Raw genomic sequence first — 65,120 nt, forward strand, 5'->3', positions numbered from 1 at the left:
TGGAAGCAGGTGGTACATATAGTAGGAATGATGCTCGGCTTTGGTGGGCAGTTGCGCTTTAGCTGCTTTTGGTACTGAACGTGTCTGCACGGAGCTGGGTCCTGGAACTGGGTTTTCTAGGCAGGGCGGTTTTCGGAGGCGCTTGGTCAGCCCGTTCCCGGGTGCTCTCTGCAAATCTGGTGGTGTTTGCCCCTTAGAGCAGGAAGGTAGAGTGCTGCTGGCTGTGATGCTGTGGGGATGGACGGGTGTTGCAGGTTGTTTGGTCTAACTTTGTGTGCAATGACTTTTTTTTTTCTTTTCCAGATTGTAGATAGCATTTAGAATTGTTTAAGCATTAGAAATAAGGTAAGGAATAGATCTTTTTTTTTTAACCTCAGTCTGGGCTTTTCCCTCTGTCCTGGCTGCTCTGCGAGGTGTCGATCGTCTCCAGCGCCTGCAGGGAGCTCCGTTCTGGAGCTGGGGTTTTCTAAGCAGGGAGGTTTTGGAGGCGCTCGGTTACCCCGTTCCCAGGTGCCCTCTGGGAATCCGGTGGCCTTTGCCCATTAGAGCAGGAAGGCAGAGTGTGTGCCGGGGGCTGTGAGTAGTAGTGGTGAGGCTGCAGAGGCGGCTGTTGAGGGGGATGTCCCGCTGATGCACCCTGGGGTGTTGTTTGGCTTTACATTAAAAAGGAACACGCATGCTAACTGACCTGTTTTTTGGTTTTGCAGGTGCAGAAGTTGGGGGCCCAAATGGAAAGGAAGATCCTAAGCCCTATAGGCCTCAGCCTTCCAGCCCTAGCCCTTCAGCCAAGCCCTTCGCCCTAGCCCCGTAGGCGTCAGCCCTTTAGCCCTTTAGGCTCAGAGCCCTAGGCCTTATAGCATCCCTATAGGATCCTCCTAAGTCTATAGGGTAAGTTTAGATTTGCGAAATAGGTTGCGAGAATGGCACGGTTGTACGTTCCTTTGAGCAATAAAGATGGAAGAGGTGTTGGAGTGCGTGTCTCATTTCAAATAAAGATGTTTGTGTGGTGTCTCATTTCAAATAAAGGTGTTTGTGTGGTGTCTCATTTCAAATAAAGATAGAGGTGGTGTTTTGTTGCCTTCATTGAAGTAGATGCTCCCCTAAAGAGATAGGGCCGAAGGGCTAGAGCTCAGGGCAAAAACAGTGGGGATAAAGAGTGGGGGCTAAAGGGCTTGGGTTGAAGGGCCAAACGGCTGAGGGTTTGGGTTCAAAAGCCAGGATTCAGCAGCTGGGATTAAAGGGTTTATGACTACAGGACTAGGGCTAAAGAGATTAGGGCTAAAGAGGTTTGGGCTAAAGTGCTAGTGTTGAGGATTAAAGGGCAACAGTTAAAGGACCAAGGGCTAAAGGGCTAGGGCTGAATGGTTGGGTCTTAGGGTTAGAGGGCTAGTGATAGCAAGCTATAGGGCTAAAGGGCAAAGATTAAAGGGCTGGGGCTAAAGGGAAAGGGCTAAATGCTCCAGGTATAAAAAGCTAGGGCTTAGAGCTACAGGGCTAGGATTAAATGCCTAAAAAGCTATAGGGTTAGACTTGAAAGGGTACCATTCAACGCTAGCTTTAAATGGCTGGGATTAAAGGGATAGCACTTGGGACTAAATGGGTTTAGGGCTAAGGGGCTTAGGGCCAGCGCTAAAGGGCTAGGACTCAGGTTTAAAGGGCTAGGCTTAAAGGGCTAAGAGTTAGCCCTGAAGGCCTTAGGGCAAAAGTGTGAGGGCTAAAGGACTTAGGACTAAAGAGCTTATGATTACAGGGAAAAGGCCTTGGGGCTAAAGGGGTAGTGCTTAGGGAAAAAGACCTTGTGGTAAAGGGCTGTAGGGAATGGGTAAAGGGCTAAGGTTAACAAGATCTTAGGGCCAAAGGCCCAGGGCTAAGGGGCTTAGGGCACTAGATTTGCAACTAAAAGACCATGGCTGAAGGCTGGTGTTAAAAAGCTCTAGTACCAGGGCTAAAGGGCTAGGGCCTAGGCCTAAAGGGCTAGGACAGGAATGAAGGGCAAAAAGGTGGGTATGGGAATATATAGATTAAAGGTTGTTATGGCCAAGGATGAAAACAATTATCTGCTTGCTTGGTGGATAAAGGATTTTCTGAGGCCAATAATTATGGGAATAGTTATGAGGAAAGGTTAATAAGGATCACCTCGTGAAGGTAAGGAGATGTGGGGATATAGAGGTCACCTGTAGAAGATTAGGGAGTGCCCTTCCCAGGGATTGGTCACTGGGTTATTGGCTCCCCGGGTGAGAAGGTTGTGAAAATACCAAAACTCAGGGCTTAAAAGGGGCTGCAGGGCTGTTCCTGCTCCTCTGTGATCCCCATAGGCTAAGATGAAAGAAGCAGTGGGAAAGGGCTAGGATGAAAGGGCTAGGGCTACAGCTTGGGGCTAAGAGGATAGGAATAAAGAAGAATAAAGAGTTAGGAGTTTGGGCTAAACAGTGTAAGACAGGGATTAAAGGCTCAGGATAAAGTCCTAGGGCTTTAGGGCTGAAGGGTCTTGAAATGATGAGGTTTCTTGTACTTTCCCATGTTCAGTCCCATTTTCTAGTCAGAGCAATGACACTATGGGTAGATGCACAACACTCCTGTTTGGTGGTAGTTGGGGGTGATGTCAGCCAGTGCTACTCTGTTTTCTTTCCTTTTTTTGTGTGTGTCTTGTTTTGTTTGGCTCTGATTATCACAGTATTAATATACAGTAGCAATGCTGTTCCTGCTGTACATCATGCTGCCTCAGCGACCTGCAGAAAACTCTTTTTTTTCATTCCCCTCCCTTTCCAGGTAGTCCTTTATGTTTTCTAAATAAAATGACTGGTGTTGTTTTCAAGTTACATTCTTGTGTGTGTTCCTTCTCGGCTGTCGGCTACGTAAAAACTGCTCCTAGGAAAGCTCTTGGGGGAAGGAGGAGGAGGCTACAGGGATGTTCCACCACACCTAGAAGAATGGTATTCCAGTTGAATAATTAAGCCACTCTTTACACTATGCTCAAATGACAATGAGGATTAAAGTGAATTATATGAGAGCATAAATGAGAAGAAAATGCCCTGAAAAGCATTACACAAAACACTAGTTACTAGTGGAGCGACTAGACTTAGTGGATCTTCATTCAATGACAGTCCATCTCCAACTCTGCAAAGGACAAAAACATACTCTTACTAGAAGGGGTAGAATTGTAATATCAGAACTGATTTCTATATGTCAGGATTAAATTAATCAGAATTGCATTAATTTTTAAAATTAAGGTTAGACTGTTTAAATAGCAGCCTTGTTAGATGAAAAGAACACTGCAATGATGCTTGGGTATAGGTAGGATTTCTCAAGCTGGTGTCAGAAGAGGATCTGTTGATTCCAGTCCCAAAAGGGCCTCATAGAGCTGCCATGAGTCAAGGCACTGGGAATACCATCCAAACGAGAGCTCCAAAATGGTGAAAGGACCTAAATGAGAGGCCTCTCCATTCTGCAGCCTCGCAGCGTTATTGCAGGAAGCCAAGCTTGCGCAGGTCGGGTCTCCTCTTCCTCGTCCCCCTGCCACCACCCACTTCTCTGTTGAGAGCAGGAAAGCTGCCTCCAGCACAGCACGGAGATGGCACCAAGAGAGGCACCGTTCTGCCCTCCCGCGCCTAAATCTCTCACTCCCATGGGCAGCACAAGGACAGCGTGCTCTCTATCTGCTTCCCTTTCGTCTGCTCTGCTCTGGACAAAGGTTTTGCAGACAGGTCAAGGTTATTGCCAGCAGGAGGGGCACACAAAGCGATTTTGGCCATGCAGCACGGCTGCCACAGTCAGTGGCAGAGGTTTCTCCCCTTCCTACGCTTTGCCGAAACGGCTCTGCCAAAATAGGTCACGATGGGCTGGAGGCTCTTCAAGGCTATGAACCCAAGGCACAACTGGAGCCCTCCGTGTCTCTGATTTCTTGATTTCTGCAAAGATGAGAGAGGCTACGCTGATTCCCTGCAACTATTCCCTCTCCACCTTTATTTGGTTGCAAGCGCAGCTGTCTCAGCCCCTCTAACCTGAATTCTCGGCACAGACTAAGCACTGCATTCCTTTGGCTTTCCAAGTGTTGCTAGAAACTGTGGGCACTTTGCTCCTATCTTCTGAAAGGAGGGAAGGGAAGCTCCAGCAAAGATGGGACATTTCCAGATTTCACCTGCAGCCCCTGGAGGAAACTGCCCCATGGAGTACATGGACGGAGACTTGCGTTCAGTGCCCAGCTCAGCTCTTCCTTTACCAGAGAGGTTTGCATATGCCATGGCATGCAAGACAAGACACATTCACTTCCCACTGCAGCTATGAGCAGCCATGCAGCTTGCTCACATGCAGAACCCCTTTAAAGATGGATACATTCAATGAGAATCTAGTAATTTTTAGGGCTTTAGGGCTGAAGGGCTTTAGTGCTGAATGGGGAGCCTTTAGAGCTAAAAAGCTAGAATCAAAGGGCTAAAGTTCTAGGGTCAAAGGGCTAGGACTAAATGGCTAAGGCTAAAGCGCTGTGGTTCAATTGCTGGAATTCAAGGGCCAGGATTAAAGAACTAATGCTAGGGTTAAATGCTGAAGAGTCAGCACTAAAGGACTAGAGCTAAAAGAAAAAGGGCTTGGGGCTATGGCTGAGTTCTAAAGGACTAGGACCTAAGACCCAGGGCTAAAGGGTTAGAACTTTGTTAAAAGAGAGCCTCAACCCACACAAGGCTCAATGGGACAGACAACTTCCCAAAGTACTCCCTCAATTAAATAATAGTTATGGGCCTACTGAAAGCCCTGTAAGCCCAGCATTCTTTGTGAAAGCTGAGCTTAATGCTCAACCTACAGGTAAAAAAGGATGTCCAACAACATTACAGCTGGACAGCCTGTGGTGGTCAATTTACCATCCATCGGCACTGTGTCTAAGACTCTGAGTAAAGCTCGTGGCCCACTTGCCTGGGAAGCTACTGATAGCAGTGGTGCAAAACACAGAGAATTAGGGCATGATGGATTTTTCTTCATTTTAAATGGGTTAACCTGTTCCACCTCACCCCACCGAAACAAGTTTATTTTCTCTTGCAGCAGCGTGCAGGACGACTGATGGAAATGCTGTATTCATTTTACTAACTCTAGTGCTATTAGGTTTATTACTTATAATCTATAAGCTATATTACATATATTTTGTATATAAAAGTGCGGGGTATGACAAAACAAATAACCCTAATTCAACCACCCAAAAGGTACAAATTTGTACATAATAGCAATACTTTGTTAAAAATGTTTACTTGCCATGGACCTGTAAGTGCAAAAATTATCAATACTCTATTTATGGCACGGAGCCAAGAGGTGACTGTAGCACCACTCTGTGACTATAACATGACTTGACTATAGTCACGGGGCAGAGAGCAACCAGTGTGCTCCTTCCCCAGCTCAACCTGACTGTTCACACATAGCCCTATTCAGGTGTTAACCACCAGTGACATATCTGATCCTGGTGGGTAGCTCCCTGATTTCTTCCCCCACTCAGGTATTAACCATTAATAAGAGTCCTGATGGCTGCATTCTCAGGGGGAGGTAAGGCTGACTGTGCATACACCAGCCAGAAGTGCTCTGAAATGAAAGAATGACTCTCAGTCAACCATCTTCCTTGGCCAACATATGGCAGGCTCGCCTGCCATGGGCACGGGAGCTTGCTTGGCCCACAGCAGCCCCGCAAGCAGATTTTTCAAAGCCCTGCGGTTGCATCTGGGGCCTGGTGGAGACTGGCCCTCAAGCCCTGCCTGCCTCAGTGAGCAGCAGCCATTCTGCGGGGGAGAAGGCAAGAAGAGCAGTCAGGCCTATCTCCTAGAAGCACCATGGCCACCCCACCAAGGTCAGGAGTGGGCAATGGCCTGGCATGGGCCAGTCATTGCTACAACCAATCGGTGGAGAATGGGAAAGAAGTTAACCTGCAGGGCTTTAAATGTACAGGGGAATTTCCATTGGGAATTTCCCTCTGAGGAGGCCCCCACCTAGAGCTGGAATACTGAGAAGATCATCTTATAGAGAAGCACATTGTATCTTTGGGATAAAGCAGAAAGCTGGAGGTGGACCCTGTTAAGGAAAATGACATGAAGATTTTTCCTAACACCTTCCAGCTTTTCCTTCAGCCTACTTTCTCTGGCTTGTCACTCTTGGAGTGGTCTCCCTTGCTTGAGCAGTGCTCTTTGCAAGAGTGCTGAGAGTCCTCACACATGCGGAGCACAAAAACAGTTCGGAATGGGAGATGGTGCGAGACAGGCAGCCTTGAGCTCCTGTGGCAAAGGGCTGATTCCTGGGCATTTTGTTTTCAGCAGAGCTGCCTCAGTGGATGCCCCAAGCTCTTGCTCTTGCCTCCCTTCATCTTGACTGCTACTCCCAATGGTTGCTGTGTGCAGTGCCCTGCAGTCATGTGGCAGGATAAGGAAGAATCACCTTCTTTAAAAGTAAGTAAAACAGAAGTCCCCTGCATCTTGGTAGCACAGGAGGAAACATCATTAGACCAAGCAGAACAGACCATGATCATTCTTTATCCTTGAACTGCTCAGTACAGTATTTTATATTTATATCTACTTTGCATACATGGCAAGAAAACTCAAGGTTTCTGTTGACTTATGTAGAGTGCCTTCCTTTTAATCCTTTGAGTTGAATGTGGCAGGGGTTGTCAGGGACAGCCAGAAGGGCTCCTGTCTGGAAGGGGGCGCTGTACACAGGAACTGCTGGGGGCTCCATCCTGGCATCTCCCATAGCTTTCCTCTTCTGGCAGGCATTTATTGTTGTGCAGCCATGGACGGGCACCTTCTTGAGTGCAAGCTCAAGGTACTGGGTCCTGGCCCGAGGCCTGGTTGCACCAGGGCAACCTGGGAGTTGACCTGCTGCTGGAGAGAAGCTCTGCAGAGAAGGGTCTGGGAGTCCTGCAGGACAACAAGGTAAGTATGGGCCATCAGTGATGCGGCAGCCATCAGTGTGGCCCTACACAGCCCGGGGGAGGCAACTTCTGGAGCAGTGTGCCCAGTTCTGAGACCTCCCCAGGACAAGAGAGACACTGCACTGTTGCAGGGAGACCAGTGGAGAGTCCTGGAGCATCTTTCTTACAAGGAAAGGCTGGGAGAATTGGGCCTCCTTAGCCAAGGGCAGGTGTCAAGAGGATGGGGACAGACTGTTCTTCACTGGTGTCCAACCACAGCACACGGGGCAGTGGGCACAAAATAAAACACAGGAAGTTCATTTGCGTAAGGAAAAAAGCTTGTTAACTGTGTGCAAATGGGTGTGCGCACAATCGTGTGCAACCTGCTCTAGGGGACTACGCTTGTATGGTGTGCGTGTGTGTGTGTGTGGAATAGCTGATCCTTGGAGGTCCCTACCACCCTGACTCTTTTGGTAAAGGGAACCACGCAAAGACTCTACCAATAAAGAGAGAAGCAATGTGCGATTTTAAATAACACAGGAAATATTTTATTTTTTTTTCCCTTTTAAAAGTGTGATCCTAACTTGTCTCTTATCTTTTTCTTCCTTGGTCAGTCCCCCATGCTGGGGACAGCAAATGTCCAAAAACAGCTCCCTGAATGAGTTCCTCCTCCTGCCATTCACAGTCACGCGGGAGCTGCAGCTCTTGCACTTCTTGCTCTTCCTGGGCATCTACCTGGCTGACCCCTGGACAGCGGCCTCCTCATCACAGCCTCATATCACACTATTCTCTTTCTCATACAGTAATGGGTAGGTCATTACCTTGCTTATTTTGTCTGTTGCTAAAACCAAGTGCGTAGCAAGGTTAATGTTTTGTTAAATGTACCATTTCATTTCTGTATTGTCTTAATATTAACAGTGAAATAAGACCATTCTTTCCATTGATGCCTGGTTCTGTCCGTTGCCTCCTGCCCCGTCAATTGGCAGAACATGTCTGGCAATTGCATGCAAAGCCTGGCAAACCGAGGGAAAAGCAATGCTGCAAACACAAATTCCTCCTTGTCAAAGACACTGCAGTCTTTTTCCCCTTCCTTCTTGCTATGACAGGTCCCACAGCAAGTCTTTTTCTCTCTGAGTCCCTGAGGTGAGATGCTGCGTGTTGTGCAGCCCCGCTTTTCCTTCTGCTTGCCAGGCTTTGCATGCAATTGGCAGTCACTGGCTTGGCAGCTTGTGACCTGATGCCATCAGGTTCTGGGTGCTAGCAAGGCTTCCGAGGCAGCCGAATGACCTGGACTTGTGTGAGCAGAGGCCTGAGCAGCTCCTGGGTTCTTTCTGCTAGAGCGATTACCCCTGTGCAATGGCAAGTGACAGTCACCACTCAGAAGGGCTGGGGGCCAAGGAGCAACTGTGAGTGCTGGAGCCTGGGGCAGTGCCATGTTTAGGGAACAGGAGGCCCCAGTGTCTGTCACTCCATCCCTACCCATGCCCACGTTGCCAGCAGCCCTCTGTGAGGCGTCACAGCGGTCCCCACAGGTCACAGTGGCCCCCGCGGGTGACCTGTCCCTCCCGGCACTGCTGCTGCGTCAGTGGCTTGTGATTCCCGTGGGAGGAGGTGCTGCTGGAGCAGTGCATCCGCAGAGGGAGTCGTGCCGCGATGGGGGTGCTGCGAGCGCTCCGAGGTGGGGGCGTCCCCGCGCTCAGCATCTCATGGGGGCGACAGAACCTGCCAGCGCCCACGTTCCAGGCTTGGGCAGAGCGTGCCTGAGCCCCTGGGGCCGGCCCCGAGCTGCTGCAGTCTCCTCTTCCCCAGCCTGAGCAGGGCTGGCGCCAGCAGCCTCTCCTGTCGCCCCGTGCTCCAGCTGTGCAGGCTCTTGCCCTGAGCTGGGCTCTGTCCCTGCGGCTGCTGGAGTGACACAAAGCCGGTGCTGCTTTCCTTCCAGGTTGCTTCACTTGTGCAGGTGCCCGGTCGAGACCTGCACGCGGTGAGGATGGCGGGAGTGTGGCCGGCTCTGTTCCTGTGGCCATTACTACCTTTGCCGCCATCGTGACCTCGCTGTTGGACCGCCTGCAAGACGCCGAGGTGAGCAGGGGTGTCTTGATGGGCTCTGTGGGGTTTGAGGGCTCCCTGCAGCACCCTGACTTCCCTGGGTGCCGCAGACTGATCTCCTGCAATGCTGCCTTTCCCCTCGGGCTGCACCTCGTTCCAAAACGTGGATGCTGTGTGGAGAATCCCTCGCGCCCTCCGTGATGGCAGGAGGTGGCAGCATCTCTGGGCTTGGGTGTCCACATTAGGATTTGGGTTCGCACGAGGAGGTCACAGAGCAGGGCTTCTCGCCCGCTGCCGACGGCTGTGCTGAGCAGTGCCAGCAGCTGCTCCCTGGCATCGGCGTGGCCGAGCTGCTGTGTGTGGGGCAGCACGTCCCATGGCTGCTGTGTCCCTGTGCCCCCAGGATGGCAGAGCGGAGGAGACCTACCGCGAGCTGGAGGGCGTCTTATGGGGCGAGGAGAGCCACCTGCAGAGCTCTGTTGTGGACAGAGCGATAGCGGTGGCATTGAAGGACCTGCGAGCGGCGCAGGTGAGCTCGTTCTCTCTGAGGGTGACCTCAGGTGCTGGCCCCTGTCCCGGCCGTCCCATGCAGGAGCTTCACGACGCGTTCTGGTGTGGGGCCAGGGAATGTGCAAAGAGGAGCTGTGGGGCTGTGTGTGCGCAAGGCATAGCGGGAGCCCCACTAGCGCCTGTGTGTCCTGCCTGGAGGCCGAGCCCTGGCAGAGAGTCAGTCCCGCTCCTGCCACATGCAAAATGCTTCTTCCAGGATGCGCCGCTTGCTGTGAGGACGGCCGCTAGCGACGTCCTGGTGGCGCTGGCCCGCAGCCATCTGCGAGATGTGGTGTCGGCGCTGCAGGGCCACCTGCAAACCCTGCAGGAGATGTCGGAGGAGTCTGTCCTCATCACGCTGCGCAACGTGGCTGCCCGCTATGGTAGGGCCCCCCAGCTGGGTGCCAGCAGGTGCCAAGCAGGAGAACGGACTCCTAGCCCTGCCCCAAAGACCTGGGGCTGCACCAGAGGGAAACCAGCAAAGAGCCAACACACCAGGCTGTGCCCCACGCTGTCCTCCCCAGTTTAGGGCTTCCCCACTCCCCGTGCCCCTCGAGGAAGGTGGTTGGCACACAAGTGGCCTGGCAGGAGCCTCCCTGCAGCGGGCTCTCCCCCTGGCCCAGCGCTGTCCTGGCAGCGGTGCCGGGAGATGGAGCCCGTTGGCCGCCGCGGCTCTGGGTGGCCGGGCTGCCCACACGCTGCTCTCTCTGCAGCCCTGCAGTGCGTGCCCTTTGCGGGGAGCACGCTGTCGGCCCTGCAGCACGTGCTGAGCGCGGCGGGGAGCGGCCGCACGCTGCGTCTCGTCTGCGACGGTGAGTGTCGGTGCTGCGGCGCTGCCGCCAGCGGCTCTGCGGCCGGAGCCGACGGCACTGGGTGCCGCTGGCCGGAGGAGCTCCTGGCTCCCTGCCCGGCCTCTGCTGCCACGTGTGCCTCCCGGTTCAGCTGCCTTTGGCCACGCTCTGCCCAGCCTGGGCTCCCCTGTTCCCTTCCCTTCCCTTTCATCAAGCACAGCCTGCTTTGCTGTTTGTGGGCTTAAAGGCAGAGCCCAGGAAAAAAGGGCCAAAACCGTGAAGCTTGCGCTGAGGGGCAAATGCTCGGGGCAGGAAGAGGCTGGGGCTGCAGCGGGCACTGTTGGAGGGGAGCTAAGCCTTGGGGAGGAGAAGGTGTGCGGGGGTGGAAGAAGGGAGAAGCAAGGCAGCGTTTCCACACGGCCGTCTCGTGCCATCGCGCAGGGTGTCTCTGAAGCCAGATCTCCGTGCCACCCTTGCAAGGCCATAGTGGGTGGAAGGAGGCCTGGGGGCCACTGCAATGTGTGGTGCTGGTCAGAGGTTTTGAGGCGATCCTGTTTCCCTTCCTGTGCTGCAGTTCTGGAGCAGTGGTGCAGCGGGATAGCTGGGTACCTGCATGAGTGGGACAAACAGGTCTTCCCTCGCCTGGAGGCCGCCCAGCTCTGCGCCCCGGTTTACCCGCTCTTCTGCTACGTGGGCAGACACTGGCAGCGGTGCAAGGAGGAAGAGGTGAGCCTTGCTGCCCTCGCAGCCATGGGCAGCCACGGGGACGTCCGCAGGGGCCAGCGGGGCTGTGCACGGGGCCGGGTGAGGGCTTGGAGGGAGCAGGCTGGTTGGAAAGCATCCCGAGCCGGGAGCCTTCAGGGAGCGCCGACGTGAGCGGTGCTGACAGGCAGGAGGGGACATCCGTGCAGCAGCCCTGGGCCAAGCACTTGGGGCAGGCAAGAGGCGAATGCTGGGGCCTTCTAGCAGGGCAGCTGGGGGTGGTGGGAGGAAACGCTCCCTGTGCCGGCGAGCGAGGCCTTCTTGCCGGGACTGAGAGGAAAAGGAGAGCCCTGTGTGGGAAGTGCAGGCTGGGTGTCTCGCAGGGAGGTGGGTGCTGGAGAGAGCCTCATCCCTGCATGTGGCGGCGTCTTGCTTTCCCTCGGCAGGCCAAGCAGGCCGTGCTCAGGGCAGTGGGTGCCATGATGACCGTCCTGCTGCACGCGGAGCAGTACCGCCAGCGCGCCTGGGAGCAGCTGCTCTGGCTGCTGCACCAATACCGAGAGGTCCGAGAGCCCCTTGGTGTGACCATGGTGAGGCACTGTGCGGGGCACGGCGCGGCCGGGGCCTGCGGGGAAGCAATGAGGCGTCGGGGGGTTGCAGGGCACCAGCAGGAGCTGAGTCCCTTGGAGATAGGAAGAGGGAACGGGGCCCTGTGGCTCCCCGGGCTCCTGCTGGCAGAAAGCAGCAGGGCAGAAGGGCTGGGAGGGCGCGTTGAGTGGCTGGGGCACGTGGCTCCGCAGGGGACCCTGCGGTGCCTCCCAGGGCGCGGGTGTGTGAAGAGCTCTGTGAGTGCGTTCAGGCCGTGGTTTTCCCAGTGACGCCTGTTTCTGCCTTCCTGGGGGCTCGCGGTAACTGCTGCCCTCTCCCTGCCGCGCTCCCTTGCAGAGCCTGGGCCGTTTCCTGGCAGCTGTGGCTGGCATTCAGAGCCGCGGGCCACGGGCCCACCTGCAGGCCGTCAGTGCTGCTGTGCACGAGCAGGTAAGGCCTGGCGGCGCCTCCCTGGCCTGGGGCTCCTGGGCAGCCTCGGCTGCTGCCCAGGCCTGCGTGTGCCCAGGGCGCTGCGCTTGGCGCGCGGCTCCGCACCCAGAGATGCCCGCGAGACGTTTCCTTTCTGTCCCCCTCTCTACCAGTGCAACCTGCTGTGAAAAACACTTTGTTCCCACAGCTCTGTGATGAGATCGATCCGCCCCGGCCCGAGCACAGGGCAGAGCTGTGCCGCTGCATGGTGCTGCAGGGTAAGGAGAGGAGAGCCGGGGCCGCGCTGCAGCGTCGCCGCAGCTCTCGCAAAGCTGCGCACGTGGGAAGACGCTGGGCTCTCCTGACCAGCAGGATTTCTTTCTTCCCCACAGCCCAAATCTGCCCCGAGGAGACAATCGTCTTCCTTTATTTCAAACTGAGGAACGGGAGCAAGGCCGATCGTGTAGCAGCTGTGGGAGTGCTGCAAGCTCTGGTCCGCTCTGATGGTCAGTAGGCCAGGCAACAAAAAGATCAGCATCCCCTTGGGAATGTGCTGCTTCCTTTGAGGCACAGGCTGGCGCCCCTTTTCTGCCCTGCTTGTGTGTGGGAAGCCATGGAGCTGTGTGAAATCCCTGCGGAAACGGGGACTTGGCTTCAGCACCGCCTCTCCGTGTCTCTTGCAGTGCCTGCCGTGCGGGAGAACTTGGCCCTGTTTGCCAAACTGGCTGAGTCCGTGTGCCACGACCCCACGTGCCAGGTGAGCTGGTCTGGACAGGGCCATTGCAGGGCAGAGCAGGGCTGTTCCAAGGCAGAGCCTGGCCAGGCCTTTGCCATAGGCGGAGGCAGGCTCTGGGGCAGGAGGCTGGCGGCAGCAGCAGCAGCAGAGCAAGGGCTGCTGCTGTTGCCTCCTTGTCCCGGCCTGGGCAGAGGGGCTGCAGCGCAGCCCAGGCAGCTCCCCTGGGGCTTGGGGCCGGCTCGTGACGGCAGCCTGCCCTGCCTGCAGGTGAGGATGGCCGTCCTGCACTTCATCGGGGAGCTGCTGCGCTCCAGCGGCCTGGGCTGCTCGTCGTGGGACGTGGTGGGGCATCTCTTCAGCGAGTTCTGCCGTGCCTCGGGCAGGCTGGTAAGGCAGAGCACAGCGCCACGGCTGCACCTCGTGTCTGTGCCGCACTGCCATGGGTCTCCCTGAAGGAGCGGAGCCCAGCACAGCCGGGCTGCCAGTACCGGTGCCGTGGTGGGGGTCCTCCCCATCGCCAGGCACCGTGGGGCCTGGGAAGGGGCAGTGACAAATTTTTGCCACCCTGTCCCGCAGGCTACAGGGAATCTTTGTGCTGTGGAAGCACATGAAGAACGGGCCATTCGGCGCCTGTGCTGGCACATGGTCAGCACGCTGGATGTCTCCAACAGAGCGGTAGCCCAGGTGAGTTGTTCTCGCCATGTGCACCGGGACGCCCACCTTAGGCATGAAAGCAATCAGGGAGAGCTGGGTGTGAGCTCTGTGTGGCCAGACTCGCTCATCCTGTGCGTGCTGCAGTGCATGAGCACCGCTGGGCACGCGCCTTGGCTGCGTCCCGTAGCCCATAGAGATCTTGGGAGGGGCTGGCGAGGCCGAGTGGCTCCCGCATCCCTTTGCCACAGGGAAGGGAGCTGACCCGCGGGCAGAGGTGTGCCAGCCGCTCTCAGCAGGCAGCCAGAGCGAGGGAGAGGGAAAGGGGTGCGAAGCGTGGCAGGGAGAGGGGCAGGAGGGAGAGGAGGAGGGCAGAGCAGGAGCAGAGCTCCTGAGCTCGTGAAGGAGCGAGGCCAAGGGCCCAGGCCAGGGCTGGAGACATGGAAATGACGCAGGGACTGGGACGGAGAGGCAGGAATGCCCTCGTGCCAAATGGCCTGGTTCTTGCCCGCAGCTCCTGTGGCCGAAGCTGCTGCACTACGTGGTGCCAGTGCAGTACACGGGCTTGCTTGTGCCACTGTGCCGCTGCCTGCGCGCCCTGGCCGAGAGGCGCCAGGAGACTGAGCATGGGGAGCCCGAGGCCCTGGAGCCTGAGGAGCAAGGTGGGGAGCAGCAGGTGCCGGGCAGCAGTGCCGGGCTGGTGGCGCGGGACAGCGCGTGCCCCTGCAGCCCTGCCAGGCCCTTGTGGGAGGCGCGGGGCTGCAGAGGGCAGAGCAGTGTCTGCTGCCGGGCGCGAGGGCTCTTTCCATGCGGCCCTTCCCGGCGGAGGCGCTGGGCACTGCTGCTCGCAGCTCTCTGGGGCTCTGGGGCTGGTTCCTGCCATACCAGGGCTGTCCTTGTCCCTGTGTGCACAGCGCCAGGAACCCGGCAGTGCCGCTGCACAGGCGCTGTGGCCAGGGTGCCCTTTAGCCCTGCGTGGCAGCACGGGAAGTGGCATGGGCAGGGCCTGAGGGGCTGGGAATCTCACTCTGCCTTCCTTTGTGCCCACAGCGGCTCTGCCGGCTCCCCAGGCGCTGCTGGCTCGCCTGCTGGTGAGTTCGAGGAGCGGGGAAGGAGCTTTTGTGGCCGGGCAGAGGGCGGGAGAGATGGTGCCGAGGCCGGTGCAGGCACCTCGGGAGGAGGCAGGAGTGTGCGAGAGGCGCCTGGGGCTCCCTGCCTGCCTGCCTGGCTGCCTGCGGCGCAGCCGCGGCTTCCGAGGCGGGTGCGAGCCCCCCCCGTCTCTCTCCCGCTCTGCTAGGTGACGGCGGCGGTGGCTCCGCATGCGGGCGGTGGCCGTGGCGCTGCGGCCCTGCAGCTTCTGCAGGTGCTCCCCGGCATGATCCACAGCGCGCTGGGGGCAAGCTGGGCTGCAGAGATCCCCCTGCTGCTGCAGCACCTGGCAGGTAAAGTGTCGCTGCCAGGGACAGGCTGGCGGCAGAGGACGCAGCAAAATGCTATCAGCTCCCAGCTTGGCACTGGGGAATGGTGCCAGGTTTAGGGATGCTCGTCAGCCCCCTGGGCTGAGCCTTTGGGCTGTTGGATTGCAAAGGAGACCCTGGGGCTCTGCTGGGGGCTCAGGGCACTGAGAGCACAGGGTCTGCCTCCTTGGGCTTTGCAGGAACAACCGCCAGCTCCCTGGACGTGGCCGAGTGGGAGAGCCTTGTGCTGAAGGTACAGCATGTGTGTGGGGGCCACAGCTGGATCGGGCACCCAGGGTGTGGAAGAGTGTTGGGAGGAATCTGGGGGCTCCCTTTTGGGACACTGAGCAGCACAAGCTCCTGCCAAACCCCCGGGCTCAAGCATCGTGTTAGGGGAAGAGTGAGAGGCACATTGCAAGAGGGCTGGTTGGGGAGCTCTGCCCATTAGATGTGCAAAAGGGCCCAGGCAAGGGCAGGGGGTGTTTGCTTCATGTCCCCCTCTGCTCTAGTTCCTGCAAATGTCGCTGGAAGCCATCGCGAGCGACGTCTGGATTGTGGGCCTGAGCCAGGAGCTGAGCCAGCAGCTGGGCAGCTCTCCCCGCCTGTCCTGGGAGAAGGTTTGTTCCCTGCGCGGTGTCGCTGCCGCTGCTGGGGCGCCCTGAGGGCTGCGGCACCAGCAGAGCCCTGGGAGGCCGGGGCCCACGCACGGGCTGGCGGCGCTGCTCTGCCCAGCGGGCTCCTGTCCCTGCTGCTCTCGCTGCCCAGGAAGGCGCTTGCTCTCCCCTCCGTGCCGGGCTGGTGGCTGTGCCGGGCTGGCCAGCGCGTGCAGTTGGGGCTGCTGCCGCAGGCGCCTGGGCGGCTCTCGGCACGGTGGCACCGCTGCGGCCTGGCCCTGTCCCGCCGGGCAGGGCTGTCCCTGCAGCTGGGGCCTGGCCTCTCCTCTTGCAGAGGTTCCTGTACAAGGCTCTCGGCACGGCCCTGGCAGCTTGCGGGTGTCTGCGCCACGTGCGAGAGCAGACCCTGAAGCACCTGCAAGCAGCCAACTTCCTAGAGCTGTGGGAGGCGCAGGTGAGGGTTCCTCGCACTGCCCTGCTGTGCGGCAGGGTGTCTCCTGCGTGTGCCTGGGGCGCAGGGGCTCTGTGCGGCCCTGCTCCAGCACAGCTGGTATCCTGTTTGTGGCCCTTTCCTTGCAGAAGGGTCCTGCCTGACCACTGGAGCTGGTCACGGCTGGGCGCTGGGCTGGGAGCGACTCCCTGTTTCTGCTGCCTTGCAGGGAATGGTTTCCATCCTGTCGCGCTGTGCCGAGAGCCACTTCTCGCTTGCCTTGGCCTGCGTGAAGGAGTTCCTGGCAACTTTGAAAACCCAGAAGGTAAAGGGCCCAGGGTGCCCCTGCTGGGAGGTGCCACTGTTGGGGCAGGGGCAGCTCCTGCCTTAGGAGCACACGGAGTCTCGGGGCAGAGGAGGGCAGCGGGCTGACGTCTCGGTGCTTCTCTGGGGAACCCCCGGCAGGGCGACACGGTGAGGACACGCGCTGCTCGTGCCACGCTCATGGTCACCTACGGGCGGATGTCGCTGCGCGCCCCCAGGGAGCAGCTGCTGGCCCACGTTGAGAGAGACGTCGTGGGCAATGTGCTGGGGCTCTACAGGGAGGGCTGCCAGGTGGGAGCTCGCAGCGTGGGGCAGAGGCGTGTGGGTGCTGCCAGCTGCGGCCCCTCCTGCTCCTCCTGTCACGCACCTCTGCCGCTGCAGCCAGGCGAGCGCTGCTCAGCCTGCTGCCCGTGTCCACGATGCACAGGGTCTTCCCAGGCAGCACCTGGAGCAATGGCTTCCCCTCCCATGGGAGGCTCCTTGCCAGCAAGGGAGAGGGAGGGGACGTTTCCGTGTTGGGGGGCAGGTGCCCAGGGTGCTTCAGGGTCCCAGAGGGTACCATGTCCTCCCTGCACTGTGCTTGGAGGCAGATTAGCCCCAGACCCGCTGCCCTTCCCACCCTGGGGCCCTGGCTGAAAGCCTCTTTGTCTCCCGTGGCATCAGGACGCACAACTGAGGCTCTCCCTGGTGCAGAGCATCACAGAAATCAGCCTTGCCCTGCAGGCTGCAGGCAGCAGCCCCAGGTTTGAGCTCTGCTGCAAGCGGGAGCTGCTGCAGACCCTGGTGGTGAGTGCCCAGAGCCGGGGCCGCGGTGCAGGGGAGCCAAGGGCTGTGCCATGGGATGGGTTTGCGGAGGGGCGCGATGCTCTTGCAGGGTGGTATGCAAGCTCCTGATGGCCACGAGCTGCATCCCCAGCTGGCAGGGCGCGTGGGGGCTGGCGCTGGGGCTGCAGTGGGGGAGCAGGGTGCGTCCCAGCGCTGCAGAGCTGCTGCCTTTTCCTGTAGAGCCTCTGTGGGAGTCGTGAGGGGGCAGCAGAGCTGGTGTCTGTGGGCTCGGGCAGCTCAGCCCATGGCTTGGCCTGGCAGGAGCTCCCTCCCGCTCTCCTGCCCCCTGCCCACCCTGTGCCTGTCTGTCTGTGCCTTGCAGGAGGTGATTCAGGAGGAGCCGCGGGAGTCCCCGGTGCAGCCCCGGGCCCTCGTGGCCATGGAGCAGTTGAGGTAGGGTCTGTTCCTGGCACTGTGGATGCCAGTGTGTGTCCCAGCACAGCTGGCTAGTCTGGCTGGGGCTGCGGGCGCTGGGTTTGGGATTGTGGATTCGACCAAAGGCAGTTGTCCTCTGCCTCACTCTGGGGAGTGCTAGTAAGCCCCCTCTCTGTGTTCTCTGCCCTTTTCTCCTTTCAGCAAGCTGAAACCCTGTTTGAGCAGGGGGGAAAAGTGCAGCCTCCTGACTCAATGCTGCCAGGCCATCCTGTGCCGTCGTTATCCAGAGCAGCTGCACATGAGAGGGGAGACGATGGCGACTGCTTCACGCGCAGCGGTAGGTGCTGGCCTGCTGGGTCACCGCTGAGCGGGGAGCCAGCACCAGGCACCCCACACTGGGAATGGGAATCACCACTGGCTGCTGTGGCATCTTTGTGGGGTACATGGCCTGTCCTCTGCTTTCTGGTGACAGGCGCAATCCCTGCGAGCCCTGGCACAGCTCATGGCAGCCCTCCAGCAGGCAGAGCCGGTCCCCATCTGCCTGGGGGACGTGGTGCAGGTGAGTGCCCTGGGGCAGCGGGGAAGGCGTTGCTGCTGCCAGAACACAGCAGAGCCAGGGGAATCAGGCCTGCGGGCCTGATCCGTGGAGGGGAGCTCTTCTCTAACTCGGTGCCATCCGTGCACATCAGCGGGAAGTGAAATGGTCCTAGCTTCAGGACCCCTCACCCTAGGCTTGCATCCATGCTTTTCCCGTCTGCAGCAACGTTCTTGCAGGCAGCTTGCAGTGTCCTGCAGCCCCCTAGATGAGCAGAGCTTCTCCCACTTGTGCAGCTGTGAACAAGGGCTGATGCACAAATGAAGGCTGCCCATGGCGAGAGGCTGGACTGGGGAGGTGGCCCCAGCAAGGGCTCCTCACGTGGGGCTGCGGTGCCCCGGGAAAGCAGGGTCCCAAAAGCAGGAGGGCCCCTGGGAGGGGTGCAGGGCAAAATTCAGGCCATGGTGAAGCAGACGCTGTTGTGGCAGGTCCTGCGGCGCTGGCTCACCTCGGCCCACCTGTGTGAGCGTGATGGAGCGCTACAAGTGTGTGTGCAGGTGCTGAGCACCTGCGAAGAGAGGCACGAGCAGAGGGTGAGCGGGGACCCTGTGCCGGGAGCTCTGCGTGGGCGGGCGGCGGGTTCTGGGTGTCCCAGGGCTGCAGGGTGGCCCCTTGTTCCCGCCCGGCTCCGCCAGTGCTTGGGGCGCTGCAGTCGGGAGAGGGCCAGCGGCCGTGGCGATGCCGGTGACCTTCGTGCCTGTGTCTCGCTCCCACAGCGAGGCGGTGCCTGCCAAGAGTTTGGCTCCTTGGTGGGACTGCTGGGGCCTCTGACATGTGAGGAGTCAGCCGCATCCCGTCGGTGGGCAGCGACCTGCCTCTGCCTCCTTCTGCAGAGAGTTGGTGAGAGGAATAGGCAGGGCTGCCCCTGCTGCTCCCTGCAGGAAGGAGCCCAGCACCAGGCCCCATCCCCCTGCGCCGTAGCACCTTGTCCAGCTTGCAAAGCCACTGTGTTGCCTCGGGGGACCCTGGCTTTGTGTGGCCTTTGCTGGCCTCCCCCATGTCCTTGCTCAGTGCCCAGGAATCCGGGAGACGGCTCCCCATCAACGTCACTCCCCTTTCTGATAGTTCCAGATGAAAAGATGGATGTGGCACCGTGGACCCAGGTCACGTCTCTGTCCGAGAGGCTCCAAACCGTCACCTCTGGGTCTCTGCTGGCAACCTCCACCAACATTGCCAAGGTACCTGGCCCTCAAAAAGCACGAGTGGGGCCATAATATGTTTGTGTGCACGTGTGTGTGGGAGTGCTGCTTGCAGGACACATGTTTTGCATCTGAGCAACTCCCGTGACACGCTCGCTTGTGTTTCTGATTTCTCCCCAGCTTGTGTGCAAATATTTCCCACGAGGCCAGGCCACAGGCTTCGTGAGCAGCATCGTAGAGAGCCTGCTGTGCACCAGGCCCATGTGCATGTGGGCTGCGGGTCGGTGGGCACTGACCTTCCTGGGGGATTGTGTTGACAAGATACTCCAGGAGGAGGTGAGAGAGGCATTTTTTAGGTTTGCCTTTGGCTGTTCTCTGCAGTAGTGTGTTGGCCCCGAGGCACAATGGGGAAAGGACACACCGAGCCTTTCTTTCTCGCCCACCTCCTTTCAGGTGCCCGAGCTGGTGTCCATCCTGTGCACATGCCTGCGGAGCACCCAGCTGAGCACTCCCCGGCGCGTGGTGCTGCAGGCCATGGTCCAGCTGTGCCGCTCTCACCAAGAGCCGGTGCTGGGCAGCCTCCTGCGGACACCGCTGCCCATGGACAGGTCTGTGCAGCCGCCCTTCCCGCTGCCGTCAGAGCCAGCCGCGGGGCTTGCCTGCATGGGCGGCCCTCTCGGCAGCCAGTGCTTTTGCCCCACGCAAGGCTGAGCGCTGCAGCTAATGTCCCTGCCGGGACCTGGGCACCAGCAGTCCCGTGGGCACAAGGAGGGTGTATGGCTTCTCCAGGGGTACCTTGGGTAGCCAGGGATGTGGGCTCACGTGCTGGCATGTGTTCCTTTGCAGCAACACAGCAGAGGTGTGGAGGAGCCTGGGGAGAAGCACCGTGGGCTGCCCAATCCTGGTCCACTTAACACAAAAGTTGGGGGCAGCCGGAAAGAGCGACGGGAGCAACCGCTGTGCTGGGGAGCTGGGCAGCAGCCAGGCTGCCCTGGAGCCTCGTGTGGTACGTCCAGCAGCCTCGGCGGCCGTGCCGCTTTGCACGTGCTTTCCAAGCGGTGCTTGAGTGCAAGCGGGATTCCTGCCCTTTGTGAGGGCCCGTGGAGCGTTGTGGGGTGCTGGGCTGGTGTAGTAGCAGCGTGGGATGCTGGGACAGCTTGCGGCTGCCAGGCTGAAAGACTCTCCCTGCAGTGAGAACTAGAGAGAGTAAAAGCCCCTGGGCTGTCAGGGGGACGTGGTCCATGGGCAAGTGCCTTGTTTTACCAGGTGGTTCTTGGTTAAATTTCTCTGTAGATCACTCGCGCCCTCTGTGAGGTGGTGTCAACACTGAAGAATGACACCCTGGTTCGGCGCCTGCTTCCCTGGCTGCTTCCAAGCCTCCTGGAGCAGCTCAGTGAAACGCTCGGCGAGGACATGGACCCATCCCTCAGAGAGCTGAGGAGGAGTGACCCACTGGGCAGGTGAGGAGCGACAGGGGCAGAATCTGTGTGTGCGGCCCATGGCCTTGCAGGAGCCACCTGCCTATTGCCCTGGTGCTGGGCTGCCTCCATGGTACCTGGGACTGGGCTCTCTAGGGCAGTGCATGGGGCATTGGGCCGTTTCTGCAACTCAGCTGGGTGTTGCGGCTGGGATCCATCGTGGGGCTGTGCTAAAGAGCAGCTTCCCACAAAGTGCTGCGCCTGGAGCTTTCTTTGGCTTCTCCCTGCAGCCTGTTTGTGGAGGCCCTGGAGCTGGTGCTGGCCAAGAGCCTGGAGCACCGGTGGCTGCGGCTGCTGCGGGAGCAGGGAGTGTGGGCATCCTTGGCAGCGCCCCAGGCTCACACGGCCGGCGTGTGTCTCCTGGCGAGGTGAGAGCCCCTGGCAGGGGCCGTGCTGGAGGAAGGGCTGCCGGGAGCTGGGGCCTGCCCCGAGCTCTGCTCCAGTGCAAGCGGCGTCTGCACCGGGGTGGGCGCAGCTGGGAGCGGTGCCGCGGGGCCATGCTGTGTGAGCACGTGCTACAAGGCTGTTGTGCTCTGTGCGCAGTGTGCTGCTGCGTGCGGAGCAGGTCCCGCAGCGCCTGGTGCAGCGGCTCTTCCGCTGGCTGCGTTCCCGCTCGGCGAACCTGCGGCTCACAGCCACCGCGTTCTGTGCCGAGGTGAGGCAGCCGCGGGGCGAGGGGGCTCGCAGGGCTTCCTGCGTCTCACCCAGGTGAGGGGTGCTCCATGCTAGCGCTCACGTGTCTCAATTGCAGCTCATGAAGGACCAGCTGGTGAGGGACAGGAACATCGTGACACCCCTCCTAGAGGCCCTGGCAGAGAGATCGCACGACCCTGTCAGCAGCGTGCGACAAATGGCCATGAGGGGCCTGGGCAACGTGGCCACAGGAACACCCACAAAGGTGAGACAGCCTCTGGTGGGTTTTGTGCACAAGCCGAGCTGCGGAGGAGCACGGAAGTGCTCGAGGAGCCGAGGCAGGTGCAGGGCTGCACTGAGGCAATGCCCTGGCATCGGGGCTCTCCCCTGGGCTTGCTCTGGAAAGCGCTGCCGCTGGCACTGCAGCAGGGAGCAGCACTGAGAGGCAAGAGCTCATGTGTGTGTCGTTCTGCAGCTGCGGAAGCACTGGGCCATGGTGGTGAGAGCGCTGCTCGGGGGCCTGGTGGACGTGGACAGACCCGAGGTGGCTGCAGAGAGCCTGGTGGCTCTGACGAAGGTGCTGGGACGGCTGGAGGCGAGAGCCATGGGCTCTACCTTTGAAGAGGTGGCCAGGAGCTGCCGGGCACTCTGGGGGGCGGTAAGTGGAGCCGCTGTCTCTCCGTGGGCAGGCGGGAGCCCACGCGGGTTGCCGTCCCCTGCGGGCTGCTGTTGACAGGGGGCAGCCGTCGCCGGTCGCCTGCCCTGTCGGCAGCGCTGCGCGGTGCCGAGCAGTGTGTGCTAGCAGCCTGCCCGACGGTCTTTCTCGTCACAGGAGGAAGAGGAAGTGCGCTGCTCGGCCTTCGGCCTCTACGGCACCCTGGCCTCCTCTGCCTCGGGGAGGAGAGCGTTTTTCAGCAGGGAGGTGGAGGAGGCCTTTCCCAGCCTAGTGCTGCACCTTCGTGATCCGTCCCCGGCTGTGTGCAATGTAAGAGCTCCAGGCGCCCCACAGAAAGCCCCGTGGAGCTGGCTGAGCCATGGGGGCACTCGCTCCCTTCCGCGTGGGGCTGCAGGAGTCTCCATGGGCCCTGGGTGATGCTGCCCTGCCAGCAAGGTTCCTTCCTCAGTGCCCGGGCAGGTGCAGAGCATCCCCATGACAAGGCCCGGGGCTCTTTTGCAGGCCTGCAAGGTGACCCTGCACCTGTGCGCCCCGTTTCTGGGGTCGAAGAGGCTGCGGAGGCGCTTCAACATCAGTGTTGGGCTGAGCGCGCACGAGACGCAGGACGAGGTCTGCAGACACCTGGTGAGTGAGCTGTGTGCTGGGGCTGTGTCCCTGTGCTGGCTGCCCATCCTGTGACTCCCTCGTCATGGGGTCAACCCCGTCCTGGCCATGGGTGGGCAGGCAATGGGGCAAAGGGGGCTGTTGGAGACGGGGATGAGCTCCCACTGCCTGCACTGTGTGTTGTCACAGGCCCAAGACTGCCCCGCGCTGTTCGAGCGGCTCCTGAGCACATCTTGGAGCTGCTGCATGGGAAGCCACCAGGCGCCTCAGGCGGCAGCCGTCCACGTCCTGGGTGAGCAGCAGTGCGGGGCTGAGACCCTGCTCCTGGCCGAGGCCCCGGATTGGGTTCAAGGTCGGGCTCTGTGGCAGGTCGGGGCTGTGGCCATGCCCCTGCCCTGGTGGCCATGTCCCCATGCCAGGCCTGCTCCAGGACACAGCGCCAGCCACGTGGCTACAGTAGTGGGGCCTGGCTAGCGAGGCGACCAGAGGTTCCGTGGGTGCCAAAATCCAGGGGGCTCGGGGATGGGGGCCTGTGCGGCCCCAGGGCTGCGTCAGGGAAGACACCCCAGCCGGGCACCGTGGGGTATCAGGGGCCTTGTGCCCATGCTGCTCCCCTCAACGTCGGTGTCTTTGCAGCTCACCTTAGGCCGGAGCACGTCGAGGAGCCCCATGCTCGACGGGCGGTAGCTGCAGAGCTCTGCACCGGGGGAGGCCAGCAGCGCAGAGCAGGAGGGAAATAAAGCTGTGTCCCTGTGGAGAGGCACTGTCTGTCCGTGTGGGGCTGTGTGCGGTGCGGCAACGGCCCTGGCCCTCCCTCCCTGGGGGTGTGGGCCCTGCGTGGAGCTGCCTGGGGACAGCGGAGAGCAGGGACTGGAGGGAGGGGGTTTGCAGGCACTGAGCTTAGGCGGCCACTGCCAGGTGCTTTGGGGCACCAGGGTCACTGGGAGCACTGGGAAGAACCTGGGATCCCAAGGCAGTGAAGGATCCCAAAGCAAAGCCAGCTCCGCTCTCCGCCGGCAGCAGCCTGCGGCAGTGGATGAGCAGATCTGCTGCCCCGCAGCCCTGCTCTGCTGCACTGCTGGCCTGGCACAGCTGCAGGCACCAGGGAGAACCCCCTGCCGCACGGTTTGTTGGTGCCAGCAGCGTGCGGGCAGAGCTGCTCAGCCCCTCTGCAGCACCAGGAGGCTCCATCGTCACCAGAAATGGGAACAAACCCACCCAGCCTGCCCCAGCTTCCCCCAAAGCACCCGCCAAGGACATTCGCTGCCAGCAGTTTCCTCCAGCCCCTTTCCCTCTCAGCGCCCAGCAGCTCCCACAACCCACGGTGGGGCTGGAAGGCCCAGCAGTGACCGGCTGTTGTCTCATGTGCCATTACACAGCAGTCAGAGGTGGCCCATCCACAGGCAGGCCCATCACTGCAGAGCACAGGGTGAAATAAAGCCCCCAGGCCACCAGCAGGCACTTCCAAACGCCGCTTTCAAACCTGCATCAACAAGTCTCCTGCTTGGGAACGGGAGGCTGCCACAGAAGTGCTTCCAAAAGGAAGCACTACCTTACAAAGGGTAAGGAGAAACAGTAGATTCTAAGTGTCCCATGTGGGACTCGGAAAATCCTAGAATCCCAGGATTTTTGACGTTGGAAGGGACCTCTAAAGATCATCTCCTGTCACAGGTGCATGACGTGGCACTTGCCTTTGTTGACCCTCAGGAGGTTCCTGTGTGCCCAACTCACCCACCTCTCCAGGTCCCTCTGAAGGCAGCGCAGCCCTCTGCTGTGTCGCCCACTCCCCCCTGTTTTGGATCACAGGCAAACTTGAGCACTCTGTCCCATCTTCCAAGTCATTGATGGATAAGCTGAATAGCACCGGGCTAGAGGAGTACTGGCCCCTGGGAGATACCACTGGCCACAGGCCTCCAACTAGACTCGGCCCCATTTATCACAACGCTGCGAGTTCTGCCATCCAGCCAGTTCCCAATCCACCTCAATGACGCTGGCTTTCCTCCAGGCCTCTGGCACCGCTCCTGTTCTCCATGACCTCTTGAAGATGATAGAGAGGGGCTGAGCAATAACGCCTGCCAATTCTCTCAGCATCCGTGGGTGCATCCCGTTGGGGCCCATAGATCTGTGGGTGTCCAGTTTGCCTAAATAATCTCTACAGCAATGCTCTTCAACCAGGGGAGGGTGTTCCTCCCTCCAGATTTTCTCTCTTGTTCTGAGCTCTCTAGTCCATGGGGACTGACCTCAGCAGTGAAGGCTGAAGCAAAGAAGGCATTTAGTAACTCTGGCATCTCTTTAATCTCCATCACCAAGACACCCACCCTGTTCAGCAGTGGGCCCACATTTTCCCTCGTCTTCCTCTTGCTGCTGATGTATTTGTTATTGGTTGTCATGGAATGAGTGGTGGTGGGAGTGAGTGACACAGTGCACTTCATTCATGCATTGAAAGAAATAGTAATAGGTTTTGTTCATGTGGGCGATGGTTTCACGAGATTCTAAAGGCAAGGTCACTTATTATTTACTGTGTGGGGTACAGAATATACAGAGAATTACCAAGGAAACCCTTGCATTAAGCCATGGGGTTCAGATTGGACCCCCTTGCTTTGCAAACTCTTTGTGAGAGGAGTCTGGGTGCAGCTGGATGCAGTCCTAGTCCCTGACCAGATCAACAGTTTAGGACTAAGGAAAATTGTGCACTGTTATGTCAGTAAAGTTTACAAGTTCAAAAAGAGAGCACACTATAGTCACTTACCATGAATCTGTTAGGATCTGGACAGGATCTCTTAATGCTGAGGAGCATCCTTGGGAGGTGTCTGTGCTCAAGGGGAGACCCTGGCATGCAGCCGGTTGCGATGCAAGGAAGGCTCAAGGGGTTTTGGGGCTATCCCCATATTTATGGGAGAAGATGATTGACTTAGAGTCATTCTTTCATCTCAGAGCACTTCTGGCTGGTGTATGCACAATCAACTTTATCTCCCCCCGAAAATGCAGCCATCAGGACCCTTAATATTGGTTAATACCTGAGTGGGGGAAGAAATCAGGGAGCTACCCACCAGGATCAGATATGTCACCGGTGATTAACACCTGAATAGGGCTACATGAGAACAGTCAGGTTGAGCTGGGGAAGGAGCACACTGGTCACACTCTGCCCCATGACTATAGTCAAGTCATCTAATCGTCACAGAGTGGTGCTATGGTCACCTCTTGGCTCTGTGCCATAAATAGTCTATTGATAATTTTTACACTTACAGGTCCATGGCAAGTAAACGTTTTTAACATGAAGTATTGCTATTATGTACAAATTTGTACCTTTTGGGTGGTTGAGTTTGGGTTATTTGTTTTGTCATGCCCTGGATCTTTATATACAATATATAATTAATATAGCTTATAGATTATAAGTAATGGAACTAATAGCACTGGAGTTAGTAAAACAAATACAGCATTTCCATCTGCCATCCTGCACGCTACTGCAAGAGAAAATAAAAATTTGTTTCGGTGGGGTGAGGCGGAACAGGTTACCCCACTTAAAAAGAAGGGAAAATCCATTGTGCCATTTTTCTGTCTTTTGCACCACTGCTGTCAGTAGCTTCCCAGGCAAGTGGGCCACGAGCTTTACCTAGAGTCCTAGGCACAGCACCGATGGATGGTAAATTGACCATCACAGGCTCTCCAGCTGTAACGTTGTTAGACATCCTCTTTTACCTGTAGATTGAGCACTAAGCTCAGCTTTCACAAAGAATGCTGGGCTTACAGGCCTTCCAGCAGGCCCACAATGATTATTTAATTGAGGGAGTACTTTGGGAAGTTGGCTGTCCCGTTGAGCCTTGTGTGGGTTGAGGCTCTTTTTTAACAAGCCAATAGCTCTTTCTACTATCCCATTTGATTGGGGATAGTTTGGGGTGTGGAATACCAACTGAATTCCTTCTTGCTTTGCCCAATCTTGCTATTTTTACATGAGAAATGTGAGCCGTTATCACTCTGGATAATAACAGGAGTAGGTAGATGTGAGAACCAAAGCAATAGTCCTTGCACCATATTCCGCCCCTTGGCTTTCCTACACTTAGTTGCTGTAAGCAAGCCAGAGACCCCTTCCACTCCTGTGAGGAGGCCCATTGGCCTTCTTGGCCATGAGGGCACATTGCTGACTCATGGGTAACTTGTGCACTGCCTTCACCTTCTTCTATTACTTCTTCACCAGTGGTAATATTTAATGAAACAGTCTTTTATAGCCATTTACCATTTACCCTTTTTGCTGGAGCATCTCTAAACCACATGTTTTCTGTTGGTGTTCCTTCAATGACGGATGGTACATTCAGAATTCCTGAAGGTTTAAGAGCTTGTTCCAATGCTAATGGATCTGTTCTTACAGGCATCTGCGATTTGGAAACCTTAGTATGCCCTTCAGTTAGCTGCATATTTTCTGCAACTCCTGTTAGATAGGCATAGCATTTTGTGGTAGTGGGGTTTGGTGCAATTCCTTCTGGGGGAGCAGTCCCCTTTAGGATTGCTTCTAGTAAATGAAACGGTCCTCTAGTTTGCACAGGTTGTCCTTGATGTATTTTCTCAATCTGTTTAACTGCTCAGACTAAGGATAAAAGTCCTTTTTCTCCCATTCAGAACGTTGTAGTTCCCTTTCTTTAAATGCAGTCAAGCTAAACAATAAATTTCTTCTTGTTCCATAAGGGCTAGCCTCTAAGTAAGTTACAGTAAGTAACAGTAAGTTACTGTAACTTAGTAACAGTAAGTTACTTGCTGTAACTTACAGTAAGTGGCATGTTCAGTGCAACCCCATTCAGCTATAAGAGGGTCGTGGGGGTGTTCTGGTCCCAGTGACTGAATTTTTTCTATTTCTTCTGTCAGAGTATTCACTACCTCTTTGTGTTCTAATTCCCACTTCCAGGCTTTGCCTTTCCTTAAGAGTGAATATAATGGACGGGCAATGATGGAATATCCAGGTAGGTGCTTCTCCAGTATCCTAAAGTTCCATCAATCCTTGTAATTCTTTCCTTGATCGGTGCATTTGCAGCTCTTCATTTTTTCTTAAGGTATCTGCAGAAATCCCTGCACTGCCAGCTATCCACCAAGGAAGGACAAGCTGCTGTACTCTTAAGAGATGTGAAGCCAGAACAGTTCCCCCATTCTCCATTTACCTATACTGAACATGAACACACTTTCAACCCCTCACTAAGATCTATAAATGACATTTTAGGAATGACACTTAATCCGTTAATTTCTTATATCTAGCCCTTAGCAAAGCCATATCAGCACCGAAGTATAGGAGAATAGAGCTTACACCTCCCTCAAAAACCAGGTAGAGCCTGTAGTTCGATTAGCCTCATTTCTCACAGCGCTCCAGTCGTGCGAGCTATCCCACCACGTCTCTCATCGGAATCACAGAGTGGGTGGGATAGCTCGCACGACTGGAGCGCTGCCATGGAAGGCTATGTGCTCTTTAGGAAGGACAGGCTGGGAAGGCGAGGTGGTGGAGTTGCTCTTTATGTGAGAGAGCAACTGGAATGCATGGAGCTCAACCTGGGAGTCGAGGATGAGCGAGTTGAGAGCTTGTGGGTAAGGATTAGAGGGCAGGCTAATGTGGGAGACACTGTGGTGGGTATCTGCTACAGGCCACCTGACCAAGACGAGGAGGCTGATGAGGCCTTCTATAGGCAGCTGGATGTTGCCTCACGGTCACAGGCCCTGGTTCTCATGGGGGACTTCAACTACCCCGACATCAACTGGGAGGACAACACAGCCAGGCATAAGCAGTCCTGGAGGTTCCTGCAGAGCGTCGACGATAACTTTTTGACGCAGGTTGTGGAGGAGCCGACGAGGAGAGGTGGGCTACTGGACCTCGTGCTATCAAATAGGGAGGGCCTAGTAGGAGATGTTAAGGTGGGGGGTAGCCTCGGCTGCAGTGACCATGAGTTGGTGGAGTTCATGATTCAGCGAGGAGGAGGCAGGGCTGTAAGTAGCCTTGCGACGATGGACTTCAGGAGGGCCAACTTTAGCCTCTTCAGAGACCTCCTCGGTAGAATCCCATGGGCTAGTGCTCTAGAAGGCAGGGGGGCCCAAGAGAGCTGGTTAGTTTTCAAGCGGCACTTCCTCCATGCCCAGCAACAGTGCATCCCTGTGTGTAGGAAGGGAGGCAGAGGGGGCAGGCGACCTGCGTGGATGAGCCGGGAGCTTGTGGCAATGCTCAAGCAGAAGGCAGCGGTATACAGAATGTGGAAAAAAGGACAGGCCCCCTGGGAGAAATACAGGAACGTAGTCAGGGAGTGCAGAGATGCGACAAGGAAAGCTAAGGCACGTCTGGAAGGCAAGCTGGCAAGGGACGTTAAAAATAACAAAAAAAAATTTCTTTAAATACATTAACAGCAAAAGGAAGATCAGGGAAAACGTGGGTCCGCTGGAGGACGGGATGGGCACCTTGGTTACAAATAACACAGAAAAAGCAGAGTTGCTCAATGCCTTCTTTGCTTCGGTGTTTACCAAGGGCAGCCCTTTAGAGCCCCAGGCCCTAGAGACAAGAGAAGAAGCTGGTGGAGAGGAAGACTTGCCCTGGGTAGAGGAAGATTGGGTCAGAGAGCACCTAAGGAGAGCACCCACAAATCCATGGGCCCTGATGGGATGCACCCCAGAGTGCTGCGGGAGCTGGCAGATGCCATAGCTAAGCCGCTCTCCATCATCTTTGAAAGATCCTGGAGAACGGGGGAGGTGCCGGAAGACTGGAAGAAGGCCAATGTCACGCCAGTCTTCAAAAAAGGCAAGAAGGAGGACCCAGGCAACTACAGGCCAGTCAGCCTCACCTCCGTCCCCGGAAAAGTGATGGAACGGCTCATACTGGCCGTTGTCTCCAGGCACATGGAGGACAAGAAGGTGCTCAAGAGTAGTCAGCATGGATTCACCAAGGGAAAATCTTGCCTGACTAACCTGATAGCCTTCTATGATGAAATGACCGGCTGGATAGACGAGGGGAGAGCGGTGGATGTCGTCTATCTCGACTTCACCAAGGCTTTTGACACCGTCCCTCACAACATCCTCCTGGGCAAGCTCCGGAAGTGTGGGATAGATGAGTGGACAGTGAGGTGGGTTAGGAACTGGCTGGATGGCAGGGCCCAGAGAGTGGTGATCAGCGGTGCAGAGTCTAGTTGGAGGCCTGTGGCTAGTGGGGTCCCCCAGGGGTCAGTCCTTGGTCCAGGCCTGTTCAATTTATTCCTCAATGACCTGGATGAAGGCACAGAGTGCTCCCTCAGCAAGTTTGCTGATGACACAAAACTGGGAGGAGTAGCCGATACCCCAGAGGGCTGTGCTGCCATCCAGAGGGACCTGGACAGACTGGACAACTGGGCGGTGAAAAACCTCATGCAATTCAACAAGGCCAAGTGCAAGGTCCTGCACCTGGGGAGGAATAACCCCAGACACCAGTACAGGCTGGGGACCGACCTTGTGGAGAGCAGCTCTGCGGAGAAAGACCTGGGTGTCATGGTGGATGATAAGTTGACCATGAGGCAGCAGTGTGCCCTCGTGGCCAAGAAGGCCAATGGAATCCTGGGCTGCATTAAGAAGAGCATCTCTAGCAGGTCGAGGGAGGTGATCCTGCCCCTCTACTCAGCCCTGGTGAGGCCGCATCTGGAGTATTGTGTCCAGTTCTGGGCTCCACAGCACAAGAGGGATGTGGAGCTGCTGGAGAGAGTCCAGCGCAGGGCTACAAGGATGATCAGGGGCCTGGAACATCTGCCCTATGAGGAGAGGCTGAGGGAGCTGGGCCTGTTCAGCCTGGAGAAGAGAAGGCTGAGAGGGGATCTAATCAGTGTCTATAAATACCTCAAGGGAGGGAGTGCAGAGGACGGTGATGGTCTCTTTTCAGTGGTGGCCACTGATAGGACTAGAGGAAATGGCCGGAAACTGAAACATCAAAAATTCCATAGGAACTTAAGGAAAAATTTCTTAACAGTGAGGGTGACAGAGCACTGGAACAGGCTGCCCAGAGAGGTTGTAGAGTCTCCTTCTCCGGAGATCTTCAAAACCCGCTTGGATGCAGTCCTGTCCCACGTGCTCTAGGTGTCTCTGCGTATGCAGGGGGGTTCGACTAGATGATCTCTAGAGGTCCCTTCCAACCCTAAGCATTCTATGATTCTATGATTTAGTCCATAGGCAGTATCTGCACAGCCAATGTGAAAGTGTGTCTTTTCACGGCTGCAACAGGAGCTGACAGTGCCAAGGCCTCCAAAATGCCACTTCGCTTCCGAAGGCGGTGGAGCGGCACTGGAGGCAGAGGAGGGCTTGCTCTCCAGGCTACAGAGATATCTCTGAGAACACACTGCACAGTGCTCAATGGCAGGTAGCAAATGAGCAGATTTCTCATTTCTTCTGGCACTTTTTCCAGCCAGCATTTAGCATTGAGGAGCCAGAGGACTAACCTTAGTCTCTGCCTTCTCCTTCGAGTGCTCATAACAGCAGCTGAGGGTCATGCTCCTTAAGTAGGCTACCCAGCACCTCACCAAATTCCAGAGAGTGAAGTTAACTCCAAAAAAAGGTACACGTGCAAGTGCAAGCTTTCTATTCACATTACCTTTCTAAGATATCTCATAGCAGTACCAAAAAAAACAATAATAAATAAATCAAACTCTTTAGAGATCTGCCCTCCACCCATTTGGCTGCACAGACTCTTGCACTGCACAGACTCCTGTCTCTGTATTTATTGCTCCTCACTAAATAGAGCCTTCTGGAACGCTGTAAGCTGCCCAGTACATGTGCATTTTAAAACACTGCTCACAGACACTTAAAGTGAAGGAATTCTTCCTTTGCGCACATGTTTCAACTCCCAGAAAATGCATATCCATGGAAGGCTGACTCGACTTGTTCTTGAAATTCTCTGAAATAGTGATTCATGAAGGACTACACCGACCTCGGAATTACAACCAAAGGAGCATTTCTAGCCTTCAAAACAAGCAAAAAATCTCAACCACCAGAGAGCACCACAGAATAGATTGGTTCTTCCAATTCCACCTTGCATGGCAAATGTCAGAGAAAAAACAGCCACCAAAATCCAAGCAGGACTGTGAGTTTGCAGAAGAAAGAGTTTTACCTCTGCCCTTTGGGAAATATCAAACACAGCTTAGATATTTTTAACTATATACCCTAATGTATAAGCAATAGCTCCTATTTTACTCTATACAATCTTTTACTAGATTTATTTGAGCTTTTAACATACAGAATCCTAACTCAACCTGATTAGTTAGCTTTTCAAAAGGCCAAGTCTGATCATAGTCTCTTTCATCAAGGAAAAAAAAAAAAAAAAAACAGAAGCTTTATCATGCTTTAAACTACTTCAAACTAAAGTGTCCCGCTGTCTTTACTTAGAGAAGGCCGAGCAAATATAAAACAGGCAGCTCTGGGCTGAAGTACTATCTTTTCTGTAAATACTCCCTGAGGTTGTGGACACGTGCAGTAAGCCTATGAAAGACATTTACTATTTCCTACTTTAAGCAAATCAAATCTATATTCAGGTTTGATCTGGCAGGTATTTTATTTTGATAAGAATTCTCACAACTTCCAGGCCGTTTGGATTGTCTGACTGACTATAACTGACTATAACACCAGTCAAGCTCACGTTTTCCTTCAGTCTTATGATGTGGAAAGGGCAGAACAGAGGAGGGAAAGAAGCTATGAGTGACTTTGATTATTAGCTGGCAAGCTGAAAAGCAGCACCAGCCATTATGGGCCTACTCGTATAATGGAATGTCAAAATTCACTAAATTTACAGCCAGAAAGCTCTGAAGGAAAGCTGCTGGTGAGAGTGCAGGATGGGGCAGGACAAATGGAGGTGTTCTTTGGCAATAAGTCATGAGTTCCTATGCAAAATAGGAGTTATTACAATATCATTACTAATTAAGGCACTGAACTAAAGAACAGCCTTTTACATCTGAGCAAAAAGAACCACCACAAACAGCTAGCAACATGTAGAGTGTCCTCAGTCCTAGACAGGTGCAACATTTTCTTCCTTTCTCTGTCACACAGCTTAGAATCAACCCACTGAAAGCAAAAAAACAGCAGAGGCTCAGACGGTGTTCATGACCACAAATGCACAAGATTTCTACAGAACGCCTTCTAGACATTAAGGCATACATTATCACTCTGCAGTCATAAGAACAAATAGATTCTTCAACACAGTATCTTAATTCCCCTTCTTACTCGGCAAGTTCCTGGAGAGTTGTTAAAAGTTCAGCAGTAGTTTGGTGGCCTTTGGCTCCCAGGAAGGACATCAAGATGTGTGCATCATTAAACAGCAGGACGGGATCTTTAGCATGCTTCTTTGTAATCTTGAGAACATTGTCCCACCTCTTTCCAAGCTTTACACCTATGAAGAAAAAAATGCTTTTCAAGTAGAAATGCCATGTGCAATATAGTTTCACTTTCTCCCAGGATAAAGAGCATTGCTAATCATCTTAAGAAACCAGCACATGGTATATGGCAAAAATAATAGATTAATGCTCACAGCTCCAGTTACAATGGGAGTGAAATATGCCAGAGAAGAAAAGGAGGAAGAAAAGTTAGGCACATTATTATTAGCTCCAAATGATGCCTTTTCCCAAGAGGAGAATTTTAAGAGTCTCTCTGTTACACTGACCAAGCTTCTCTGTAAATATCTTTATATTCTCCCCCAACGTGCAAGGATAAAATAAGTTTCCCTTGACTGGAACCTGACCTGCCAAGTGAAGTCGGTACAGCATAGAAGAGTTATCTGCAACATCCAGCATGCTGCCACTTGCTTTGCAATAACCCTCATTGCACCGTTCCCAAATACCACAGTTTGAAAAGACTACACATCTGGGGGATTTCTTGTGTTGTTTTGCCCCTCCTGAAATTAAATCCAGTAAGTATCACAGTCACCAGCTTATTCTGTTCTTTGCAAGAAAGAGTCATTTCTATTACCTCGTTTTGCCAGGCATAAGAGCTGCAGTCTGCACAGCAGGTCTCTCAATACCTACACCACTTTGACAGTCTTGTCACACATAAACTATATCATCTGATATGTACCCTTTGTGCAGGTAATATGACTCCACAGAAAACAGATTTTACATCATATCTTCCCATTTTTTCCAGGACCAGCACAGTCTGAATAGCAGATACCAACAGGCTAGCAAACTACCAGCACTGCTTCTGCAGCTCCTTAAAGCACAGACGTAAGAATCACAAATGAACTATACAATGCTGTGTCTTTTGGGCATTTTACCCGTTCAGAATGTTTCCCCAAAATGTTGTAACAACAGAAGGAAATGGAAGATGCATGGCCCACTCCAACAATCTTCCATCTCCTACAGACAGGAGAAAGCAGATATCATGTCCTTCAGTGTGTCTGTTCCCAGGAAAGAAAAAAGCCCTCTAATGACGTGATTGTCATGAATTGTCAGAGCAGCCTCATATTCAGCCTAGGAAAGCAAAAATTAAAAAAAGGACTGTGTGGCTAACACTACTGACAGTCTGTAAGATTAGGTTTTAATTTTATGGTGGGTTACAATATTACTTTAAACTACGTATGAGGGAGAAAGACAAGACACTGCCTCTGGCTCTCATGGCCCTTTCTGTGATCTTTGCACAAACTAGTGCATCCTACAGGCTCTGCAATGACAGAGGAAGGAAAATAATTTTAAGTAGGCTGCAAAAAGCATGTTTAGACGTAAGGTGGCAAAATAAACAAGCTATTGGACTAATCCTTGCAACTGGGCTCCTCCTCCGTTCCCCTTACAGAACACAGGCACGCTACACAGAATTTTCCATGCAAATGACACCGTCCCCTTGCCAATGTCCTGTTTGTTGGCCTAAGTGCTAAGCATTAGGAAATCCAGAGAATTTCTGCATTTGCAATCACACAGGTAGGGTATATTGTAACCATTCCTATAAAGCGCTTCAAGAAATTCAAAATCTCAAAAAACAAGAACTAATCACAGAATCACAGCATCACCGAATCTCAGAACGGTTAAGGCTGGAAGGAATCTCGAGAGATCGTCTAGTGCAACCCCCCTGCTCCAGCAGGGACACCAGGAGCACGTGGCACAGGGTGGCATCCGGGCGCCTTTGGAAGATCTCCAGAGAAGGAGACTCCACAACCTCCCTGGGCAGCCTGTTCCAGGGCTCTGGCACCCTCACACAACCTACGCAATTTAACACATTACTTCAACTGCCTCTTCCCTACAATCTTTGATACAGCTTATTAGGATGGAATTTTAAGATAATTTGGCCTCATTTTGGTCTAAAGATGGAAGAATTGATTGCCTCTTCCTATCCAATAATTGCACCAAGTGTACTTGACAATATTTGACTTTCAAATGTGTGGCAATCTCACTCATCTTCTCTCAACACTAATAAAAATCCACAGACTTTCTACAAGGTAACCAGAGCTTCTCAGAATAACCAGACACTATCCTACAAAAATGGCATTGTGTTATTTTATCAAAACATCCCTTCAAATAGCCAGAAGTCCCCTGCCCTCTACAGCTGCCTTTTCAATAGAGAATTATCTATTCAGACACCAAAAAACAGATAGACGAAGACATCTCATACCTTTTCCATAAAATAGAAAGCCCAGTGCCAGTAATTACGACAAGCAAGCATATCACTGTTCTGGCAGGGAAAAAATACATATATATTTACAAGATAATTTCCCATTTTAAATCTATCCAGTCAGCCTTTTTTCCAGTTAATAAAAGCAAATACTTCATGAGAGAGAATGGACAAAATTTTACACCAGGTGCCCACCATTACTTCTCCCATGATACGTTGGCTTTCTGTGGCTATTTAAAGAGATTCCTCAAAAACAGTGCTTTCCCCACATCATTTTCCAGAGAGGGACTGCATTTCCATGCATCACATTATTTCATCCTTTTGGGTCATTTCTTTTTCGGGGGAGAGGGAGAGAAGAGACCTATCTGTAAGGACAGCCACGTCAGTCTCCGCTGAAATATTCATCTAGAGTCTCTAAAATATACAAGTGTAGTCTACAGTTGCCCAGGGAACTGCTGGAGAAAGATACCACTTGGATGAGGGCAATTCAGTCCAACCCTCCACATACCCAGAAAAGGGAGGGAGGAATCACTTCTTCAATGCAACTATCACTGCTGAGTCCAGAAGCTACATTAGACACCAAACACATCAGCAGTTCATCCAGTTCAACATGAAAATAACAGAAATACCTTGTACACTGGCCTAACTTGGCACTATTCTCTCCAACTGCTTCAACACTCTTCCCTAGCTTACCTCAAGAAAATGTCATTTTGGGAGTGCACAAAGACAAGACAGACAGGAGCAGACTTCCACAACCCTTTGGTGAAAATTAAAATGGGAGAGAGGTTCTTTCCTCTTCTCTCCCTCTTCCTTGGAAGGACAGACGGTGTGAAAGGACAGGCGTCGGGTGGCCCCGGCCTAATAACTTCTTTGCTCTTTAGGTAACTGCAGCATTCGTAGAAAGGATGGTGGAAGCTCATGCAAAACGCATAACCCTCCTAAAATGCCTTTTTTTCTGCCTCTCTCACATTTAAGAAGGGAAAGGCAAATGAAGATATACAAATATATACAACAACTAGTTGTACTGCAGGAAGAAGACAAAGCTCATCACATATGAAAAAAGGGTCATCAATCTCTTCCAATCTTAAAAACAAATCAAGCAGTTCTGTTCCTCTTCATAGCCGTGTCATATGCAAGAGATAAAACATAACTGTTCTTTTCCAGCACTCATGAGGATTCAACCGGACAAGTTAGTCCTCCTGCATGGAGGGGCACTGCATGGAAGAGAAATGAACAAGCTCATCTTAGCTTACATGATCCTTCGGCAGAGCAGCTCAAGTGCCTCAGCATCCTCTTGAAGATGCTGCTAGTCCTAGCTGTTTAAAAAGTCCTACCGAGGACTTCAGCTCTTTCCATTTGGGCCCTGACTAGGATGATGGATTTCCAAAAGCCCTTGGTTAAAAGGGATGCAGGCGCCCTCATATCCCCCTGAAATCAGGACAGCGGCCTGCATCCTGCACTCCCTCAGGGGCACCATGACCCTCCTTTCCCAGCTCCAGCCATCCAAGAGTGCTCCCACAGCACTTCCGCAGCATCCCCAACACCTCCAGCCCCATGAAGGGGGAGCCGCTGGGGGCCGCCAGTGGCCAGCCAGGGTCAGGGCCGCCTGGGACGTGGGCAGAGCTAAGGCTTTGGGAAAGCAGCTTTCAGGGAGAGGTTTGTTCCGGAGCGGGGGGCTATAGAAGGAGCCTGGCAGGCCCCCCCCACGCCTCGGGGAGGATGGGAAGCCCCATTGTTGGGTGTCGTCGCCAGGGGCCACCTGATTCCGTGATGCCCTTGGGACCCAAGGTGCCCAACGCAGGGCAAGCGGCCCTCAGGGCACCTCTGGAGCCCAGCGCGGCTGCTTTGTGCTGCAGCAGCACCAATGGCTCTTGGCCTACGGCTCTCCCTTGCACAAGCAGTGGCAGGGCCAGTGCTCGCCCTTCTGCTCCTCTGGCTTCCCGCCTACAACCCTCCAGACTTGCGGGACGCTTCTCCCCTCCTGCAACCCCCGGCCCTGCTGCTCAGCTCCCTGGGCCCTCCTGGACACGTCTCGCACACACTGGACACAGAGCACCGCAACTCCTGCTTACAGAGCAAAACTAGCAATCGGCGGTACCAGACAGCCCCCGCAGCAAAGCGGCAGCCACAGGCCCCACCACAATGCTCCTGCTCCATGAACCCTGCCTGCGTCAAGAACACAGCTCACTGCTCGGGGAAGTCTGTGCTGCAGCCAGCCCTCCTGCCAGGAAGAACACCACCAGCCACAGCCTCCAGCTTCATGACAATGCACTGCTCATCAGCTCCATGCGCTGCTCCTGCGTGCCTGCATCACAGCTTGACCATGGAGATGTCTGCGCAGGATATGCAGCTGCCAGGGCTTGGGCCACGCGTTTACCTGAGCCACGCGGGGCAGCCGCTAGAGCTGGGCTGTCATGCACACCTCAAGGCACTGGGCTTAACTGCAGCTGGAGAAACTCTGCCCTACGTCAACCACCACCGTGACAAGAGCAGCTCACACTGCTCAACACCTATAAACCCAGCTATGATCTATGCTATGAATACCTTATGCATAACTCTTGCCAGCTCTGCTTTAGATTCCGGACTGCATGTGTTTCAAATGCACTTTAAAATCCATAATTGGGATTACCAGTTTTCAACTGCACTCAGTTTTAAAGTTTCATCTCAATTCACCTAAACAACCTAAATAAGCTTTACTAATAAATGTTTAGTTGTGTCCAACTTCTAGCCCCTGCACACATTAAACAAATGACTAAGTGATGAAGGATTAATCACTGATGCTCTTAACATCTCAGTTCTACATGTAAGCTCTTGGTTCTTAAGTTTCCACCAGTGACAAATCTTTATGCAAACAAAGACCTTAGTAATAACATCATACACCAGATTCTACATCTTGGTATACTTTTTATCATAAAGGATCTTCTATAGTTCGGTGAGAGCATGCAGATGCACATCAGTTCATAAACAGAGAAGGAAAAGCAGTTCAACTCTAATTTATTCTATCCTCATTTATAGACATTTCGCTGAGAAATTGCACGTGCATGTTAATAAGCAAGTAAGAAAGTGATATTTTAATACTAAGTTATCTGGGTACCAATATCTTCACAAGATCTCTTTGAGTCAATTAGTCTTTGTTTCCTTTTAAGTATTCTCCAAGAACACAAACTGAGCTTCCTATAGATTTTCTATGAGGCTATTTGTGTCCACTCCATTCAAATCAAAAATACTACATTATCTGGTGAACTGACCATGCATTTTAAAGCGCTCAGACTGTTATGCACTCAAAAAAAACAGAGTCTGCATAAACGACCTCTCAGTTGCTTTCTCCCAGAGTGGTCCTTGAGCACCCTTGATTCTCCTCTAAATTTTAGAAATATTAGACTCCAAGTTAGAGATGGAGAAGACGAAAGTGAAATTCACAAATACTGATAGGAAAAGGAACAAAAAGGAACAAAAGCCAGATGTGCATATTTATTCTGGGGCATAGTCCAACAGCCTCTGCCATTATAAAAGCAGAGGCCTCTATTAGCACTTAGCAAGGTACTCTTAGGGTTTTCTACTTAAATCAGAACATACCATTATCTTCCTGTAGACAGCCATGACATTTTCATCATCAAAGGGGAGAAAACCACACAGCAGAGCATATAGCAGTACTCCCATGCTCCAAATATCCGCCTAAAAACACAAGAGTGATCACTAAGTTAAGTGATAGATCATATTGTCCAGCTTCAGCTAAGTCCATATACAACCAATGAGAAGCAGCACTCTGCCTTCTGGACAGAAATCTTCTATTCTCTAGCGCAAGCATACAATTTGAATTCAATTATCCTTCTGCTAAAACTGCTTAAAACAAGTGTCCTCCCCCAGGTCATCAGGAATAGGTTTTTCAAATTTTGATAGAGAAAGAAATTGTTGCATTATGTTTAATATACAAGGAATTTTGCTCAAAAAAACCAATAAATTCAAACTCATCAGATGGAACTAGTAAAGTAGCATCTATACAGTAAAGCAGCACCTGTGCCTGTGTAAACACAACCACTTTAAAGCTCTGCAAGACACTATTTGGCATGATGAGGTCCATATAACTCACTGACACCAAGATTTTCACTAAGAAAAAAGAAAAAGGAGACTGAAAGGTATGGAAGTCATAAAGAAAGAGCTCAGGTCCAACACAGGGATACAAAAATGTGACAGGAAATACTCTGACATCATTGCAATAAAGCAACAATTTAGAACTTTTGTGGGGATTCTAGTTCTAATGGATTAAAAATGGATGTAGCTGGTCCCAATGCTCTAGGTATGAATTTCAAAGCCAGACATTAACATTTTTTCTTCTCACATTTACTACATCACACAGCATAAAATAGAAAAAGTTTCATACATTAACTTCAAGTCAAACAAGCCTGATGGCTTGTGTATGAGACACTAAACGAGACTGCACAAAAGTCTGGGAGGTGCGATGGGTCATTAACAGAATCTAACACTTCTTGAAAGAATTTGCAGCAGAGGAAAGAGTTAAGGTAACATTTTGCAGCATATAAAACAAAGCAACTTATGGAAACCCTGAAAGATTAGTTAAGAAAGGAACTCCATAGGCAACAGCATAACCTGTGACCAGTAGAGTACAGTATGTGTTTTTCTGGTCTGTGACTTTTAAGGTTAGCTTCTCAGAATTACTTAGGCAATATTATAGAAGAATATTTGAGAGGGAAGTTAAGTGTACATATCTGAAGCTCACAACCTTAAAAACTCCAGGGAAAAAGAAAAAAAGCAACTGTGCTACATACCTCTGAGCCAATATACGCTTTGCCTTGAATTAGCTCTGGTGCTGCATAAGCTGGGCTTCCACAGCATGTGCTAAGGTGATAATCAAGGCCACCCTAGAATACCACAGAAAAGTCAGTCACACAGAAGCAGTAGACTTAGACTGCATTAAAGTCTTCTGATAAAGAGGCATTAAAGGCCATGGTGGCTTCGTTTTGCTCTGCTGTGCACTTGAGTTGACCTCGTCTTTTGTTTTGATATAATCTATTACTTCAGTAAATGCAAATTGTTCAAGACTGAGCATTCATGTGTTACCTTCAGAAATTAACAGTCTTCAGCTCCTAATCTAAGAATGAGAGTTTCCTTCACAATTGTGAGGGGCGTAAAAGTATGAAACTTGGAAGAACACGATCCAAGAGCTACCGGGCATGAGGCAACCTGGCTATCTACACCAATATTTAATGAAATAGCTTCCTGACAAACCAGTGATTTTCACTACTACATTAAAACTTGGTTACTACTGCATTAAAATGTGGGTTAAATTTACCACAGGGAAAAAGGCTTCTATAAAACAATTTTAAACACAGGAAACAATTCAATTCAAGTATATGGAACTAAGGAATCATCTGATTGTCACCTGCAAAAAGATATTTGCTTGTATCCATAATTTCCACATACATACAGATCTTTCAAATATGTGGTTTAAACCACATATGAGAATGTGGTTTAAAGAGAGAATGTGCACACCAGCTTATTTATATTCACGATTATTATACATATACTATAGGATAATCTCCACGTTAGAGTATAATAAAGGATGAGATGCAAGAGGGGAAAATAATTTAAGAGTTTGCTCTATCACATATGCAGTTAAGGCCCTACCAAGTGAAAAACAGGTGTATCATGAACATGCGAACAGCTTGAATATAGCATTCAATGTCATTGTCCATACAATTTCATTGTACTGTGATGTCAAATACACATCTTTTACACGTGTGTAGTATTTGACTTAGTTCTACATTGTGAAAGTAACTCATACGCCTACCTTTGGTTTTGCACAAAGTCCGAAGTCTGTCAGCTTCAAATTCTGTTCATCACCAATGAGCAAATTTTCCTGATATAAAAGAAAGTGATAATGAATGCTCTTCACATAATTATCCAAGAAACCATTTTGTCTTTCACCTTATACATTCTTATTTCCTCCTGCCACTAGCAGCTAGAATCTTAACTTCCCCTTTGGAGATTGGAATTACTTGCTAATGAGTATATACTGTATTTCAGAAGATAAATAGAAGTCCAGATCTACTGAAAAGCACTTGGGAGACCTTGGCAGACAGCAAGCTGAACATGAGCCAGCAGCGTTCTCGTGGGCCATATTAAGAGAAGCATAGCCAACAAATGGGGAGAAGTTACTACAAGCCTCCCTTCAGTGCTTTTTGGAACACAACTAGAATACTGCATCTAGTTTTGGGCCATGCAGTACAGGATAGATAAGAAAAGTGAAGCAAGTGCTTGGCCATGAAGCTGCTCTGGAGCTGGAGCACTTGCCCCTTGAGAGGAGACAGAGAACGATGTTCAATCAAAAAAGATTTTAAGAGTGATGGGGCATGAAACACCTCATAGCAGCCTTTTAATATATCTAAATCAAGGGTAGGAAGACAGAGACAAGCTCTACACAAAGTGATAGACAGGCATAAGCACAAACAAGAGACATTCAGACTGGATGTAGGAAAGAGCTTTTTTCCTTATGAGGGCAGTGAAGGACTGAACTTCATTTTCTTATGCTGAAGTGACAAAAAAAGGATATAGGAAGGGGATAGGAGGATGTGCCTCACCCTACACCTTCTTTATAGGCACTATTTTTTTTCCCTTGAGGTTTGAAAATAGAGTAGTTGGAACAGACAGGTAACATAATGGTTCTCTCAAGGTACAAACTGAAAAGAAAAGACAATGGCTAATTGAAATCACGGTTAAAGCCATGACTGTGCTTCATTCTTACCTAGCATTTGTCAGATCCAGACACATCCAGCTCTACTGAGGAATATAGTAGTAGCAAGTAGAAATAAATGTATTTTCAAAATTATAGAAAATGGCCTGCTATGCATAAGATAATGGAAAAAAATATAACTCATTTCAGCCATTAATGGCAAAATAAAATACCATAGCGGTTATTTTGAGTATTAAGTAATTGACCATATTAAGTATTTTGAGTACTACACAGGCTTACTGGTTTGAGATCCCTGTGAGCATATCCCTGACTGTGAACATAAGCAATCGCTGCAACAATTTGCCGAAAAAATACACGAGCTTCCTCTTCTGAAAGGCGGTCCTTAGAAATGATGTAATCAAACAGCTCTCCTCCAGGACAATACTGTACGATAAGAAAAAATATTTGGGAATATATTTAATCTACTATTGAAGCATAGGTAACAATCAATGCAGAGATTGCCAGCAATGCCAGCAATTCGAGCGAATCATTTTATGCCCTTTGCCTTATTACTGTAGAAACCCAAATGCTCACAAATTTACCACATACCACCTCTGTGGCAGACCAAACAAGTTCGAAAGTATCAACTATAACGTTTCAGGCAAGCGTCAGATATAATATGCATCATAGCGAGATGGTCAGATTGGGCATCTTAGGCTCCTGCCTAATAGTTAATAACACTGTTAATTACCATGAACATTCAATATCAGTTTTCACAAGAAGGTAGAAGACACAACTGATCATCAGTGTTGTTTTTAAGCTAATGACATGTCAATGCATTTGTTCAGGATTCATGTTTAGAATACTTCAGCTAAAACTTCAGCATTTACTGCTAAAGGTCATTACAGTAAGTGTAACCATTGGCAAAAGCATCAGTAACAGAGCTCTTACTTCTAAGACCATGAAGATTTTCTTGGGCGTCTCTATCACATGATACAGTTGACAATCATGTTGGTGACTTAAGCTCTTCATGGCATCAATTTCTATTTTAACACGAGGCAAGTCATCCTAGGAGACAACAAGATTCTTGAAGACAACTACTTTTATATACTGTGCATCTATCAAAGAAGAAAAACTGCATATAAGTGACACACGAGCCGACTTCTCAAATGCAGCTCAGCAACAGCTTCGGTATTACTCCTTCAGAATTCTGGCCTACTTACCAGCAAAACCCAGAGAGGCAAAGCTAAAACAGCTAGTGTTTTCATTAATATTGTGGTTGCATTAGTGTTTGATTAAACCAATTGAATAATTTTTAATTAAATCAATTTTCCACCAAGAGGATGTTACGCACGGGGTTTATGTCCTTCAGCACCACGGAGCGTGCAGCAGGTCTACATATCACACCCCACATTCTTGATATCTCCGTAAGATACACAACGTTACCTACTTCCACATGCCACAGCTTACCCCTAGAGCTAGCTTGTCCATGATTTTTACTGCAACCTTTTCACCAGTAAGACGATGTTTTGCAAGTTTAACCTTTGCAAATCCACCTGAAATCCAAGGAGAGACATTTAAAGATCAACGTGACTACATAATGTAACTGAGAGATTATAAGGAGGAAAGTAAGGCATGTGGCATATAAAGTTTACAATAACTTAATCACAGGAAGAAGACATGTTGTAGACTTCTAACTAGAAATTCTTTTTTTTTTTCTTCTCAAATAAAGTTGATACCACATGCACGGGTTTTAAACTAAGACAGTCTAAATTAAGACAAATATGTACAGAGTCAAGATCAAGAGCACCTGATTTCATGCACAGACTAGACTTACCTGTTCCAATTGTTTCATATAGCTTGTAATACTGCAGAATTCCCTCATATTCGCCTGCAGCCATCTGAAGGCAGGTAAAGAGCCCTCAGTTCTTCAAAGCACCTGCAATGAGAAAGTTTAGCTCTTGTTTCCTTACACTAGACATATTAATAAGCTTGAAAAGTGCCCATGCTACAGCTCCAGCTTAACAGCCACCTATGTCAATACCTCTCTGTAAGCTTACTAGATGAGGGTTGTCGAATGCCCTCAGCTCAAGGAAACATGACAGGAGCCCCCTTTTTAAGGACGAAACGCTGGAAGTTAGCAACAAGACTGGCTGTTCTGATCACCACAGTGGTGCAGTTACACCGGGCACCCTACGGCGGCTGTCACGCGGAATCGCGACCCTGCGGCGCTATCGCACCCTGCGGCGCTATCGCGGGCCGCTCCGCTTCGGCGGCCGGGCCCGGGCGAGGGCCGGGCGCTCTAGAGCCTCCCCCGCGCTCCGCGAGCAGCTGCCCACCGAGAGCCGCTGACTGCCACCGGGCGCCGCTCGGCGCTGCGGCTGCACCCGGAGCGCGGGCACGGGAGCGTGAAACGGGAAACAGGAGCCGGAAAGGGGAACTGGAGCGAGGACAGGAGCCAGGAGCGCAGCGCAGCCGTTGGCGTTCAAACACCGCGGCGGACGGCCCACTTCCGGCCAGGCCCACGGAGCGGCCAATCAGCGCCGCGGGCTTGGCCGGAAAGGAGAGGGCGCCAGCAGTGCACGATGGGAGTAAGGTCGGCGCGTCGTCACGGAGCGGGCGGGCTCCGGCGCAGGCGCCATGCTGGGAGGGTCAGCGCGCCTGCACGGTGCTCCTCCCGGAGGGTTGATGACGTAGCTCACCAGCCCGATAAATCCAAGGATAAAGGCGGGAACGAGGCGGCCTTGGAGGAGTCAGTGCTCTTAGCACTCTCATGCCAGCATCTCCGATCCCCCAGCTCATCCCACTGTCATTCCGTCACAGGGTCCCCTGTGATGTCCATCTCCAGTCGCTTGCTTGGGGGCTGTGGTGGCTGCTTCAGCCTGTTGGTGGCCCGTGTGTCTCGCTGCCCCATGGCGCGTGCTGGTCCCCAGCCAAGGCAGGCAGTGCTTCCTAGCTGTCCTGTCCATGTGGGAAGAGCCGTGGGACTCTGCGAGCATCCCTGAGCACAGCCCGGGGCCCAGAAGCCAGCCCAGCAGCGCCTGGTTCCCGAGCCCTGGCCCAGGCATCCAATGCTTGGAAATAACAGGCCAGTCAGCCTCACCTCCGCCCCTGGAAAGGCGGTGGAGCCACTTATCCCTTTGCCATCTTTAAGCGTGTGGAGGACAGGGATCAGGGGTAGTCAGCACGGATTCACCGAGGGGAAATTACGCTTAACCAACCTGAGTGATGGGGTGACTGGATGTGCAAATGAGCATAGCATGGGCTGCTTTTTGCCTTGCCTTCAGCAAGACTTTCGACACAGCCTCCCACAACCTCCTCGTAGGCCAGCGCAGACCCTGCAGCCCGCGGAAGTCCGTGGCGCTGCCCGTCCTCAGCCCGTCCTCAGCTCTGGCTGATGCCTGCTGCAGCCGGCAGGGCTCTGTTCTGCCAGGACCTACCTCCAGGGCCCCTGGAGCTCCCCAAAGCCACACGGGCTGTTCCCGCCAGGCATGGGGAAGCCCTGTTCCAGCGCACGCAGCATAGACCCCCCCTCATGTCCTCTATGCGGGATGCCGGCACCAGGATCCGCTCTGTGTTCTCCAGGGCTCCCCTCATGCAGGCAGCTGCAGTGGCCTAAGGCAGCGGACCCTGGCCTTGCGTAGGGAGCAGTTGAGTTCCTGCTGCTTCTCCTTGCCCTCCCTTGCTTGTCCCCAACCAAAGGAGGTGGCATTTCCTGGCTGCTCTGTGTGCACCACGTAAGCAGGCTGTGCACTTTCCTGCGCAATCCTGGTGGTCATGTGGATCTGGTAGAGATGGGGGGCTGTTGCACAGTTTAGGGAGGCTGCCTGGTGGCTCAAGGGTCCTTCTTTGGCTATTTTGCGGGACTCTTTCCTACAGGAAGATGCTGTGCCGGATGGGCTTGGGATTCGGCAATAAAGACACATTTGACAGACGGACTAGTTGACACTGACGCCTTTAATCAAGTAACATAGCTACAAGCGCAAATAAATACGAAATGTTTATGAAGCGGTTACTTACTGAGTCATGCTTGCCAGCAGGGCTACAAGGCCACACATCTCTCCAGGGTAGTGGGCTGGAGGCGCTGGCAGGCTCTCAATGGCAGCGGGCATCCCCGCAGAGACAGCGTTGGTCTCGATGCTGCAGTCTCACTGTCTCCCTCCGAGTCCACCCCTCGTGTTTTATCTCCCATCATGTAGGGCCAGCACATGCCAGGAGGCGGGCCGGGGGGCAGACAGACTCTGGCTTCAGTTAATAGCTGGTGTGTCCTACTTTCCTTATCATCCGGGACCTGGCCAGAGCCCTGGCTTCGGATGGGAAAGTTAACTTCGAGGCCAAGAACTACTACCAAAGTTAAAATTTTATGAGCCTACGTGCAGGGTGGCATAAGCAATCTCGTGGGAATACATGCGAGCCAGCACAAGCAATTTATAGGCAAGTTCTGTGTGCTTTTACAAAGGCAGAGCCGTATTCAGCTGCAAGTCAACTCTGACTAGGGCCTGTGATTCAGGCCCTAGCACTCCAATTGGTCCTTTCACTCACAGGTGAATCACGGCTGTTCTACAAATGTGGCAGATATCACCGGTTCATCCGTTTCTTCCTATGACCTTACAGGTCATAAATAATCATAAAAATTTCAGGGGCAGCTGAGGCAGGTGAGGGAGGGCAGCAAGGGCTCACACTTGCTGCTGGCTGCAGAGCAAGTCCGCAGCATGTGCCTCCCATGGCTGCGAACACCCAAAGAAGAGCCCTGCTCTCAGGTTTCTCATCACGCAAACATGTATCTGGTCGTGGTGACGGCCTCCCTCATGTTTTCCGCTACTTGCACAATAACTAGCAATAACAGTACTGAGGGCTGAGTTCTGCTGGGGCACGTTCTGCTGGACTCCGGGAAGATAAAGAACAGCACACTATCCATGGGCTAGCTGAGCAGGAATTGAGCATGCACTGACCAAACATTCGCTGGTAGGTTTAAAAAGAACATATGTCAGTCATCTTACCCCATAAATATGGTGACAGCACCAGAGCCTGCTGAGCTCCTCTTGCATGGATCTTGCACACCAAGATCTTCCCTTCAGCAGGGTGGCCTCTCAAGGTTACTCCTTGATGTTGACAGACCCTTATGAGCTATGGAGGTGCTGTAAGTGAACAAGACCATGCTAGAACTTTGTAAACATTACTAAACTGTATCCAGGATTAAGAATGCACATTCATATGGATCATATGTCTTCTGATCTGATTTGTTTTTTTTAGCACATCCTTTTAAACAGAGATCAGAAATAGTCTACTGGATGATCTGTTGGCTCCAAACCAAGGCAGACAAAGCTCCCTTTTGGGACCAAGCCTAAATGTTGAGCACAATGAGCACCATACATAGCAGACAAGTCTGCAGAACTGAACAAATGGAGCCAGCTTCTCAAGAACAGTGAATTGATGTAGCTTCACCAGGCATGACCAGGTCACACCAGATAAGAAAACGAAAAATAAAATGCCCTTACATTTATTTTATGAGATGGCAATCCTATGCAAGCAGCTAATTCTGTGCTTGATCTTTAAGGAGGAGCAGAGCAGAGAGATAATTGCGATGAAGTGAGGAGGATGGTGCTGGCCTCTTTTCAGTGGTGGCCACTGATAGAACTACAGGAAACGGCCAGAAACTGAAGCATCAAAAGTTCCACAGGAACTTAAGGAAAAAATTCTTAACAGTGAGGGTGCCAGAGCACTGGAACAGGCTGCCCAGAGAGGTTGTGGAGTCTCCTTCTCTGGAGATCTTCAAAACCCACCTGGACACAGCCCTGTGCCACGTGCTCCAGTAACCCTGCATGTGCAGGGGGTTGGACTAGATGACCTCTAGAGGTGCCTTCCAACCTGAAGCATTCTACGATTCTATGAAGCCATCTCCAGAGCTGCTCTAGATGCTCTTGCTTGTGTGCTGCCTGCTGGGGACGCGGCAGAGGCCCATGGCAGTGGCTGAGGCAAGCCCAGCACAACCAGCTCCAGGCCTCGTGTGGCCGTTTGCATCTGCAGGGCCTGGAGCCTGCCCAGCCACGAGGGCACAGGGCAACTTTTGGGGCCACAAGTGAGGGCCTTTAGCACAGGTGGCCATGGCCTCCACCCTGCAGAGTCCCCATGGCCTGAAGGGCCACAAGCAGAGCCCAGTCCTGCTGGGGACGGCACAAGAGGGGCACTCGGGGCTCCCCCGTCCCCCTCCCCGCTGCCACCCCACCCCATTGCCAAGGAGCTCCCAGTCACAGAAGAGCTGCTGCAGTCACAACGGAGGGGCTGCTGTGCTGTCGCCCTGGCTCGCGGCGCCTGCCAGTCTGCGCCTCCTGGCCACGGCGGCAGCATGGCGCACGTGCGGAGGCCAGGCCGTGCTGCGGGCAGCGGAGCCAGGGATGCGTCCCAGGCGCTCCCCGAGCCCGGCAGGAACGGGCCGCACGCGCTTGCGCGGCGCCCGGCACCTCCCCTGCTGCGTGCGCCCGACTACCAGAGCCTGGAGCAGGGCGGGCAGCGCAGGAGGAAGCTGGGGGCTCCCCAGGACAGGTGAGCGCTGCTCGTGCTGCGCACCCAGCACAGGGCGCTGCCCTCGCGCAGCCTCCCGGCCCCCAGAGCCCCAGACGCCCCGGGCTGAGCCGCCACTTCAGCCTCTGTGGAGGGGCAGCTGCAGCCAGGAGCTGCCTGGGCCACCCCTTGGCCACCAGCTGCCCTTGAGCAGTGTCCCGGGCCCTGCCAAGGGAGCTGCCCGTGCCCACGTGCACCTGCCCCACGCTGACCCTTTCCGTGGAGGGCAAAAAGCCCCTGGCAGCTCTCGCACAGCCCTGCTCCAGGGCCAGCCGCACGCTGCGTCGGGGGGCACTTGCCCGCCCAGCTGGGGCAAGCTCAGCAGGCAGCCGGGAGGCCAATGCCAGCCCAGGCTGCTGCTGCCGCCCAGGGCCTGGCTGCCTCTGGGGCCCTGCCAGGTGCCTGGGGCAGCTCTCAGCAAGGACGCTGCTGCCCAGTGCGCAACCTCGGAGCTCTCTCTGCTCTCTTGCAGCATGGACACCTTCTCCCGCATCTTCCATCGGGAGAGAGAGCCGCGAAATGTCCTGGAGGCAGAGAAATGCACCCCCAAGCCACCAGAAAGGCTCCCTGAGCTGCGCAACAGCCCCCATCCCCGCCACATCCGCAGGATCCCGGCCATTGGGCAGGGCGGCGCGCAGTGCGTTTTCCTAGTGGAAACAGAGGGCACCAAGGAAGAGCAGGTAGGAAGTGCTGCCTTGTGGCGCTGGGAGCAAGCAGGGGCCATGGGGAACAAGAGCCATGGGCAGGCCACAAAGGGCAAGGAGAAGCAGTGGGTGCTCCGTGGCCTCCCATCCAGGCCAGGGGCCACTGCCTCCTGCACCCCCAAAGCTGCCTGCCCCACGGAAGCCACACGAGCTCCTTCCGACCCTTCTCTTCCTCGGCAGGCTCGCTGGTGGCAGTGGGCGCACACCCCCAGCCCCAAGGAGCGCTACAGGAGGCCGGCGGGTAAGTTGTGTCCACCGCAAAGAGCCCACACAGAACCGCCCTCCCCTTGGGGCTGCTGGGGGGAGCCGGGTCCCTCGGGTCGAGCCCCTGCGGCGGGGGCTTCCCCGCTGCCCTGGAGAGGCGCCAGCCCTCCCTCCGTGCCAGCGGGACCACAAGGCCCAGAGCTCTGGCCGGCCTCTCCAAGGGCACCAGGCGCTCGGCACCTCCTCTCAGGCAGCCGCAGCGCTGCTGTCTCTGGCTTGTCAGGGCTGCAGCAGGGCAGCCCTTCCTCATGCACTGCTGGTCCCTCGGCCAGCCTTCCTGTGGCCCCTGCACGCGTCCCCCTTGCAGCTGCCTTGCTCTGAGCCTCAGCAGCTCTCAGCCTCCTCTGGGGGCCTGGGCTCCACAGTGCCACCTCCTTGCCCTACAGGGCCCCTCGCAGCTTGCCCAGCAAGAGGGAAGCAGCCTGAGATGAGCTTGCTCAACAGGCCCCGCAGCGTTTCTCACCGCTTGCCTTCCTCTCTTTTCCCAGGGCCACAGGAAGCCTCTGTGGAGGCCATCAGGTTTCCAAGGCTCTCCTGAGCTGCACGTGTCATGCAGTCCCTGCCCAGGGGAAGGCAGGAGGCACGGGGACCTGCCCAGGAACAGCAGCTTGGAGGGAAGCAGCTGGAGCAGCCCCCGAGTTACCGACTGCCCGTGCACGGCCCAGTCGAGCGGCTGGGGGCCTGCAGAGCCCTGCGAGGGCCAGCACCTCCTTTTGCCTTGCAAGCCAAGGCTCTCTTCACGCTGGAGGCTGCAAGGAAGGCCCAGTTCATCAGGGCTCTCAGCACTTACCTACTCTTTGTGCTGTTGTTATTGTTGATATTAGTGTTGCTGTTGCTTTTATTGTTGATATTGTTGATATTACTGTCTTTATTGTTGTTTTCATTGTTGATGTTGCTGTTGTTTAAGTAAATATTCCTGTGCCATTCTTTGGGTGTTGTGTGTTGTTTCCCAGGGAGCTCAGGCACAAAAGCATCCCCGCTGCAGCTATGTCTGTGCAGAGCCGTCTTCTCAGGCTCCAGGGGAGCACCAGCAAAAAGCTCCCTCTAGGATTTCCCTTGGAACGTGGCTCAGGGGATGCCCAAAGAGGAAGGGGCCACAGCCCTAGTGCGGGGCAGCCCTGACGCTCTCAGAGGCCTGAGACAACAAGTCCCCTCAGTGCCCAGGCCATGGGCAAAGGGCAGCTCTTGGGTGTCCGGGACACGAGGCTGTGAGATGCAGAGCTGAGTGCCCCAGCCCCTGGGTGAGCACAGGGCCCATCAGGGCTGGGACACACTCAGGGATGGCAGGAAGGGGGTGCGTGCAGTCTCCCCTCAGGAGCTACTGCAGAAATTGCCTCCTGTCAGGAACGGCCCCGAGCTGGGGACCATCATGGAGGCTGCTCTGTCCCTCTGCAGCCCCACGGACAGGGACCACATCACCAAGGCAGGTCCTCCTGCTCCGTGGGCACTCTGGGCTTTCCTGTGCAGGGCCCATTTGCTCTGCTGCATTTGTGTGACGCCCAAGTCCTCGGGCTGCCAACAGCCCTTCCCAGCCTTTCCCTATCCTGGGCTGCCCGCCATTCCCTCTGCCAGGAGCTCGAGGCAGAGCTCAGCGCTGCGTGTGAGCGCTGGGTCAGAGCAGCTGGGCTGGCCAAGGGGCCGCCCCTGTGCGGAGGGCCCAGAGCGCAGCAGCGCAAGCTGCGAGCTCCCTGCCATGGGGAGAAGGCAGGAGCTGCCCAGAGCAGGGCCCGGCACTGCCACAGCTGGGAGAGCAGGTGCCACAGCTGCTCTCTGCAATGCACCACTTTGCAGAGGCACCTTTGGCACCAGGGTGCAGTGGGGCCCTGCGTGCAGCAGCCAGGGAGGTGTCCCCATGCTGGGGGAAGGTGTCCTGCCCTCACCACCACAGGGAAGAGCTTGGCCACATCCTCTTTACATTCTCCCTCAGCTATTTGGGTCTGTTGATAAAACTTCCTATCAATCTCTTCTCCACCCTAAAGAGGCCCGGCCTGTTTAGTCTTTCCTCATAACAGGGATATATGTGTCCCTCAATCACAAATGCTCACCATCAAGATGGAAGTTGTCGCTCTGTGCTGCTGGCTCTGGAGAGCCTAGGAGGGGTGAAACGGCCTCTCCTCAAGCAGAACGAGGGCCCCAGGCCCTTGGTGCCTCCTAGGACAGAAGGAGAGAAGCTGATGTTAGGTACGGTTTTCGAATTGACAGAGAAAGAGGCAAACACCATCGATATATTGTGCTTTTTAATAATAGGAGAAAGATAATAAGTATTACCAGCTAGCTGGGGTCCGGGCTTTCCCACGCAGGGGTCACACCACGGACCCCGACTACTTCGGTCTTCCCTCTTTTATACTGTTTTTGCCCCAAAAATGTTCCCCCCTCCCGTTTCTCTGTTCTACTTTCATGTTAATGTTATCTATATTTTATTGCTAACTAGGACATCTGGACAGGCAACCCCTCCATGTGGAACCTCCTGACTTGCCATTTTTCAGGAGTCGTCCTTGTAGATAGGCAACCCTTCCATGCAGAGCCATCTGTCATGCCATTTATCAAGAGCCCTTGCATTTTGAGACTAAGTATTGACTAGCTTATTAGTACACTCTACATTAACTATTTAATCCCCATTAGTACACTCTACATTAACTATTTAATCCCTACACTGGGTGCAGTATCTTTGGGCTGGAGAGCATTCCCCAGGGCAGCAGGACCTCAGCTCTGCTGCACACCGAGGTGCTCCCGGCTGAATGCCTGCGCTCAGGCAGTGCAAGAGAGGACAAGCTGATCCTCAGGAGAGCACACACTGCTCTCTGCATGGGAAGGGAGCTCCCAAGGCCCTGCCTGAAATGCAACAACGTCACCAGCCTTTCCTTTGTAGCCAAGTGGATCCATCGCACAGAGGGGCAGTAGAAGGACTCGCTGGGGTCGGGATATGGGAGGGAGCGGGTGCTGCAGGGAAAAAGGGCACAAGCAAGGCAGGAGACCAGGAGGCTGCGGGTAGATGAGCTCTAAGGCAGCACTGCCAGCCCAGCGGTGCGTGGCGCACAGGGAGCAACTGCGTGCGCGGAGCAGCCTCCGTCACTGTGGGCAACGCTGCAGCGACCACCCCTCAGGAAGCAGCTGGCCCCGTTCTTGCTGGACTCATTCAGCCCTCTCTTCAGCTTCCCACAACGAAGCTGCCGTGGTTCTTCAGCCTCTGTGCATGTATCTTGCTTATGGATTCAGGCCCAGAGGGCAGCCTGACATCCTCCAAGAGCCACATTGTCCTGATGAGGGGCAGGATGTTCTCTCCTTCCAGCAGCCTGGAACACAGGAATAAGGAGGTGGGGAAAGGAGACAGAGGAGAGGAGGAGGGCAGCTTTGGCCCAAAGCGCGCTCTCTTGAGATACCCCAGGGCAAGAAAATGACCCTACGCTCTGCAAAGCTCCAGCCCCAGCTGCGCTTCAGCTGTGAGCGCATTTTGTGCACACTGAGGCCTTGTGCTACTTTGCCCATGAGCCAGGCCACAAAATGTGCTGTGGGAAAGAGGATGGGCTCTGCCCCCATCGCCTGCAGCCCCTGCCCTGGCCTGCTGGCTCCAGGCTCCCTGCTCTTGCAGGCCTGGGCTCCAACCTGGGGTTCTATCTCCTTCCCGGTTAAGAGCTTCCCATCCACAAAGCCATTGTGTGGCACCAGCCCACACAGCATAGGAGCCTACACAGACAACCCTTGCTCCATTTTGTGTAGCTAAAACTACTGCTCTTAACTCGCCTGCTTGTGCACTGTCTTCAGCTTCTTCTATTACTTCTTCACCAGTGGTAATATTTAATGCAACAGCCTTTTATAGCTGTTTACCATTTAACCTTTTTGCTGAAGCATCTCTAAATCACATGTTTTCTGTTGGCGTTCCATCAATGACAGATGGTACATTCAGAATTGATGAAGGTTTAAGAGCTTGTTCCAATGCTAAAGGATCTGTTTTTACAGGCATCTGTGATTTGGGAACCTTAGTGCGCCCTTCAGTTAGCTGCGTATTTTCTGCTACTCCTGTTAGGTAGGCATATCATTTTGTGGTAGTGGGGTTTGGTGCAATTCCTTCTGGGGGAGCAGTCCCCTTTAGGATTGCCTCTAGTAAATTAAACGGTCCTTTAGTTTGCAAAGGTTGTCCTTGATGTATTTTCTCAACCTGTTTAACTGCTCGGAATAAGGATAAAAGTCTTTTTTCTCCCATTCAGAATATTGTAGTTACCTTTCTTAAATGCAGTCAAGCTAAACAATAAAGAATAAACGATATACTTTTGTTCCATAAGGGACAGCCTGTAAGCAAGTTACACTAAGTAACAGTAAGTTACTGTAACAACAAGTTACAGTAAGTTCATAGCAGTAAGTTACTTGTTGTAACTTACAGTAAGTAGCATGATCAGCAAAACCCCATTCAGCTGTAAGAGTGTCGTGGGGGTGTTCTGGTCCCAGTGACTGAAATGTTTCTAATTCTCCAGTCAGAGTTTTGGCTGACTCTTTGTGTTCTAATTCCCACTTCCAAGGTTTGCTTTTCCTTAAGAGCAAATATAAAGGAGGGGCAGTGATAGAAAATCCAGGTAGGTATTTTCTCCAATATCCTGAAGTTCCCATCAATTGTTGTAATTCTTTCCTTGATCAGGGCATTTGCAGCTCTTCAATATTTCTTAAGGTATCATCTGCAGGAATCCCTGCACTGCCAGCTATCCACCAAGTCCCTAGGAATTTTACCTCTTTGCTTGGTCCCTGGCATTCCTCAGGTGGTACCTCAATGTCAGCTTCAGGTAGGATTTGCCATACTGCTGTGGCTACTTTCCCAACCTTCTTGGGAAAATCACCCCCAATTAAGGATGTCATCTATGTACTCGCATATGCATTGGCATATGTATATGCATTATAAATGTAAATTGTCACATACTACTCTACCAGAACCAATAACTGAAGGAAATATTATGGCAGACAAATTGATGATGGCAGCAGTACTGCCGTGCAGTTTTGAACAAGCCCGATTATCTCACCACTTCTTTCATCAAAATGCCTCTTCCTTACGTAAACAACTTGCTCTGCCCTGAGAACAAGCCACAGAAATTGTCCCTGCATGCCCTGATTGTCAATGTATTACACCAATATCATCATACACAGGAGTGAATCCTCGAGGTTTACGAACTAACGAATTTTGGCAGAGTGATGTCACACATATATCAACATGTGGCCAACTGCGTTACGTGCATGTTAATGTGGATACCTTCCCAGGGTTTCTGGTAGCCACTGCACATATCGCAGAAAAGGCAGGGAATGTGAAACACCTCTGCTTAAGATGTTTTGCCACTATGAGCATTCTGAAAGCAATTAAAACTGATACTGGTCCTGCTTATGTTTCACAAACAATTTCTGTCTTCCTACAAGACTGGGGTATACAACACGTTACAGGTATACCGCATTCCCCCACTGGACAAGCCATTACTGAACGTGTCCATGGGACTCTCAAGGCTATGTTAAATAAAAAGAAAAAGAGGAAATCCTATGGACAGTGTTACCCCATAGGAACAGTCAGACAAAGCATTATATGTGCTTAATCTTTTGAATCCTTCTGATCCTCAGTTATTTACACCAGCAGCTGACTGACAATTCAAGATGGTCCCTGCAGTTGTGCCTCCACCAAAGGGATGGTATAAAGAATTTGGAGAACCACCAGGGAGAGGCTCCATAGAACTAATAACATGGGGAAGGGGATATGTGTGTGTTCTCCTTCCCACAGGTGCTCGGTGGTTACCAGCAAAAGATGTAAAGTCTCATTGACAACAGAGCAGTCACAGCCACAGGACAATTTCAGCCAAGTCCAGGAGACAAAAACCATTGAGCCGTCGGAATGAATCATGAATCATTTATAAACATTTGGTGCAGCAGGGAATAGAAGTAGTGATGTTTGCAATTCTATGCTTTTATGTATATTGATCTTAACCTATATAATTAAGAGTTTATGTTTCTATGTACTTTGATCTTCACCTATATTCTCTTTATATATAACCTATATATATTCAATTTATTCCTCAATGACCTGGATGAAGGCACAGAGTGCTCCCTCAGGAAGTCTGCTGATGATACCAAACTGGGAAGAGTAGCTGATACCTGCAAGGACTGCACTGCCATCCAGAAGGACCTGAACAGACTGGACAACTGGGAGGTGAAAAACCTCATGAAATTCAACAAGTCCAAGTGCAAGGTCCTGCACCTGGGGAGGAATAACCCCATGCATCAGGACAGACTGGGGACTGACCTTCTGGAGAACAGCCCTGCAGAGAGGAACCTGGGCGTCGTGGTAGACGAAAAGTTGACCACAAAGCAGGAGTGTGCCCTTGTGGCCAAGAAGGCCAATAGGATGCTGGGGCGCATTAAGAAGAGCGTCTCCAGCAGGTCGAGGGAGGTGATCCTGCCCCTCTACTCAGCCCTAGTGAGGCAGCATCTAGAGTATTATGTCCTGTTCTGAGCCTCACAGTACAAGAGGAATGTGGAGCTGCTGGAGAGAGTCCAGCGCAGGGCCACAAGGATGATCAGGGGCCTGGAACATCTTCCCTGTGAGGAGAGGCTGAGGGAGCTGCGCCTGTTCAGCCTGGAGAAGAGAAGGCTGAGAGGGGATCTAACCAGTGTCTATAAGTACCTCAAGGGAGGCAGTGAGGCGGATGCTGCTGGCCTCTTTACCCTGGTGGCCACCGATAGAGCTAGAGGTAATGGCCAGAAACTGAAATGCCAAAAGTTCCACAGGAACTTAAGGAAAAAATTGTTGACAGTGAGGGTGACAGAGCCCTGGAACAGGCTGCCCAGAGAGGTTGTGGAGTCTCCTTCTCTGGAGATCTTCAAAACCTGCATGGACGCAGTCCTGTGCCACGTGCTCTAGATGACCCTGCGTGTGCAGGGGTTGGACTAGATGACCTCTAGAGGTCCCTTCCAACCTTAAGCATTCTATGATTCTATGTAAGGGTAAAGCTGGGGGGTGGGAGAGGCTTTGCTGACTGCTGCGAGGGGTGGCAAGGGGTCAGGTTATTGGCTGCAGCCTGCTGCAGGGAGCGCGTACCCAACTCCTCTAAGAGGGGGACCCCAATCCCTTCACAACCTGCGTTTTCTACTGCTGGGTTTGCCAAAGAAAAGACACGACACACGGTGAAGAGACAGGATTGTTTCTTTAATGAGGCCTGTGCGCAGAGCAGCCTGGCATCAGGACGTGGCCGAGTGCCAGCAGCAAAGACTGACACCTTGCAGAGGGCAGTGCCGCCTCTCCCACGCTCTCCTCAGGCGGTTGCACAGGCCTTCCTGGGTGCCCGTGGATGCAGCCCCCTTCCCTGCAGCTCTCAGGATCAGCATGGTTTGGGTGGCCAGGGAAGAGATGGATGGGCTGCTGTCCTCCTGCAGGCCTTTCAGGGCTGAGGGGGGAAGCACGAGCTCAGATGAAGCCCCCATATCCCCGCAGGCCCCAGGCCTCTCCTCCTAACACCACCAGTCCCACGCAGCTCTTGCCACAGCCAGGATGGACCCAGGGGCTCTAATGGATTAGCTGGCAGCTGCTGCCCAGGAATGTGCCCAAGGTGCCTGAAATCTCTCTCTACTCTCCCCACACCACCCCTCCTCTGCTCCTCTCGGACAGCAGAGCCCTCCTCACCTACACAGGGATGGGAGCTCCTTGGACAGGATCTCTCTTTGTCCCCCCAGCCCGTGTGACCCCCCGCTTGCCCTCACTCACTCTCACAGATGACCTCCACCGTCTCCTTGCTCTGCTCCCTGGTGTGCTGCCCAGCATGCCCTAGGCACACACACAGCGCCCCATAAATGCTGCTCCTCAAAGCTGTTGCCCCCAGTCCTGCCCACCTGGCCAGGCACCCACCTCCCCTCAGGCAGGGCTCACCCCAGTCCCCTTTCCCCAGTGTAACCCGCAGGGCTCCTGCTGCGAGGGACTCCCACCGGCCCCACCACTGCGGGCAGAGATGGCTGAGGGTGACACAGAGCCTCCAGGCGCCCAGGCGCTGCCTCAGGCACGCGGGGCTGCAGCAGTCACAGGGCTGCTTTTGCTGCCAGCGCAGCAGCCGGGGCTGAGGCCAAGCTGTCCCAGAACAGAGATGGAGCCCAGGGCTCAGGGCTCACCCAGAAACCTCACGGCCGCCTCGCGCAGGGACTCCTGGCTGCTCTCCAGGTAGGACAGGCTCTGGCGCAGGTATTCGTCCGCCCTCCTCCTGCCCCTCCTCCCGGCCAGCTGGGGAGAGCACAAGGCTCAGCACACAACATCCTCTCGCCGTCCTTACCCCAGGAGCAGCCGGCCTCCCCCTGCCACCACACTCAGGACCCCCCGCAGAGGCCGGGCAGCGCCGAGCCAGCGTTGGAGGCAGCAGAGGGACAGCTGCTGCCCCGCGCGCTGAGGGACCCTCCTGCTGCAAGGCCCAGCTGGGCCAGGGGCTGCTTCAGCATCCCAGGGCTCAGCAAAGGCAGAGGAGCCTGCAGAAGAGCCCGCGAGTGCTGCTCCTGCACCTGGAGCCGCCAGCCACACACACTGGGCATGGAGGAGGAAAGAGCTGCTCCGGGCTGGGCTGCAGCCTGGGGACTGTCCTTACCAGGCACTTGCTGATCAGCCAAGTCTGCTGGCTCTGAGCCAAGCGCCTCAGCTCCTTCCACTTGAGGAGCTTGGCGGCACCAAGGAGGGCTTCCTGAGCAGCCTGCACATGGAAAAAATGGGGAGATGCCACCGCAGCCCATGGGACAAGAGCCTGTGTCCCCCCACCACCCTCCTCTTGACAAGACTCAGGGCATTTGCTGGCCCTTCATGGCAAGGGGCAGCAGCAGGGCACTGAATCTGCTTTGGGGTCCTTGGCCCCCCTCGCTCAGCAGAAACATGGAGCAAGCACCACCTGAGCCACTCTGTCCTGAACAGGCAGCACAGCAGAGACTCCCGAGAGCTGCTGAGCTGCAGCCAAGGCCAGCAGGAGGCTGAAGGGCTGCAGCCCCAGGCAGGACTCAGCCAGGACTACCTCCCACGGCTATTCCCAACGTGGCTACTCGGCTCCCCAGCATGTCCCATTGCTCAGCCATACCTCGACCACACTGGGGCTCTCATCCTGCAGGTGGAAGAGCAGTGGCAGCGTGCTCGCATGCACTTGCTGCTTCATCTGCTCCTTTGCGGTGCCCGCTGCTGTCTCCACGAGCTTGCTGAAGAGCTGCATGGAGAGCTTTCGTGTGTGCTCGCGCTCCTGGTGGCAAGGAAGAGAGAACTGCTCAGCCCTGGCACCGCACGTGGCAGCTTCCTTCACAGGCCGCATTGGTACAACGCAGCCCTGCAGCCCAGGACAGCATGGGCAGCACAGGACAGTATCCCAAGGGCCCTGGGCAGAAAGGCTCCTGGCAGCCTCCCACACACCAGCCAGCCCCACGGCTCTGCCCACCGCCTTACATCCTCAAAGAGTGGCAGGAGTTTCTCAGCCAGCTCTGGAGCCATGTCTGTGAGCGTTGGTCTCTCCAGGACACGGACCACATGGCTGAGCACAAGAAGGGCCTGGCTGCTCATGTCCCTGTCCTCGTCCTGCAAGTGTCTCATGACCAGAGGCATCAGGACATGCATTTTTCTGACCTGTATGTGGGAAATACAAGTTCAGTTAAAAAAAAAAAAAAAAGAAAAGAAAAAAAGAAAAAAAAAGACTACCCTGGCACCTTATTAGACAGCAGCTTCCCTCAGTCTCACACCCTATCAAACACAGCTTGCTAGGTGCTGGGCTGAGATCTGCAGCCCCCTCAGCTCCCGAGGCCCAGCAAAGTCCAAGCTAGCCTGTTCCCTAGCACCCAGCGCCCAGCTCACACAGCTTCCCCCCTGTGATGCCCTGCTCACCATCTCCTGTCTGCTGCACAGCACGAGGAGGCTTCTGAGTCCCAGCTTATGCATTACCCTGCTGTGACTCTTCAGGGACACCACAGAGATTCCCAGGAAGACATCTTCATCCGCCTGAAGGTCACTGCAGGCCAGCAGCTGCAATGCACAGCACAAAGAAGGTGGCAATGGCCGCAGCACTGCCTGTGTCGGACACCACTGGATCCCAGATGTAGCTCAGGGCAAGGGCAGCGGGCTCAGAGGAAGGCTGGCCCAAAGGCAGCAGTGACTGCAGGGAGCCCCTGGGACCTCCCTCCCTGCCTGGGGCCTCAGGGCACAGCGCAGGGCACAGCTTTGGCCTGCTCCTCCCCTCCCTGCACCAGCCTCCTGTCCTCATGCTTTGGAGGAGCCCTTCAACAGAGACGCGACACAAAAGAGACATCAAATACACGTGGGGACAAGAAGGAACCCGCTGCAGAGGGGTGAAGGCTGAGGGGACTCATGGCAGAACACCCACTGCCCCACTTGTGCTCGTTGCCCTCCATCCCGCAGCTGGGGCTCGCAGAGAGCACTGGAGCTAGAAGTACCCCAGAAGGGCAGTGCCCACATGAGGCTCACCTCCACCAGGAAAGCCATGGCAGGGATCTCCGTGCAGGGCTCCTCGCCCAAGAGCAGCACTGCCAGCTGTTGGAACAGCAGAAGGCGCAGCACTCTTGGGCTCTTCCTCATCTCTCTGGCGGAGGGAAGAAGGCTCTGTGAGGCCTGAGCAGCCCAGGCAAAGCTCTCCTGAGACTGCACCCTCACTTCCTCCCATCACATCCCTTGGGCCACCACGCACAGAACAAAGCCACCTTTGCGTGGAGAACTGGGCACCCCTGTGGGTTCTGAGAGTCACCCTGTGCGCAGGGGTGAAATGATGCAGCAGAGCGGGGAGACAGGGGCTCTCACCTGGCCAGCAAACCCACTCCCTGGTGATGGGTCTCAGCGTGCAGGAGCATATCCCAGCTGCCCTTCTTTGCCATTGCCAGCACCACGTTCTCGTAGCCGGCACGGCACAGCAGTGCTTTCATGGTCTGCACTGCAAGCCTGTGTGCAGAGAAAACACCCGCTCACACTTGCACCCCTGGCCCTGCCTGCAGCCCTGCCTGCAAGGGACGGCCGGGATGTGATGGAGCACCTCACGGGGCTGCTGCACGTGGACTCCTCCCTTCTGCATCTCCCCCACAGCGCGTCCGACTGCTCCTGCTCCAGCGCTGCCAGGAAAGAGCTCTGGAAGAGGAGCGCTAGCAGCAGCTGGGGGAAGAACGCCCCTAGCACGTGCAGGCAGTGGGGCTGGTGGAGGATCTCCTGGAGCACACGCGTTGCCTGCAGAAAAAGCCCAGAGACAGCCCTTGCTGCTGACATGTCCCTCCCGTGCTGCTGGAGCTCGGGGGTGAGGCTCCTAGCAGCGCCCTGCGCGTTGGCAGAAGCAGGAGGGGCTGCCTGGCCTGCCTGGCCAGAGCAGAGCCATGGCAGCTCCTGGGGCTCGGCGCCTGGGTGCCACAAAGCCACCACAAGCCTTCCTGGGCAGTGAGGACATCCCCCTGGAGGGCCACATGTAGCCTGGAAGCTACCCTGGTTCCCCTGACTTGGCCCTGATGATGTTTCTGCTGCCTGGAACCCTAACGTGGCCCTGGCCCCTAGTCCTGTCCCCAGAGCAGGTTGAGCGCGTGCTGCACGAGGCAGGGCCATGCAGAGGCAGAGGGAGACAGCCAGCTGCTCAGGCCAGCTCCGTGTGTCTGGGTGTGCAGAGGGCCCAAAGCAGGCCCAGCAGCCCAGCAAGCTGGCGCTGGCCAGGGCCCTGCCAGCTGTAGGCCCCGTCCCGCGCTGGGCCCGTGCGTCCCGGGGAGCCCCGGCTTGGGGCTGCATGGAGAAGGGCAGCAGGAGCCCTGCCTCTCGCTCGCAGGGGCAAGGGCAGCCCGAGGGGAGAGCGGGGCTTCCTCCACAAACTTACGGCCAGGGAAGAGACAGGCGAGGCTGTTTCCTCGGGCAGCTGCCAGTCCTCCAGCGCAACGAGCAGCTCCGGCAGCACCCGCTCCGCGGCGCCAGGCCTGGACACCAGCACCTTCCACATGGCCCCGGCGGCGCTGCAGGCCCAGAGCACTTTGTCAGCAGCTGCCGCGGCTGCAGCCCCGTGACCTGCGAGGCCGCAGCCCTGTCCCTGCCCCTGCCCCGGCGAGCACAGACCTGTCACATGAGGGGGAGCAGCTCAGCAGGCTGGCGACCACCTTGTCTGGGCATGTGCTGCTCAGCAGGAGAAGAGCTCTGTCCAGGCTGAGCCGTGCAGATGCATCTCGCACGGCCAGGATGTTTTCCCACATGTTCTTCACGAGCCTTGGTGCCTGCAGACCACATGGCAAAGTGTGAGGCTGCTGCCACACTGCAGCCCTTTGCACAGCTCCCGTGGAGAATGCCTGCCCTTGCCACCACTCTGGGCTGGCCACAGAGGCAGTTGGGTGCCTGGTACACGAGCACTCAGGGGAAAAACAAGCCCCCAAAGGGCCTGAACCCCGGCGGTGCCACCCGCAGGCTACTCACATGCTCCAAAAGGCACGCGTCATCCGTGACGAGCTCGTCCAGCATGTGAGCAGCCGCCTGCGTGTCGTAGCTGCTGCAGGCTCTCATGCCCCTGATGGCTACGAGGATGGCCTCTGCCTTCTCATCTGGCTGGAGGTGTTTCCCAAAAATCTAGGGCACAAAAGAAGGCAGCCCCGAGAGAGATGTCACAGCCAGGCTCCCAACTGTGTTGCCTGGCTGAGCAGCGCGTGGCCCTGAAGAGCGACATCGGGCAGCGAGTCCCTCCAAGCCAGGAGCTGGGGCTCTGCTGTCTTGGGTGATGGTGCTGGGATGGGCCTGGGTGCTTGGGGTTAAGGTTCCCACCCACTGCTCCTGCAGGGAAGCAGGGCTTGCAGGATGCAGGAAGGAAGCCCCTGGCTAGTCCTGGCCTAAGGAAAGTGCCAGCCCTCTCTTCAGCCCCACCTGGCAGCCACCTCTTTCTGCGTCCACGTTGCAGGCTGACCCACAGCTGGAAGTCCCAGCCAGGGAGGTGCTCCTTACCCTGCTCATTTCCCTGGTGTCCCTGGACCGGGAAAGCCTCAAGGTGCCTGCAGTTTCCCACTCCTCTCGGAGCTCTTGCTGCCAGGCACTCTCCTGTGACGGCTCCCTGCCTGCACAGGAAGGGAAACACAGGGCATTCGGCATGAAGGTTGCACAGCTGGACACGCCCACGGAAGGCATCAGGGACAAATATCCCCTGGCAGGCAAAAAGGCCCTAGAAGGAAAGAGTGGGCAGCAGGACGCCCAGGGAGGCGCTGGGCCTATTGCAAGGGGTGGGCAAGGGGAATTGCTTGCAACCACACAGAAATTCTTACTCTCTCCCTGCAGGAGGAACTCATAGAGGTGCCACAGGGCCTCCGCAGCCTCGTCACTGCTCCCCTCATCCTTGCAGGCACCGCACAGGGTGAGATGTCCCACCAGCTGCCCCAGGACTGGCACGCTCTTCTCCAAGAAGCTGCCACAGCTGGCACCGCCTACTTGGAAGCATTCGCGCACCTGGGGGAGGGAAGCAGTGCTGACACGAGGCCGGAGGGGCAGCGCTCAGGATCAAAGCCCTGGGCCCACGCTCCTTGCAGGCTTGGATCCGGCTGAGCCAGAGCCTTGGTGGCTTCCCTTGGAGGCAGCCTGGAGCTACAGGACATGGCTGCATGCTGACAAGGGACAGGCAGTGGCTGCAGCTTGCCTGCACCATAGGTTCCTTACCGACACCAAAGAAGAGCTGGTCAGGAGATCCCCCAGCTTCGCAAGGCGTCCCACAGCCCTCTCGTGCACAGCTGCTTGCCGGCACTCAGCGTAGGGCAGTAGGAGCTGCAAGGAGAAAAGCTGCTGCTCTGTCCTGTGTCCCACAAAATGCCTGGCCAGGTTTGTGCCTTGGAGCACCGGCAGAGCCCGGAGAGGGGATCTTGCATCCAGAGTTCTTTGTGACTGTGGGGCAAATCTCCCAGACGGGCCTGATGTGACAGCAGGAGCCCATGGGGGTTGTAATGAGTGCAGGAGCGGGTTGAGGAGGAGGGGATGTTGGCTGTAGCCAAGGGACACTGGGCTCACACAGGAGAACTGTGGGGATCCCCAATCCCATGTGGGACCTTGTCCCCTCTCAGCACTGGGCTCTCTCCAGCCGCTGCTGGACAACTCCCCCCTGTCCCACCACAGGGCCCTGGAGCTGGCAACTCTGCTCCTGGCAAATAGCAGACCTGCAGGATGGTCTTCATGTCCATGATGCTGGAGGAAGGGCTGCCAAGCATCAAGTCCTTCAGCATGCTGTCCATGGCATCCAGCAGCTGCAAGGGGGACAGAGGGTTGAGGCACTTCTTCCCCATTGCCCCACAGCTGTCAGAGAGGGCTTTGAATTCCTCCTGTGCCAGGGGCACATGTACAGTAGTGCTGAGGGCAGGAGAGCCCTCAGACCAGGAGAGTTGCTGCTGCTGCTGCTGCTGCTGCACAGGGCGCAGCCTGGTGACACTGCCCATGGCCCTGTCCAGGGCCAGGGGGAGAGGGCATGGGCGAGGGAGAGGCAAGCTGGGAGCCTGCCCTGAGCCTCACTTAAGCAGCCAGCACCCACCTGGGAGTAAAGAGCAGGATCCAGATGCTCCTTTGGAGGCAGGGAGAAGACGCTGGAGAAGCAGGCTTCCAGCAGGCTCTCCAGCTCGCTCTCCAGAAGCAGCCCAGCTTTGCTGCAAGCACAGAGAGGGGCCTTTCAGTCCCTGGGGCTGAAGCAGCCAGCAACACCCTTCTGTCCTGGGCAGGGGGATGCACCCAGGGCTTGGGAGTGATAGCCACGTCAGGTGGGGAGGGAGCCCCATAGAGAGTCACCTCTTCTCACCGGCATGCTGTCCAGGGACAGAGGACACAGCTGGCAGGTGGGGCCCAATGACCTCCCCACCTCCCACCTCATCCCTGGGGAAAGGCCCGCCCCCACGGGAGATCTCCAGGGCCCTCTCTGTTCTCCCGGCTCCAACCCTCTCTGTCCCACCAGATACCAATGGGAGGCTCCCTCAGGACGAGGGAAGGCTCCCTGCCAGGACTGGGGCCCTCTGGGATATCTGCTGGGGAGGCTGTGGCCAAGCCAGGCTCTGGGGCAGCTACCTCATGGCACTGATGCTGAGCATGACTTGCTGCCGCACTGCCGTGCCCAGGTGGTTCCTGGGCTCCTCTTGCAGCAGCACCTGGAGAGCACAAGCGGGAAGGCTTGTAGGGAGCTGCCAGGGCCCCACAAGTGGCTGTGCCCACCAGCCAGCACCCCACACCTCCCCGCACTCTTCTGCCTGCAGAACTGGGCCGGTGCCCTCCCGAGCAGGCCTCTGGGAGTCCCATGTGCCCTCACCTCCAGCGCCTCTGCCAGCTGGGATTTGCACTGCCACAGCTCCTGGCGCAGCAGCAGAGCAGGCAGGCTAGGCGAGCAGGACGCTGTGCAGAGGGTGCAGATGCAGGCCAGAAACTGCAGCTTCTCGGCCTCTTCCTGCTGCCAGGAGCAGAGGGACAAAGAGAGAGCGTAAGAGGGGCAGGCGCACGGCCAGCAGCACCAGCGCAAGGCAGGGGCTGCAGCGACACGTGGGCGCCTGCGAGGGAGCAGCCCCCAGCGCCAGCGGCCACGTGGGGCCATCTGAGCGTGGAGCGCCCCGAGGGAGCCTGCAGGAGACACCAGTGCAGCCCCGAGCGGGATGGCGACACTCACCTTCCCTCCACGCCTGAGAAAGGCACGCACGTGCTCCAGGGCTTCCTCTGCCTCCTCTCCGGGCAGATCCGCACCAGGAGCTGACGGGGAAAGAGAGCGGGCAGAGCTGCAGGGCTGGCGCGGAGAGGGCAGGAGGCAGCGGAGCGCTCTGCCCCAGCGCACGCTGCTGCCAGCCGCACAGCGAGAGCTCGTGGCCCCCGGCGCGGCCCAGCGCTGCCCCCGCAC

At 54.6% G+C, this 65,120-nt stretch overlaps 2 protein-coding genes and 3 long non-coding RNA genes across 5 annotated transcripts; 2 read left to right on the forward strand and 3 right to left on the reverse strand.

Moving 5' to 3' along the window:
• Positions 1-9,800: 9,800 nt before the first annotated feature.
• Positions 9,801-38,419, forward strand: LOC148595553 (maestro heat-like repeat-containing protein family member 2B). Its single transcript, XM_088520390.1, has 21 exons — positions 9,801-9,852; positions 10,183-10,281; positions 10,835-10,986; positions 11,409-11,552; positions 11,908-12,000; positions 12,188-12,257; positions 12,372-12,485; positions 12,663-12,736; positions 12,983-13,102; positions 13,292-13,399; positions 13,881-14,028; positions 14,417-14,457; positions 14,730-14,808; positions 15,024-15,076; positions 15,333-15,470; positions 15,506-15,696; positions 15,732-15,891; positions 16,324-16,528; positions 23,815-23,844; positions 34,464-34,573; positions 38,408-38,419. The coding sequence occupies exons 1-21, from the start codon at positions 9,801-9,803 to the stop codon at positions 38,417-38,419; spliced, it is 2,193 nt and encodes a 730-aa protein (XP_088376516.1).
• Positions 17,235-20,975, forward strand: LOC148595554 (maestro heat-like repeat-containing protein family member 1). The gene is made up of 10 exons (XM_088520350.1): positions 17,235-17,409; positions 17,593-17,734; positions 17,864-17,950; positions 18,415-18,519; positions 18,703-18,826; positions 19,052-19,164; positions 19,579-19,733; positions 19,972-20,131; positions 20,419-20,585; positions 20,834-20,975. Exons 1-10 carry the CDS (start codon positions 17,261-17,263, stop codon positions 20,973-20,975), a joined length of 1,344 nt encoding a protein of 447 aa, XP_088376476.1. The 5' UTR covers positions 17,235-17,260.
• LOC148595555 (uncharacterized) lies at positions 32,722-33,283 on the reverse strand. Its single transcript, XR_015913127.1, has 2 exons — positions 33,221-33,283; positions 32,722-32,872 (listed from the first exon to the last, which is right to left on the reverse strand). It is a non-coding gene; the product is annotated as an uncharacterized LOC148595555 (long non-coding RNA).
• A 2,498-nt stretch (positions 38,420-40,917) lies between the features above and the next one.
• On the reverse strand, positions 40,918-42,213 carry LOC148595556 (uncharacterized). The gene is made up of 2 exons (XR_015913129.1): positions 42,068-42,213; positions 40,918-40,954 (listed from the first exon to the last, which is right to left on the reverse strand). It is a non-coding gene; the product is annotated as an uncharacterized LOC148595556 (long non-coding RNA).
• A 514-nt stretch (positions 42,214-42,727) lies between these two features.
• On the reverse strand, positions 42,728-43,320 carry LOC148595557 (uncharacterized). Its single transcript, XR_015913128.1, has 2 exons — positions 43,238-43,320; positions 42,728-42,835 (listed from the first exon to the last, which is right to left on the reverse strand). It is a non-coding gene; the product is annotated as an uncharacterized LOC148595557 (long non-coding RNA).
• Positions 43,321-65,120: the final 21,800 nt, after the last annotated feature.

This window comes from Tinamus guttatus, unplaced genomic scaffold (assembly GCF_059628265.1).
Source record: "Tinamus guttatus ecotype Peru unplaced genomic scaffold, ASM5962826v1 Tinamus_guttatus_pri_ptg000087l, whole genome shotgun sequence".
Taxonomy (NCBI): domain Eukaryota; kingdom Metazoa; phylum Chordata; class Aves; order Tinamiformes; family Tinamidae; genus Tinamus; species Tinamus guttatus.

Bases quoted from the DNA above. Each gene is read 5' to 3' on its own strand.
- LOC148595553 (XM_088520390.1), top strand. From the start codon at position 9,801: ATGTCGGAGGAGTCTGTCCTCATCACGCTGCGCAACGTGGCTGCCCGC. The intron at 10,282-10,834 runs GTGAGTGTCGGT...CCTGTGCTGCAG, and splicing joins GCTGCGTCTCGTCTGCGACG to TTCTGGAGCAGTGGTGCAGC. The intron at 23,845-34,463 runs GCTGGAAGGCCC...AACTAATCACAG, and splicing joins CTCCCACAACCCACGGTGGG to AATCACAGCATCACCGAATC.
- LOC148595554 (XM_088520350.1), top strand. From the start codon at position 17,261: ATGGCTTGGCCTGGCAGGAGCTCCCTCCCGCTCTCCTGCCCCCTGCCC. The intron at 18,827-19,051 runs GTGAGAGGAATA...CCTTTCTGATAG, and splicing joins CCTCCTTCTGCAGAGAGTTG to TTCCAGATGAAAAGATGGAT. The intron at 19,165-19,578 runs GTACCTGGCCCT...ACCTCCTTTCAG, and splicing joins CCTCCACCAACATTGCCAAG to GTGCCCGAGCTGGTGTCCAT.